This window comes from Lichenostomus cassidix, chromosome 3 (genome assembly GCF_008360975.1).
Source record: "Lichenostomus cassidix isolate B80296 chromosome 3, HeHo_3.0, whole genome shotgun sequence".
Lineage (NCBI taxonomy): Eukaryota > Metazoa > Chordata > Aves > Passeriformes > Meliphagidae > Lichenostomus > Lichenostomus cassidix.
Window position 1 is genome coordinate 2,091,302 of NC_139483.1, and position 71,304 is coordinate 2,162,605.

The following is a 71,304-nucleotide window of genomic DNA, read 5'->3' on the forward strand; positions in this document are numbered from 1 at the left end:
GTGTCTGTGTTTGTTTAGATCACACCAGAGGTGCCAGCATTGCGTGCAAGGCAGCAAGCATTAGGTTTCCATCCTGTGCTTATAGTATATGTGTCAAAACTGGAAAAAAATAATAGGGACAAAGCACTGCTGACCAATTTCTCAGCCTTAGTGATGCTCATCTGGAGGGAACAGAAAGTCTAGAATCAATAAAAAGCTTTATTTAGAAACCTGAGGCCAGAGTAGGAAGAGCAAATGCTCTGTGAAAGGCAGAAAGGGGTAGACAGAGCAATTATGAAAGGCAGAAAATTACGCTCAACCTTTAGACACACAAATGGGGTGCTATTGGCAGCATTTTAATCATCCATCCTATTTGCAGCACTCTTGGATTAAAACCTCCCTCAATAGCATGCCCTGGGTAAATAAGGCTGGGTCAGGGGCATATTTTCCTGCTCAACGAGTGAGATAAATATAGAAAGATGTTTTTCACCTTTTGAGGAGAGCTCTTGCAAAGGAGAAACAGTGGGAGCTCTGAGACTGCTCACAGGTAGTGTCTGTTGTGCATATTTCTTCCTCTTCCTTTTTTCCCTTTTTTGTTTTCCCCTCCTCAAAGGATTTCTCAGCTTTTCTGTGCCACACAGTCAGACATGAAGCCTCCTTTCCCTGGGGGCTGAGGCAGGGCTGTGCTGCAGCCTCCAGCTCTGCTGACAGGTTGGAGAACTCATGGCAGCTCCCAGGAGGCAAAGGTCATGTCAGGCTTGTGGGCTCCTCAAACCAGCACTGAAACACTCCTTCCCTCACCTCGAAAAATAGCCTCAGGTTTCCACCTTGACTGGAAAAAAAAAGCAAAAATGTTCTGCTGTGATGTTGTGCTGTGCATTATAGTCAGGAAAAATGTGGGCTGGGAGAGGAGCTAAAATGTGGCCTGTGCTGGTGGAAAGCAGAGCCCTGCATGCATCAGTCTGGGTCGATTTCAGCTGGTGCCTCCAAGTTCCACACTGCCATTCCTTGGTTAGTAGTGGTGTATATAAAACAGAAATCGAGGATATCTTAGAATGGTTTGGGTTGGAAGGGACCTTAAATATCACCCATTGCCATCCCCCTGCCATGGGCAGGGACACCTCCCCTATCCCAGGTTGTTCAGAGTTCCATCCAACCTGGCCTTGGCCACTTCCAGGGATGGAACTTCATCCAACTTGGCCACTTCCAGGGATGAAACATCCACTGCTTCTCTGGGCAACCTGTGCCAGTGCCTCACCATTCTCACAAGGGAGAATTCATTCCTAATATCTGACCTGACCCTCTGTCAGTTTAAAGCCGTTCCCCCTTGGCTATCACTCCAGGCTCTTGCAAAAAGTCCCTCTTGTAGCCACATGTAGGTACTGGAAGGTGACAATTAGGTCACCCCTGAGCCTTCTCTTCTGCAGGCTGAACAATCCCAATTCTCTCAGCCTTTTCTCAAGGAGAGCTGCTCCATCCCTCTGATCATCTTGGTGACCTCCTCTGCACTCTCTCCAACAGCTCCATGTCCTTCCTGTGCTGGGCACCCCAGATGTTGTCACTCTCATTTTTTTTAACTGCACAGGGGTTACTTTGGGGTTTAATTGTGCCCTGTGACGTGACAGTGCTAAAGCAGTGGCCAGCAGTCCCCATGGAGGGGGAGCTGCACTCCTCAGAGCTGCCTCAGGGAGAGCACCAGCCATGTCACCTCTTGAAGATTGCTTTTTCCTTTCCTCTTCCCTAAACCCACGTGCACAATGGAGGTAACCATGGGAATGCAGCAAAATGGGGAAACACAGATACAGCACAGGGCTTTCCTTTTGTAGGCCTCACTGGGGCCCCATCTTGGCTTATATTCCACTATGGCCTAGTCTGGCATGGGTTGAACAGCAGGAGGTTTTATTCAAACCTTTATTGACTGCAGTGTAAATCCTCTCCGACTGCTGCACATATTTTTGAGATAAACAAAATGGAAGTGGATTTTGTTTAAATTAATTCCCCCAAGTGACTTAAGCTATCACTCGAATCAGGATCAGCTTTAATATTTTTATTTAAATAGCCAGGAAAACTTTTGAGAAATGAGAGTTTAAGAAATGAATTGCAATTTGTCTTGAATACCTTGAAATCTAAGTTGCAAAATTAGTTTCTTCCAGTTCTTGATAAGCAGCTGCTCAATGCAGCAAAACCACTGGGAGCCTGGACTCCATGGAATTTGTTTCCATTTTTCCAGTCATTCTGAGCTTCTCTTCACTTTGTACAACTTCAGGTAAGGACCTTAAGAGTTGTGGTTGTCCAAAGTGCATTTTGGGTGCTGTCAGTACTTGAAATTTTTCTTTCATACACATAAACTTAGATTTAAAAATTAAATCATTTTAGTACATGTGTATATGTGTTTGACCAGGTTATTCTGCAGCCCTGATTCATAAGCTGAGTAAGAACTCAGTGTTTAGATGTCCTTTCTGTGCAAGTTCTGCCTGTGGCTGTTTTCCTACAACACAGTCCCCACATTTTGTGGCTGCAGCTTCAGCCTGTCACATGGTGGTTGCCTTTGGCTGGGGACAGGGAGAGCAGCAGGAACATGAGCAAACAGCAATGTTCTGAGCAATCAAAAGCTTTCCAGGCCAAGCTTCCTGTCCATCTCCCGAGGGTGAGCTGTGTGGAGCTGAAGAGGTCTGGGACATACTGTGGGGTCAGGGACCTCTTGTTTAGGTAGCAAAGGTTAGGCTGAGGTTGGTGGTTTGTCCCTTGGGAGACCTGTTAAAACTCTTAGGAAAGCATCTTCTGCTAATTAATTGTAATTACTAGGAAACACCCTGTCTGCTTTTTAAGCCAGCAGGAGTTTCCTGAGCTGCTCTGTGGGCAGCTGCCTCCTCCTGGATAGCAATAAACCACATGGCACTGAAACATCACCTGTGCATCCTCCCAGACTGGGAGAGGAGTTTGGATTTGTCTTAGCTGTAGTCCTGCAGTGTGAGGCTTTGTCTGCCTTCAGGATGCTCCCTCTGTGCTGCTGCAGGAATGTGACCTTCCATGAGTCACTTCAGAGAGGGTGACTTGGGCTGAAGGACAGAGCAAAGCCCAGGCTGGGATCACAATATTGAGACTGAGTCAGGATCAGGGGCAGCAGGTACAAGTCCATTTTGCTGTTAATGCCTTCCTGTCTGGGAGTTTAATGATGGAAGAAATTAAATATTCGGGAAAATCAGTATGAGCTGGTGGACCACCAAAGGGAAGTATTGCTTGTGCTGTTCCACAATGCCAGAGCTAAGGAAATTGAGTCACTTCTGTGCTCCTGAGCAAGGCATTTCCATCCAGCTGACCACTGCAGCACCTTCCTGCAACAAGCACCTGCCTCCCTGATCCTGCCCAGACAGCATCATCCCACTTTCCTGGTCACACCAGCATGGGAATTGGGAACTCACTGTGCGAGGCATCATGAGCTGCTTTGGTTAACAGTACTTTTATTTTCAGATAATGTGTCCTAAATATTCAGTACACACATTCCTGCCATGAAAGGCAACGGCAACAAAAAAAATCTGAACAGCTGTTCCTTTGTTGTTCAGCAAAAAAAAGAAAACCACACTACAAAGCAGCACTCTGAGGTCATGTTATTCCTTTACAGGGGGGAAATGAAGAGGCTGGAAACATTTTAGTGAACTTGAGAATTTACTGTGGTGAGTTTTGGGATGTGAGCTTTCCTGCCTTGAGATGAGAGTCTGGCTGAAGGACACATAGCTGCATTATCACTGCTTGAACTTCTCCACAAGAATCCAGGGGCTACAACCTGGCCAACCCAAACTGCAGAGTATCCTAAAGTTATAGAGGATCCCAGAGGAGATCCCAGAGGAGATCCCAGGAAAGCAGGAATGCCCTCTGTTCCCTCTCTGGATACAAGAGTAGGGCTTGTCTTAATATCACTCCTTTAAAAATCATTCACAACCTGTTTTTCAGACCAAGCAACTGCATCTCTTCACCTCATCTGTGCTAAGAGGGAAATTCAGCCTCTGGCTTATGGGAGCAGTGGTGTGTTCTCATTGAGATATGCCATTCCTCAGACAGATGAGAGGTCCAAAAATTCTTCCAGGTGTTTTAAAAACCCAAGAGGTGCAATGCCCTGGCATATCTCAGTTTGCTTGACCTGCATCTACTTCCAGGAGGGAAGGATCCAAGTCTGCTGCTGCTTCTGCAGCAAACAAATGGTGTTCCCCCCAGCTGATGATTTCCCTGTGATGGCTGATTATCTGTCCTGTTGCTTTGTTTTTTTTAAATAAAATTAGGGTATCAGGCTGCTCCTCAATCATTTATATGCTGTGTGTTTGCTGCCAACACTTCTGGCTAATCAGGAAGGCATTAGTGACAGGCAGAAAACCTCTCTGCCACTTCAGGCTTCTGTAGTCACCAGAGTCAGACAAAAAAAATGCTAGTGATTTGGTTTGGAGGAAGCAAACTCCCTTTGGGAAGATGACAAGTCCAGTAGTTTGTTGAGATCAGCCTAAAGGTTGCTATTGGGGTATAGGCAGCTTTGAAGTTGTGACAAACTGCAAACCTCAGTGTTTCAATGGGACATCCTCTGGAGTCCTTTAGTCCCCTTGGGGTTGGGATGCTGACCATCCAAGGAGCGTTGAGGGCAATTGATGGTTCAATGCAGAAGAACCACGAGACACTGACTCTTGCCCATGTGTTACTTGATAATTGTCTTCTTTAGGGATTTGGGGCAGGAGAAGAGGTGTCTGCTCCTTTCTGGGTGCAGGTGTGGCAGAAACAAACGTGCAGTAAGAACAACATGCCTGAGACTCAGCCTGGGCACAGACCAGCTGGGAAATGCCTCTGCAGTGCGTTTGACAGCTCTCAGAAGCAAACATTTATTGGTGGTGATGGGTGAATCTTCACTGATCGCTGTCAAAAATTTAGTCCAAAATGGTCTTCTTCCATATCATGTGCAGGCCCACAGACAGGTATCTATGGATTTATATGAATTTCTGGGTAAAGATTATCCTTACTCGAGCCTTGTGTTTGAGCACTGTTCTGTCTGTCACCCAAAGGCAACACTTCGCACAGTGGAGAGATAAAATAAAGAAAAAAAGTCAGGAGCAGGTTTGGTCTGAGTGCAGAGATGGGCTCTCATTTTGGAATCCACTTGGGCAGAGAGGCTCTTGCTGCAGTGGGTCTAATTGCTGAAAAGATCCCCAGGGTTTCCATTTGGAGCAGTGCCTCGGGAACTGATGGGGATCAGCAGAGCTTCACAGGAAAATCTGCCCAGCACCCATTTGAGTTTGTCTGCCTTTAGCAAAAGCTATCAAGTTAATGCTAATTTAAATTCTCACTTAGGCATCTGTAGGTATAATTGCATAAAGCACTGTGCATTAAATTACATCCACGCATGGATCTGGAATCAGAGCCTTCAGAAAGTCTACATATGTTAGCTTATTTCCAAAATCCATTGGCCACTGAAGACCCAGTGTGCTATTATGCAACCCGTTTTCCTTGGAAACATAATGATCTAACTTTACCCTGGGTTAATCATAGCCTGGTACCAGTTCAATTCCCACAGCTCTCTCTTGTCACTGGCAAGCAGCACCCTTAATATTTTATGCACCATTTTACTGAGGCTCCCAAGTCCGTGGGTTGCACAAGTTGGTCTGGGTGGGTAAATAAACACCACAGATTGAACAGAAGCTTAAATCTCAGTTGTAACATGCTGTAATTAATCACTACAGCTGTGTAATGCCTGGAACCAGGCAGGACCCTGAAGGCAAAGCCAGCCTCAAACCTGCATGGAAAGCAGAGCCAGAGGGTAAGTCTCACCTGCATATACCTTGCCACACTTGCTGGGGTTTTTTTAATTTTATTTTGCAAAGTGCAATCTTTAAATTGTGCCTTGAAAGATAAATTACTCCTGTCACTTGGAGCTCCCAGGGAGGACCTGGTGTGAGTGTGTCCCTTGATGGCACCAGCAGCATTCCAGTCCCCCTGCCAAGGGGTGAGGAGCCCTGTCCTATAGCATGGTCAAGTCACAGCAGGGCTTGTGTCTGCTGGGCCAGTTTGCAAAGGGGAAGGTTGCTGTTGTCACTGGAAACTTCACAACTTTGTCCTTGAAAAATTGCTAATACCTAGTTTTGGGTGTCACATAACTGCAGTGCCCTTCTGCTCAGCCTGTGCATGCTGCTCTCAGCTCTGAGCTGTCTTAACACTGCATTAATGTTCTCTCCTCTTTGTGCATGGGTAGAATTGAAATCCCTCTTGGGGAGCAAGCTTATTCCAAGTAAATTCCTAAACAATCAGCTGAAAAAAAAATGGTTTTTTTCCCCCTGAAATGTTCTTTCTCTTGATTTACCACTCCATGCCAAATGCTTATGCAAGCCATGTCTTGAGCCTGGCACTGGAGCTGAGCCTTGAAGAAGGAATTGTCTATGCAAGGCTCCTCCTTCAGTTTTGGGATCCAGTGCTGATTTCTGCCAGTGACCATAAATACACCATTCTGTGAGTTTCTGTGCAGCTCATGAAAAATAAAGAGCAGGTTTGGCCCAAGGAAGTGCTGTGGTACCAAGCCAGATCCTGCCTGCTTTTGGGCTCTCTGGGGACTCTCCCATGTGGGGCAGGAGTTCATGTTGCCAGCATTTCCTGCTGGGCTTCACTCCCAGATCCTCCACTACTGGATTTTGAGACTTATCTAGCTTCACTGGCCAAAGATGCTCTGCTAAGACATCTGCTCCTTCAGTTTTTCCATGTTCCATCACATTTCATAGCCTTATACATTTTTAAATCCTCTAAAATGTGAGACTCTGTCCCCTGGCAAGGCCTTCTCCTAAACCCCAGCTCTTCAGAAGGCCCCAGGGGACAGTGTTTTCCAAGGGTGAGGTTGTTCTGGCTTTGTGGGTGATGCCTCAGAGTGAACAGTGTGTTCAGAGATGCTCTGCTGGTTCTGCCTATCGCTTTAGCAGGGGAGGAGTGAATTAGGATATGATAAATCATTAAATATTCACTTCTAAGTGCTGCTTGGGATGTAAACATTGTGCATAAACCCTCCTAAATGGTGTTAAATTTGTCTGCTGTATTTCTTCCCTCCCAGCCCACCACTGCTGCTCTAAGTACGATCTCTCTCTCAGAAGCTCAGTCTTGTTTTGTTTGCATACTTATGCCCACTTTCCTCCAGATCTCTTGGGCTTCTTTTTCACATTTTGACACTGATTTTTTTATTACTTTTAAAAAATCAAAATACACACACACGAAAAAAAAAAAAGCAGGTGCCCACACATGGCTCAACCCTGAGTGGTGCAAGCAGAGCTATGGTTGGTGTGTGAAGTTTCACACAGCTTTGTGTGACCTGAAGAAGGTCTCTGCAAGGCTGAAAGGAGGATCCCATCTCCACAGATGGCTTTTTTTTTTTTTTCCCCAATGGACTATGGTGCCGGGAAGATCTGGAAAGACTGCAAGTCCCTCATCCCAGGTTGGATGCCTTGTTCTTAAAAATGTGCTCTTCCCACTCTTGGAGAGTGTAGTTTTAGGTCTACCCTCACATTCTCCAGTCTTGGTGGTTCTGTTTTCTTCTTCCCCTCCCTCCCTCTCTCCTCCCTTTTCTCTGATGGCTGCAGGGGACACAGCTCAGGGGTTCCTCACCACACTGTGACTCCTTTGCAGCATTCAGCCCTGCCAGGTCCTTCAGCCCTCTGTGCCAACAGGGATGCAGAGTGAGGCACACGGCAGGGCAAGGTTTGATCTGGTTTGATGTGTAATACACGAGGCAGAACCCCAAGCACTCCATCACAACGCCAGCTAAGCCGCAGCTGACAGCAGCGCAGAGGCTGCGTGACAACCTGGATCAATCTGATGGAAGGGAAGGTTTAATACCTCTAGCAGTGCCACTGCCACTGAGCTGAGCCCAGCCTGGGCTTAACTTAATCCCTGATCTGTGCAAAGCCCTGCTCTGTACTGTCCAGAGGCTGGGACAGCTGGAGAGGTTGCTCTCCACGAGCACAGGATGGCAGCTGTGGGCTAAAACGTGCTGAGCAGCCTCTGCAGTGAGAGACGGGGTGGGGAGGGATTAAAAAAACCTAAATGTTATAATGTCTTTGTCAGTCTTGCTGAAATAAATCAGGAGAGGCTCACCTAAGCTGGCTGGTGGTGATTTGTGGCTTTTTTAAAAATAAAAACCAAATGCTTTCATTTTATAAATAAATATGCTATGAAGGCTTCAAAGGAAAGATGAGTGGTTACTATCCAACTGTTGCTAAATAAATCAATGGAGGGTCTCTGTACTGCATTGTTTAATGTCACTTATACCTGACACAGACCATTCCCAAGCTGTTTGGTAATTATTTATCAGCCATCTGCGTAAGGAGGAGATTTGACCAAGGACACCCCCAAAAGCAGGAAGGAGAGAAAGGGGTTAAGCTGTAGGCAGGAAAGGGAAGGCAGAAACCAAGCAGCAAACAATTGGCACCTGGGCTCCATTGAAGACTAAAAGTGGAAAAAAATGGCTTAATTGAAAAATCTGCCTATTGTGTGCGACTGCAGCCTCCAAGAGAAACAAACAAACCCATTCAAAGGAAGGGGAAAAAAAAAGAATTAAAAAATCCTCTGCTGTTGCACAGACTAGGGGTGTTTAACTCTTCCAAGTACGGGGCAGAAACATTTTTATAACCAAATCAGCTCCCTCGTTAAAACATTTAGTCGGATTGAATAATTTCTTAACTCCTGCTGGAACCTTCCATCACCAGCTGGAGCTGCTGATTCAAAATTGATTCAATACATCAATACTGGATGTATTGAAAACCTTGATCCTGGTGGGATAAGTGGGGGGGATGATCCCTGATTTCTATTGATTTGCATGGCTACCGTAAAAATAAGGATCTCAGTTTTCCCCCTCACTTCAGTGTTGTTTAGGAGGTCTCTGTAAGTTTCCTACAAGTGTTTTCAATCTCTGGAGTTTGCTGGCTGCAGTAGGTCTCCACTGTAAGACAATCAGGGCTTTTTTGGGCAAGCAGCTTTTGTGCAAGTGTTCCTAATAGTGCTGGGTGGATGCAAGGTGTAATTTCACTGAATTATCATATCCATTTTTACTTTGCAGAGCACACAGGTGCTTCAACCCAGCTGTCTACCAGAAGGTGTTTTGTTCCAAATTTGGCCAAATGAACACAAGGACTGGGTTTGTTTGCTGTAAGGTATCCCCAGCAATGACTTCATTAGGCAGTAAATTCCCTTGTCATTGTTTTTTCTGCAAGTCTTTTGAGGGCACAACATTTAAAAAAATATTTTAGTATGCATTTTGATAGCACTAAAGCAGTGCTAAAGCAGTTGTACTTGTTCTGAGGTTTCAGTATATGAAACAGCAGTGGTGGAGAGTTCCTGTTGTACTGAACTTCTCTAGCTGTGTTTGGAGCTGCTGCAGCATCTTTGTGGCATTCAGGTTTTTGTCTTTATTCCATTGTATGAAGCTTGTAGCTTCAGGGGAACAGGAATCTTTGTGCAAATGCATCAAATGTCTGCTGACCTTGAGGCACTAGAAAGGACCCATACCAAAATGTCTTCACAGTTCTGACCAGGGGTGGTGACATTGCTGCTAAATCCTTCTGTTAATGTGAGATCTCTGCTGCTGAAATGAGATGTTCTGTGCCCAGAAACTCGGGCACTCTGGGTCTCAGGTTTGCTTCTGGGAAAAAACCTTCATTTTCCACAATTTCATCAGATCTTGGAGCCATCCATGGTGACCCAAAGCTGCAGCATCTTGTGCATATTTGTGCATACTTTCCCTCTCTGTCTGGTGTAACAAACCCTTAATTATGCTATAAAGAATGGCAAAGCTCAAACAGCAGAGTCTTCTCCTACCCCAAATGCTCTGCAGTTTGGCGTGGTGGATGGAAGTTCTGGGGTCTCTCCTGCTCTGGGTGATGTCCTGATGGCTGGGCTGGGTTGCTGGAGCTTTCTGTCCTCTAAACAACCTTCTAAAGGTCCTGCCTGTTTACCTGGAGGTGTCCATACTGTCAAGGTGCAAGTGTGGGACCAGGGAATGAGCACAAAGCAGCTCTGTAGAGAGAAGAAATACTTTTCCACAGAGAGGAGCTTGGCTAACAAGATGACTGCCCATTCGGGGAGCTGGTTGCTGGCAGTCCTACTTGGAGGGGACTTTTTCTCATCTACCTTTAACAGAAGCACAAGCAGCAGAAGTCTGACTCGCTGCATTACAGAGAGAAGTCCCCTGCAGGTGATCACAGTGCCCTTTGCAGAGTAGCCCCAGGCCCTGCTCTCACATTACCTTCTTTCATATTGTTAACAAAAATAATAGTTCCAGCATGTCAGGAGTTCAGCTGTCTGCCTAAAAGCAGCCTGCAGAGCCATGGTGTATTCCTGCCTTTTTACTCTGAGACTTTCAGCAGCATTGAATCATCAAAGCAGGGCTGGCAGAGGCGGCAGAGCAAGGCTGTCACGGAGCTGGTGACTCCAGAATTGTGGATTTAATGCCTGTTTGTGTCACACACAGTGGGTTCAAAATCAGGTCTGGAACCACATATCCCAGTGTGAAATTGCTCCATGTTTGGGAAAGTGTGGAAGAAGCCTGGGCTCGGGAGTGCAGGTGTGGCAGTGCCTGAACACAACTGGGAAGGGGAGATGGGTTTGGTTGCTGGCTGTAGCATCCACCTGCCCTGTGCCTCACTCTGGCTGTACCTTCAGTCCCTCAGCAGCCAAGGTTTTACCTTGAACTTCCACAAAGGCACCCCGCTGGCAGGATGATGGTATTAGAAAAGGCTTTTAGCTGATTAAAGACTCCACCAGCAAAAGAACTTCATAAATTCACATCTGCTTCAGTGTCAGACACAGCTCAGCCCTGGCCCTGTCAGGGCACTGCCACCTCCTCAAGGAGAGGAACAGAGCAGCAATGAGCTCGGTGTGGAGGCAGTGATGGCACTGCCAGCCCAGCAGCTGATTAATATTTCAAACTTTGTGGCAGATTATACCAGCTGATGTCCCATGTGCTCCTATAAATGTTTGTGCATCTGCTTCCCTCGCTAATCCGCGACTCCTCTCAAAAGCAAAATAAATGGGAAAATGTAGCAATTTGCTATCATGCTTATTTGCATTAAAAGTCAGGGATTCTCTGTGAGGAGGCAATGGTAGGGCACAGCATGCAGCCCTGAGTGTGTATTATTAACACCATCTATTTGGTTACAGCTCTAGAAAACAACATGGAGAGAATTAGGCTTGAGCTTGTGGGTAAAGCACACCACAGGGATGCTCCAGCCCCAAGAAAACACACAGTCAGGAAGTTGAATTCAAACCTAAATTTAAGTTACATTTTAAAGAGAAGCCCAAAGTTTTGAAGATGCAGAAATGCAAAAATAAGCATCCAAGTCACCTTAATTCTTCCCCAAATTAATAAGTGGAAATGTTAATTTGGGATTTTTTTCTTTCATTATTTAGTCTCTAACTAAATTGACTTAGTCATGGTTACTTGTCTAATTAGTGATGAAGGAAGAATTAAGGCTGTTGGCTTCAATCAGGAAATAAAAATAAAAGTGGTTTGCACCCTCAGATATCTGAGAACAAGCTCTCTTTCCAGATCATGGGACCTGTTCGCTCTTATTCATTCCTCTCCCCAACATTTTATTACCCCTGATGCTCTCTTTCTCTTTTACGATACTTTCTGGCATGGTAGTACTTATTAAAGAAAAAAATGAAAAATTCATACACAGAGGATTCTGATACATAAAATTGTAATGGATAATAGTGCAATAGTTGTCTCTTCTTTTTTCTGCTTTTGGCATTTTTATAGTGTGCCGAGGTTTGGGGAGCTGTTTTGTCTTTAGCGCGTACAGCAGACAGCCAGAAGACTTATGCTGCCTGCTTCCCAGAGCTTTTCATTTGCTTTGCTGTCCTCGGGGTATGAAATGAAGGTCTGTTTGCTCTGCAAGGCCACTGTCTGGAGCGTGTCACGGTAAGGTGACAGCCCCTAACCTCCCCAGGCACTCTGCTGGGGGCTGGGCTGTGCTCTCTGCAGTGCAATCAGAGCTGAGGGTGAAAGAAATTCATTTGGTGGGGCTTAGGAAGCAGACAAATCTGCTGTTTGTCACCTGCTGGAGTGAGACAGTCAAGCTTCAAAAGCCTTTTGCTCCCTACATTCCCATATTTATACAATTCAAGCTGCTGTGTATGTAGAAAAGGCCCTTGATAGTCAGGGAGCAGGTTCGACTGCTTTTGGACCAGTCAGCGTCAAAACACAAGGTGGGTATGCAAAATTTGCTTGGCACAAGAGAGCAGGAATCTCTTTCCACCTTGCAGTTTGTCTCTATCCCTGGGAGTGCTCCAGGCCAGGTTGGGCTGGGATTTGAGCAACCTGGTCTAGTGGAAGGTGTCCCTGCCCATTCCAGCAGGATTGGAACCAGGTGGTCTTTCAGGTTCCTTCCAACACAAACCAGTCTGTGACTCTGTGCTCCCAAGCCTGTGAGCAGGAATGGATCTCTCTTTTCCCAACCCCTAGGAGGGTCATTGCCTAAAGCCTGTCTGCTAACCCTCATGAGCTCTCCAAGTGCTTGTGCAGCCCAAGTGCTGCTCCTGAATCGAAGTGAGCACCTCTGTGTTGGCATCCTTGGGCAGGGAGCCTGGTGCTAATGATTCCGAGGTGGTGAGCATGGACCATTCACTTAAGAGCTGGACTCTGATCTTTGTGGGTCCCTTCCAACTCAGAATATTCTGTGATTCTGATTCTGTGATCTTTTCCTGCCTCTTTTTGAATGCTGCTCAAGCTAGGGCCATTGAAAGGCACTTCCTTTATGCTGAAATAGAGAGTGAACAACCGATGTCTTCACCTGCTCTGTGCTACTAAGGGCTGAGCTCTCTCATTGGGGTTGACAGGGTTTGAGGAAAGACCTCAGTGCAGGAAAATGGGCAGCCTTTGCCTTTGACCTTTCATTGTTCTCCTCGAGGAGCTGCAGCTGTGGGAATGAACAAGTTGGGCTATAGCATTTCGACAGCTGCTGTTGACAGGGCTAATAAATGTGATTTTTAACTGCTTCCTAGGAAAAGCCAAAATGGGTTTCATACAGGATATGATGCACAAAATGTGGTTTCCTTGAAAAACCCATGACCATAATATGGAAGTTAAACTTAACAATGTGACTGTGAGACGGAAGAGTTTTATTCATGGTTTAAGTGCAAAGCTTCAATACAGAATTAAGTGGGGCACTGTTACAGTATCTCCCTGCAACCTGTTACTGAAATATATATCCAAGAGCAGAAGCAGAAATATGTAATTTTTTAGGTATTCAATTCTGAGCAAGAGTATGGTGTTTTAATTCTGAAATAAGGAGTCTAGTGTCAGTTTATCCTCCTTAAGGTAAAAGCTGCTAGAACTATACGTTTCATGAGACTCTCAGTTTTCCTTTTTCTTTAGGTTTTTCTGGGGTTTTTTTAAGACTTGCAAGTTTCAGGATTTGTAGAATAAGGCTGAAAATGCAAGCCAAATGTATTCTTGGAAGACTGGAGCATGTCAGAACAAATAAAAGGCAACCCAATTGGTTATTTCCATTTAAGTCACAGCACTTTCAGAGGCTTGTTTTGGCACGATCAATTAACTCCTCTGTGCTTTTCCACCTTCCACTGAAGCACTGGGAGCTTTACAAGCACTGTTTTATAATCCTCAGCAACCTACCAACGCTTTCGTTTCCCATCAATTCGTTGCCAGGCACAAAGGGGTTTAATAACAAAGTGATTGATGACTCTGTTTAAACAGCACGTTAGCCTAATGACGTAGGAAAGTGAGGCAGAGTTGTTAGCTCACCAACAAACGTGCTCCACAAAGAGCAGCCACGGGCGCCTGGTCCAGAGTCCCAGTCATTTTGCTGATCTCCCTGTGAATTTCTCCTTCCTATCAATCTTGGCCTTTCCCAGAAGTCATCCCACAAGCTGCCCTTATCTGAATTATATTGTGATTTTTTTTTTTTTTCCAGAACAGGTGAATCTTTATCTTATCTAGTGGGTTTTTTCAAAACACCAGTAATTAAGAGCCAAAAGGACAGTGGAAGCATTTGGGAATCTGACCAGCACATGCTCCCCAGCAGGTGCTGTGCATGCTGTGGCTGACACCAGGGTTTTCAGAATTTTTTTCAGACCACCCAGCTCCTTTTACACCCAAAGGCTCAAGCTGGCAAACTCATGAAGGGTGAGCAAAACATGAAAATAATGGTGAGATCCAATACTAGCACTGCAGTGATCCCAGTGTTTTGCAGTGTGATGTCCTCTACTCATGAGCATGACTTAGTATTGTGGTTGTGTTTTGCTCGGCAGCTCCATGGACATCTGCCTCTCACAACAAGGGGTTGTCTCAGGGATACCAAGACTTGAGTGGCAATCTCAGGCTCATACCCAAAGAAACTGGAATGGCAAAGCTGCTCCTGAGCCCTGTGTTGACTGTCTTTAATGGCAGATGTTTCATTAAAGACTCCCAGCCGCAGTGGAGTTAATCTTCCCATGAACCAGAACTCACCTGGCCTTCATCTGAAACCTCTGCTACTTTCCATTATCACACACTTAGAGGAAATCAGTTTCTTTAGCCAGTGCATTTATAAAGATTACACAGGCTACACCACTATTTTAGAATTTTCACTGCACATTTATTTTTCTTCATTCCCTCTAATGAGTATTTGGCCAAGGAAAGCTCCAGCTCTCTTTCAAATGCTACTTGTCCTTGGGTGACCAGCTAGGAAACACTTCACCAGATATCTATCTTCACCCTAAATGCTTCACTGCAGGATGAAAGGTTCCCTCCTGGTACTGATTCCCATGTATCCTGACAAGCCCATCCAGCCCGGATACCTGATGACAAATGAATTATGACTGATATTCTCTTTATACCCTGCAGCCACTAACCCTGCTGGAGTTTTCCTGTCACCCTGAAGACTATGGGAAGGACAGTCTCCAAGCCTTTATACCTAAAACACAGCTATTTATAGCCTGGATACCGTGCAGGAACGATGGGAAGTGAATCATCAAAGATGTTTTGATCACATGAATAAGACTCAGTTTCAAGTTTATCCTAATGATGAAAATATTCTTTCCTGGAGATGCGTGTATTGTCTCCTGCCACTCTGGCAGCTGTACACAGCAGGGCTTTGCCTCTTTCAGATCTGGCTAGTTTAGGAGAAGAACTTTATCAGTGATCTGGTGGGAAACCTCTAAGCCAAATTTGGCATGAGGGAGTCACTCGTTATGTCACAGATTTGTCTAGCTGAATTCATAGCCAACCTGCAGACCCTGCTGGCCAGGAAGGAAGCCACTCCTCAGCTGGCTGGAGTTGTCATCCATGGACAGAGGATATGTTGGCAAGGCTTCAGCACTTCCCTCAGCTCTGCTTTCTGCCCTGCTCCCACCACCTTTCATCATCTTCCACCTCATAGTTCCACCTGCAAACCATCACCTGGAGCAGCGCAGCCTGGAGAGAAATCCCATGGCAAGGAGCTGAGGATGGCAGCCTTGAGGTCACTCTGAGCTGCACCACCTGCCTCAGGCACGAGACATCTGGGTGGGCTTTCTGCAAGATGAGGCTTCCCCCTCATTTTAAGTGGCACTTTAGATGGGAATGTGCTGCCTCCCTCCTGCTCTGGTTGCAATGGGACAGGATGTTTTCCTCCTCCTGTTGCAAAAGCTGGGATGGCTCAGTCTGGACCTGGTGACTGTGTGTCCTGTACAGCAAATGTTAGCTGATGGTGTTCATTATTATTATTTATTGCACTTCTTGCAATAAATTATTAACACCCTACTATCAGAAGAGACCAAGAATAGGCTGCTTCAGCATGAACCAGGATGAATGTTTGTGGACAAATCCTGAAAAAGCAAAAGAGATACACAAGATTGTTACAGGAGCTTCTCCTTTGCCCACCATCTATAAATAGCCTGACACTGGGAGCTAAGGAGGGAGTTTTTAGTTAAATAGAATTCTTTACAAAAATCATAAAAAACATAAGTTTGGGCATGCTGATGCCCTCATTTAGTGTTTCCTGCCATTGTCCTGGATCTCAGTCATCTTTAAGCTTTAAAAATTTTAAGATATTTCTGACATGAACATGTAAAGACAGGTAATTAATTTTCTGTATATTCCCAGGTGGGACACATTATATTATGCACATATAGTGGGGAAATAGCTTGAAATGCAGCCCCTGTCATGCCAGGGAAACATCTGCCATGAATTATGTCTGTTCCTGGTTTCAGCTAGGGCAAAGTTAATTTTTTCTCAGGTAGGTCCAAGATACAAATCAATGGCATTTCTACATATGGGGAAACATTTCTATTGGATGTGTGTTTGGGGCTTTTCCCCACATTTCTGTGGGACCATGCTCTCTACCATGCAGGCTGCCAGAGGGTGATTAGTCCAGTTTCATAATAAGAAAAGCTGTGCTGGTAGTAACATTCTTCCACCTGCCTGCACAGAAAAAAAAAATCCATTTTTTGTTGCTTGGAGAATTGAAAATCAATGTTATCTCTTACTGTCTGGGGCTCAGCTATAGCAAAACCTGGGCCAAAATCTCTGCAGGTGTAAAGCAGTACAGCTGCTCTGGCTGGAGGGTGCTTGAGCCAGCTGAGTCAGATGGGGTTTATTTGATTATATTGCTTACTTGATCAAATTAAAGGATATTTGAATCTCACACCAAATCTGACAAAGAGGTTTGCAAGCAGGAGCATTAAGGATGATGAAAGTCATGCATACAGCCACTTATTATTATTTATTTTTGTCAAGTCCTTGAAACACCAAATAAAAATTGCAATGTATCTGTCTGCAGGTGATGAGTACAATTATATCCCTCCCGCTGTTTTTGTGTTTTGTCTTTTTTTCTTTTTTTCCTAGAAGAAAAAGCACCTTTCACTGCAGAAAAGCCTGTCCTTCATTTAGTGAAGCCAGCAGCTGTCAGCAGAGGAAAGCTGCAGATTGACAGAGGAAAGACACAGCAAAAGTGCTCCCAGAACATTGTACAAAAAAGATAATCTTAAGATGTTGACCTCTTACAGAAGTGTGTATAATCAAAGAAAAAAACAGCAATATCATGTCCTGGTTATTCCCTAAATGGAAGAACTGGATACGCTGCAAGGTATCCTATCTGAGAGCCTGCAGTTATATTTTTCTTGTGATTTTTTCCTTCAGAACAAGAAATCTGGCGTGTTCAGAGGTTGATCCCCTTGTTTCTGAATCTCCTACTCTTCTTTTTTCCCATCTCCTTGGCCATATTCTGGTCTGGTTTTATCAAATTACTTTGGGTTGATAATTTGCAAGGTAATGATGCAGTTTTATTAAAATTTTGACCATGAGAGATCACACACTATAATTTTAAACCAAACAATGTCTAATAATAATAATAATAATAATTTGTTCCATCTCCTCTCCTTGAGTTCTTATAGCCTTTGAATTTTTCCTCCTTTAATATCCTGTCTATAACCCTGTTTTCTTCCAGACCCTGCTGTTCAGCTGTTACTGAAACATCGTCTTCAAAAACACCGAGCGGGGAAATGTTGATTTGTTTTGATCTCAGGGGAAATAATGTAACTCGGCGACAAGCCCACCAGCAGCAACTCTTAATACTCAGCAAGACAACTCGCAGAGAAATCACCTTGCTCTCAGGCTGTATCTGCATATTTAATTGCATTTAATTCTTGAGAGGTGAAACAACACGGTTCAGCTCCACAAATAATGGGGAGTTTTGGTTCACTGGCTGAACCGGAGGAGACTGGAGGAAAAAAACTCCATAAAGCATTCAGTTTCATTTCCAGGCTCATTAATCCTCTTTGCCACGTGCCCTTTGAAAGCTACTTCTGGGGGTTTGATTACAAAATGGACAAAAAAGGTGGTGGTCCCTCTTGTCCCCCGAGCAGGGGTTGGTGGCACTGTTATCCACCACATGTGCTATGGCAGGACTGTCACCTTTAAAGCTTTTGCCATCCAGTGGCTTCCCAAATCAGGAGGGAAGAGAGGAATAGACAGTGGAGCACTTCAAGGGCTGTGGCCCAAAGATGTGAGCTGTCAGCAGGTTCAAGGACCGTGGAGCAGCTTGCTACAAAATGAGACAAACAGAAACAAGAACACTGTAATAAATAATATTACCACAAGAACACTGTGATGCAAGAATCATATAACCAATGTGAGAATAAAAATATAACTGAGAAAGATGTTGAAGAACTGGAGCATGTCCAGAGAAGGGTAACAAAGCTGGTGAAGGGTCTGGAGCACAAATCTCATGAGGAGTAGCTGAGGGAGTTGAGGGTGTTCAGCCTGGAGCAAAGGAGGCCCAGGAGAGACCTTATCCCTCTCTACAACCACCTGAAAATGAATCTGTCTCTTCTCCCAGATAACAAGTGATAAGACAAGAGGAAATGGCCTCAAGTTGTACCAGGGGAGGATAAGATTGGATATTAGGAAACTTTCTTCACCAAAAGGGTGCTAAGCATGGAACAGGCTACCCAGAATGGTGGAGTCACCATCCCTGGAGGCATTTAAAAGACATAGATGTGGAGCTTGGGAACATGGTTTAGTGGTGGGCTTGGCCATATTAGGTTAGTGGTTGGACTTCATGATCATTCCCAACCTACATAACTCATGATTCTATGAATAAAAAAGCCTCAGTTATAATTAACATGTTTTTTTCAGTCATGCACGGAATTAAAAAACCATCCATCCTCAATCAGCATCTTTTCCTTTTCTTTTTTTTTATTAATTAGGAGTTTTTGCTATACTAATTGTTACATTTGTCCGTTTCCATCAAATCAAGCCAAACTAATGACAGCCAGATGGTCACAGCTCTCAAGATGCCTCACCCAGGGCTAATCCATCCCTCTTGCACAGAAGCAAGGAGCAGAGGGATGTTCTCTTCCTTCAGGCACCGAAAGGACAGGATTAAAAAACACACACTTAGTCAGCAGGAGGCAGAGCCAGTGAGCATCACTGCTACCAGCTCTCCCCACAGAGCTGAGGTCAGATTGCCCACCCCAGTAATAAATACAGCATCATCAAAAACAGCAAAGGGATGGATGGGGAAGGATGAGTGGATTTCTCTGGTGGAGTCAAGGCACATATGATCTCCTCAAGTCCCTCTGAAGGATGCCAACATCCATCCACGTCCCCTCCACACGCTGTGTGCTCCCTCTTGCCCACCCTCTGCCTCCTGCTTGGTCCATAACCCACGTGCACAAAATTATTGAGGGTGAGATTTCTGCATGAGTCTTTCACTCTGCAGTCACAGACTCGAGCTGCTGTTTCCCGCAGCTCCTGATCATGCAGGAGCATTAATAATTACAGCACTTCATTTAAGAAGAGGTGGGTCAAACTTGTTGAGATCACTTGAATGATACTTGAAAATTATTACAGGGTGCACCCATTGTAAGTTGGGATAATTAAGGCTGCTGCTATTAATGCTCTACCCTTCCCTATTTCCAGTTTAATTTCCTCCAACATTTTTACATCCTACTCCTTGTCCTGCCTTGGGGTTTTGCAGTAAAATTCAATAATTATTTTCCTTTCTTGTTTTTCCATTAAAGCACCAGCTTATTTCATCATCAGAGCTCAGCAGCAAGTTAAACCTCCACAGGCTGGTCCAGCCAGAAACTGGGGGAACTTGTGCAGCTCTTTCATCACATCCTGCAAGCAGCTGCTTGCAGAGACCCTCCCAGTTATTAATAATATATCCGAGGACTTTGAGGCAGGCTTGAACACCCACAGATTTTGGGAGGTGTAACTCATCAAGGAATGGATTAGACATTTTAATTCTCCATGTTCCCAAGGTCAGGGAGAAATCCACAGGTCTGCTGTAACCCATCTGTATCTGGAAAACCCCAGGCTCCCATCTTTCCCTTTTTGATGGACAATCCTGACAGGAAGACAAAAACATGACCACAGATTGTGGTTCCTTGATCATGGCGACAAAGAAAAAAAGTCTCATCCTTTTCTTTATATTTTTAGCGATGGAAGCAGAAGTTTGTTCACCTGGCATTCAGACAGCACTGCCTCACTGTAGTTTGCATGGTGGAGACAAAGTTTCAAGTTAAGAGAAGCTTTCTGCCATACTTTTCAGCCACTGGTGACATAAAGGCTCCCTCTGAGATAACCTTCAATCTCTGTCTCCAAGAGGCAATGCTGAAAAGCAGCTTCCTGGGTTTTGGACCCCTGGATTTGCATCAGATGCTTTAGTCTGGCATGTTTGAGAAGTGCAGAGACTCCTGAAGTTACTGCAGGGACTCCAGCTCTTTCTCAAGCTCTCTAGCTTTGGCTAAAGACAGCAGGAATCAACCTCCATGCTGCCTAAAAGCAAGTATTGCCAGCAAGGCTCTGTGGTCAGGCTAAGCTGACCATCTCCATTAGCAGCCAGTATTGGGACAGCTCCCATCAGGCTTTTTTCCATGTCTGAACTGTTTTACTGGTCACAGTGGCCAACACTTCCACATCCAGACGCTAAAAGAGGTGGCAGTGCACTCAGCAAACTGAGAGGCAGCACCCTGGCTGCTACAGGTATTACTGACCCTCCGGAGATGGATGAGAAAAGGTTAAAAAGGCACCTGGACTATTGCACCTGGGGCCTAATGATGACAAATTCCATCTATAAAGGCTGCAGGAGAAGCAGAACTCTAGTAATGGAGTCTAAGAGTTTGATATGTTCTGCCCTTGTGAAAGGCCTTGTGAGAACTGACTGTGCTACTGAAAGTGAGTGACTTTTTCGGGGATGGGGAAAGAGCTGAGTGCGTGTGGTGAGAAAGGCTGGACAGTCCTTGGCAGGAGATGTCAGCTCTCAGGTAGTCAACATCCCTCTGCTAATATAACCCTTTCATCCCTTGTGATGGCCACTGGTGCCCACTTGTCCATGTATTTTCATTTTGGAAATGGTAATGACTATTTGTTAATCCTAAAAGAGTTTCTGCACCAACTCTTGGCAGGAGGGCAGGACTGGGAGAGATGAGGAAAATCATCTGTGTCAATGCCCTAGACTAGAAACCAGCATCTTCCAGCTGCAGTTTCATAGCCTGTGCGATCTGACCTTGTGGGTCAAGGGGCAAAAAAACCTCAACACTATCTGCTATTAGTTAGTTAATACTTAACCCAAAAATAGGGGTCAGCAGCCTCAATGAGTTGCAGCTGCAGCTGGAAATAACAGGTTGGTTTTGAGAGGCATCCAGTGCCTGGATCATCCCAGGAGATGCTGTAACCCCACTGAGGATATTTGGGATGGTGCTGAGCTGAGCCCTCTGGCTCTGCTTCATGCAAATGCCTTGTGGCCTTGGGATGTCAATGCACCTCCCTCCAGCTGGTCCCAGCCTGGGTGCCCAGTTTCCAGCCCCTATAGCTGCAAAACACCTGGGTGCTCCGCCGTGTGCTGCAAGGATCTCATCCTGCCTGCCAAAAGCTTCCAGCAGCTGCACAGGCTAATTTTACAAGTCAGGTGTTTGCCTTTGACAGGCAACTCTTCATGTCTTTATGACTAGACATTATTATATTGTTCTTTCATTTGATAACTGCTCCAGTAATGGCTTCCATTTGCAGTAAATCTCTTGTGCTGTCTTTTTCCCCACTATTAAACATAAGATGATAACCTTTGTGGGAGGCTGTGCACAGAAATTCAGCGAAGCTTTAAGAGGCTGGGGAGGAGGGGAGATGTGGAGGGGAAACGTGGCCAGCACTAGCAAAGAGTGTGGTAGGAAGATGCTTTTGGAGGAACTAATTATACCCTGGAGTACTTGGAAGAACCTACCCAGCATGCAAGTTCAACCGGAAAATGAATATTTAAACGGCTCTTCAAGTTAGTAAGTCTTTGGAAAGCACTGCTCAATACCTGGAAAATAGACCTGTGACACAAGAATGGATGAGTCTAAATGTGACTCAGTACAAATACTTGGCTTTTTTTCCTGCTACCATCACAGAGCAGAACCTATCCCAGTTAAACAGCTCTGGAAACACCTGCTAAAATCCTTTGACCAGCTCTCCCCAGCACACAGCTGCCTCAATTTTACCTTGCCTGGTAGCTCAGTTCTTGGTTTGCCATAGGCAATGCTAGAACTTGTCCAGAAACTGGGCTGGGACCAGGCAGGACCCCAAAACCATGAAGGAATGCCCCAAAGGCCTTCTCTGCAGCTGCTCTTGAGCTATGGCTCCTCTTCCTCATGAGCTGTTTTATACATTTTAAATAAATATAAAATGTATAAAATGCACAGGAGAGATCAAACACTCAGCAGTACCATGAGCTTGGCACTTTAACTCCACTGCTGGAAGGTGGTTTTCGTGGCCCAGTGCTGCAGCTCTGGCTCATCTGGTGGCTCATTTGCTCTGGAGTTGAGCTGAAACTTGACAGCAAACTGCAGTGCTCAGAACTAAGGACATCCCTGGGAAATGCAGTGAGGTGTGCTAAAATTAGACATGTCTGTGTGCCTCAAAGCAGGGAACTACTACTGGGTGTGCAAGGGCAGGAGGAAGAGGAGAGACTGTAGCTCCGAACATCATCTTTGGCTGTGGTGCCAAGCAGCTGTGAGGGTGTGTTTGAGCTGAACCACACAGACAAGGAGCAATGTCACCTGTCACCCATGGCTGTACATCCCTGCCAGGGAAGAGGGTTGAGGGTGGGGTGGCACTGGTGCTCCAGTGCCATGGACAGTGCCCTGCACCTTCAGCTGGGTGTGCCAAGTCTCCCCCAGGGTGGTGGTGGCTGCAAAAAATCATAGAACCATTGAAAGGCTTGAGTTGGAAGGGACCTTAAAGATTATCTAGGTCAAGAACTTTACCTTTTAACTCCTGGGTGTGCTGGGATTAAAGCCAGACTACGTTTTCCTACTACAGGATTTTAAATTCAGGCTGCAGAATAGCCTCCTCTAAGCTGGAGGAAAAGGCTTCTCCCCACAACTTGCCTATAAAAGGGCCTTTTACCTTCAGTCTGCATACAGGATGGGAAACTGCAGTGTTTTTCTGCAGTGTGTTTAAGTTCACTTCAGACAATGATTATTTTGTTGGCTTCCCAAGTCCCAATTAAATGATCATTGACACACTGCAATTTAAAACGTGTGCTTTGCTGGTAAAATCCATAACAGTTCTAAAGTGTGTGTGTGTGTGTACAGTCATTATTGTTGCTGTTTGGTTTCTTATCTATTTTAATAGCTAAAATATTAAAATGGGAAATGCAAAGTGCTGATTATCCACAGATATGCCTAATTTCACATTGTGAAGGTATCTGCTAGAATAATGTGTATATAATATAGGTAATGAGTGTTCACTGGAGACTAAAGCTGGAACACAGCAGCAATTCCAGAAATAATTGTTTCTTCGGAGGGAAAATAATAAAAAAAAACCCCAAACACAAACTTTCCCTAGAGCAAAGCCTTTTGCTATGCTCTTAAAAATAAATGCCAGCAATGCATTTTAATTTCCCACGTGGTTACATACACTGGTGTTATGAGAAATCCCTTATTTATGAAGCTCCTGGATAATCCTGGGCACTGGTCCTGAAAATGCTCCATCCCTCTTGATTATTTCTTCAGTGGCTCAAAAATAAAAAGTTTTGGCGTTAGCTTTTGGGTTGGTTTTTGTGGCTTGTTTGTTTGTTTTTTCAACCTGGCCACCCTATGAGCAGCCAGATAAGAACAGCTCCTGCAAGGAAGGATGTATGGCATGAATCTCTTCTTGTGTGATGGAGTTTATTTGGGAAAAAGCAAATAAATGTGAGGGGGAAGGGGGTTTCTTCCCTCCAGCTGCCTGTTGCTGGCCCTGGGATGAAATGTGGCTGCATCCTGAGGAGTTGCTCCTGCAAGCTGCTGCTTTTGGGGGTTGTTTCTTTGGGTTTTGTTTTGTTTGTTTTAAAAGTTTTGGTGGTTTTTTCTTTTTTTTTGATTGGAAGTTTTTTTTCTTTTGATTTGCTTGGAGGTTGTGAGTAAGAGTGGACGAACAAGCACAAAGATTTCAACTACCAAGTATTTTTCCACGTAACATTTAGCCTAACAAAGCTGTTGTCTAAAGGGAAAGGTGAACTGTTGTCTTCAGATATATTGGTGCATGCACAAAAAAAAAAAAAAAACCAACCAAAAATAACCCCACTTTTTTTATTCAGAGGGCAAATCCTCAACCAGGTTGGTTGCAACAAGCCATGAAGATGCTTGAACTTCAGGCACTAATGCCATTCCTAATTTCACAAAAACTTTTTTTTTTTAAATATATTATTAGGTTGGGTCCCAACTTATTTCGGAGGTGAAATCGTCAGTCTGGGCTGTACGAATATGCCACAACTTCGGGCACTAACGGGATTTCTAATCTAAAAATCGGAAAAAATAATAATAATTTTTAAAGAAGGTGTTGTCGGTTCGTTTCGCACCTCAGTTCGCAGGGGAAATACTAGGTCTGCATGCCACCAGGACTGTAGGAGTCAGGGAGGCTTGTGTGAGGCGATTTTGGGGACACAGCCCCGCCTCAGGGGCCGCGCGCGGCGGGCGGGAAGGGGGCGGGGCGAGGGCGGGATCGGGGCGGGGCGAGGGTGTGGCCGCGCGCGCGCGCCCCTGTGGCGGGGCGGGGCCGCGCGCGCGCGCCGGTGCGAGGAGGGGCCGCGCGCGCCGCCCCGGGAGCGCCCTCAGGTCAGTGCGGGGCGGGGGCGCGCGGGGCCGCGCGCGAGGGGACACCGTGAGGGGACACCGTGAGGGGACACCGTGAGGGGACACCCGCGGCCCCCCGGTGTGTGGCGGTGCCGGCGGGGAATTAGCGCCCCGCGCCCCGCGGAGGCGCCGCCGTGAGGGGCGGGGCGGGGCGGCCGCACCTGAGCGGCGGCAGCGCGGCGGAGCGCGGGCGGGGAGGGGAGCGGAGCGAAGCCGAGCCGCCCGGCGCTGCCGCACAAAGAGCCCCCCGGCACGGCCTGTGCCTGCTCGCAGTCGCGGTACGTGTCCGCAGGCGGGTGGCGGTGTCCCCTCGGCCGCCTTTTGTGCGGCGGTGACCCGGTGAGCGGGCTCGGGAGGAGCGCCGGCACCCGGCTGTGCCCGGTCTCGAACATGCGCCGCCAGTTCCCTTGTGCCAGCCCAAAAGTTGGGCTTGGGGCTTTGCTCCTGCTTCAAGTAAAGCTTCTTTTATAAGAGAAGTACTTAAAGCATTAATTCGGTAAACTTCCCAGGAGCAGAATGAACAGTTGCACGGCGTTTGGCACAAATCCCGCCTCCTTTGCACAGGCTGGTGGCCGAACTTCCCGATGTACCTGCGGCTGGAGCTTCCCTAGTTCCACGTAAGGCCCACACCTTTACAATGCACCGATTTCCTGTTTGTTTTGGGAAACCCACCTGTGAACCTTGAGGTTTATAGATTCAATCCATTGTGGTGTTTCCTGAGTGCTGATGCATTGTAAAACAGGAGGGAGTAGCGAGTTGTTCTGAGTTAGAGGAAAAGTTTGAATTGAAGTTAAGATACCTAAGTGTTCCCAAAGTGTGGTTACTAACATTCAACACAGTATCTCATCTGAGAAGTGCTGGTGCAGGCTTTCTGTATTGTTGTTAGTCCTTGCTGTACTTTGTTTTCAGCATGTGATCTGTGTGTTAAATTTTAATCTGTGCCCTGGGTTTTTGGATTGTTTTCTGCAGAGAAGTGGTGCTGGGTTAAAGGTGTACAATACTGTTTGGTGTTATTTAAACTGTTATGCTAGGGTCAGGCTCAAAATAGCTTTTATTTTAGTGGGAAAAAATTGGTCTTACCATTTCCTACAAAAAGTATGTGCAGGATGTCGCAGTGCACAATATCTGGGTTTTACTGGCTAATTTAGCTTTGCAAATCAAATCTCCTAGGGCCTTCATTTGAAGTAAGTTCTGCAGGATTGCCAAAGTTGAATATAGACTGCAGTACTTTATTTTTTTTCTCCCCTTCTAAATCCCCCCAGTAGCTAACTGCACAATAACTTTCCTTGTGTTTCCCTGCCAGTGATCCTCAGCTCTGCCCCAGAGGAAACACCTTCCAGAAGCAACATGGGATTCATTTAGCATGCCCTTTAAGGCTGAGGAAAAAACAAATGCAAGTTGCAAGAGTAATTTTTATGTTTTGGTCAGTTGCTTGTTAGAGCTTCTGAGTAATTTTTTTTTGTCTAAATTTACCACTCATGATGAAAGCAGCAGTGCTAAGGTAGGCTCAATTAAAACATAGGTCTGATGATGATAGGCCATGTATTCTGTTGTGAGAAGAAATTTAGATCACCTGTTGTAGAAACTTGTGCACATGGATTCTGCAGGAGAATATTGTTTATCCCCAGCATTAGCTTTCTCTGATAATTCTGATAAAATGATTCTGCCCTGATACTGTCTGTGGTAGTTCCTCAGACTTTGCTGGCTGTTACTCTTTTTTACAAATGTTCAGACACCTGAGCTGGTGTGGAAGCTGTTTTCTGAGGCATTCTGTAAATAAGTGATACAGCAGCAGCTTCTATCTCAAAGGGCTGATAGATGAGGCAAAAGAGAGAAGTAAGAGATGGGAATCTACAAAGGCAAATATTAAAAGCTTTTTGTGGTGGAAGTTGTCATCGCTTGTGTTTTCTGCCATTAAGTTGAATTCCAACCCCGTGCCTTGGTTACAAAACCACTTTACATATGTGTGCCAGAGAGCTGAGGGGGGAGGCTTAAGTAAGACATCACTTCATTCAAATTTGCAGACTTCCCATTTTTGGGTACTGCCTCATCTGTTTTCTGATCCTGCTGCCCTCTCTGAGTTTGATAACTCGGCAAGCTGCCATGAAAACCAAGCGAGTCCGACGTCTGGAAAATGTTTGCATTTCAAAACAGTGGGGAGCTAGTTGGCAATCTGTGAGTTTCTGCTGCCTGTCCTGGCTGTGCTGGGGGAAGAATGGCAAAAAACCAGATTTGGAAGGTGTCTTGAGACATCACCTTGTCTAGCCCTCTCGCCTATACCCTAAGATTACCTGATATCCTGAACAAATATTTCAATAGAGGATCATGTTCCACTCCAATACCAGGCTGAATGACTTGTTGATAACATCTTTCCATGACAGGATATTTATGTACCAGGTTACACTCTGTAACCACCCTAGCTACATTTTCTCCTCTTCACATCCAAAGTCATTTAAAGGAGTAACTTACTTCAAAAAACTACATTCTCTGGAATTATGGCAGTGCTGTCTCGCTGCTTGGTTGCAAGAGTCTTCTGAGAGTATGCAAAGAAAGCAGCTCCTCAGGCAGGTGGCATGTTTTCTTGTCTGAGAGGTGTGAGTTTTCCTTAGTGCTCTTTGCCTTTTGCCTTCAATGATATACTTCTACAAGACCAAAGTGATACTACCCCATGTATACCAAGAAAAGGTAAGGGTTTTTATACTGTAGAAAAATTCATAATACATAAAACTAATGGGTATGTATGTTTATCTGGTACAGTCCCTTAATTATGCTGTTCTGTTTGATTACTTGCCCCTTAGTTTCTCTCTACTGCAGTTCTGATATGTCACAGAGTTACCATGAAGAAGGATTCATGCATTTAAGATATCCTAACACTGATAGACAAATACATCTTAAGGCCTAAAATTACATTCTGAAACCAGAATTTGAGGAGTATATATGTGTGGCAAAGGGAGAATCATTCAGGACAGTGCAGTTTAAAGGATGTCATGTTTGATTCCATTCCTTGAACTGTTTGGATTAGGCTCAGGTTAGCAGCAATCAGCCTCTCATATCTAAAAATCGGGGTTATTAAACAATTGCAAAAGCACTGCAAGAGTTGTTACCCATTGGTTTTAATTCTTACTTTTGAAAAGTGAGAGCCACTGTGGTTGAGAATGTGTTTCTTATCAAGTGCTTGGTTTGCCAATGGACTGAGCTGTTCCTCTTTCACTAGCTGGTGTGATCTTCCTCTTTTGTAATATAAAATGCAATGGGAGCCAGAAGCTGTACCAGACTTTTCCCATTTAACATACTGAATGCTGCCAGCTGTGATGCTCTGCTGTAAACACACAGGTTGCTGATCTTCTATGGGCTTTTAAGCTGCATGTTCCCTAAACTTCACTAGATACAAAACTACAGATATTGGCATGATATTTCCATGACAGATCCATACATTACAACACCTAACCAAGCTTTCCAAAAGACCCCCCTGTTTTCCTTACCCTTGTTGAAGGTGCTGTTACCATGACAGTCCCAAGGAACTGAAGTGTGCAGGCCACTGTAGGTGTGGTTGTGCACCGTAGCAGTGTCTTTTCCCTGTCTTGTGTCCCACTGGGAACTTCAACACAGTGGTTTGGCATGGTGGATGTAGGTTACCTGCACATGAAAAATGGAGTCCTTGAATTATACACCAACATAATCAACTGTGATGCAGTTCCCCTGTGGACACTTACGGAGTAGTTACTTCTGGTTCCATTGGTTCTCCCAGGTGAGAAGCTTTCTCTCTGAGGAAGGTCTGTTTGCATTTTGCACACTTACCGTGTATAGGGGGGACACAGCATTTGGGAACTGCTGATGTAAAGGAGCAGGAGCAGTCACCTTACAGCCTTCCCTTTAGAGAGCCTGTAGTGACTTAACTATTCAGTTTGAAAATAATGGTTTCTGGGCCAAGATTGAGTTAGTATAATGGTTTATCTACATAGGCAAGACCTGTCTGCAAGCTTGGATGTTCTGCCTGTAGTCATCCGATCTGACCTCTCCCTTGAAGCAGGCAGCATGTTGAGTGCTGATTGTAGTGGTGGTTTTTCTGAAGTGCACTAAGATCACTAGCTTCTTTCTCACAGGGCACCAAAGGATCATTAAATGCTAATGACTTTTGATTACTGTTGACCTTGGTCAATTTAGAATTAGTGACCTAGAGACGAAAACCACTGTATCTCATTACCAATTTCCTGAGCTATCTGATCTTTCCTTTGTAAGTCAGTCTTGGTAAGAGGCAGAGTAGAATTAAAGTTGACCTTTGCCTTAGAAAAAGGGTTGAGTGCTTTCAGGTTTGAAATATCATGTTTATAAATAAATAAATTAATAAGTAAATGGCTGTCGCTAAGAAAGAACTTCTTTTTTCACCCTATGGACTGTCAAGAGCAAAGCTCTACATGAAATAAAATAGACAAGCTTGAGTAGCAGTGATGGGGAACAAACACATAATTTGTCTCTTTTAAATTAGTAGAAGAACAGTTTATCTGCTGTAACCTTGAATTGAATTCTCATTTTGTGGTTGCAGGTTTTCTCATCTCAGAGTTCATTTATAATTCTTGGTTTTACTTTGAACTGTCAAGAAACAAGTTCATGCTCATAGAACACATTGCAAATTCTGCTCTGGAATATTTTCTAACTGCAGCTTCCAAACTATGATAGTGGGGAATATGTCTTAGCAGGCTTGTAAAATCATACATTTCATGTTGTAATGAAGCATTTGACATTATTTCTTTCCATATGCCCCAAAGAGAATGCCAGTGGGGTAATTCACTGTAATGGGGTCAAGTATATTGTTCACTGCAGGTGGTGTAAACCTTGGCCTTTTTTGTCACAGTTGTGGTTTACATTGACTGTCACTCATGCAGCAGGCACGGTGTTGAAATCAGAATAAAAATACTAGAAATTTTTGATCATTTTTTTTCTCACTCTGATGCATTAGTTGTATTTATTTTGGTCCATCAGGGAAGAAAACATTTAAAAGAAAGAAAAACAGCATAGCAAAATCTTTGGTGTTTGGGGCACAAATATGAAGTTATTCAACCTCTCACTGAGGGTAAATTGCGGACTTTAAGCAGATAAGCAAGAAAAGTAATGGGAAAAAATGAGAGTGGGAGATGTTGCACTTGAGATAGGAACAGGTTCATGGAAAGTGACTTGGAATCCATAAAGAAAAGTGCATGTTTATTTGCAAGTAACATAGGGCTAGATGCTATTCTTAAATATGTTTTGTTTTGATTGCTTTGTCTCAAAATAGATATTGCTTAAAAAATATCTTACAGGTACAAAAAGGACGTTATAAAAAGGTTAAGGCTGCTTTGGTAGAGAAACTAAAAACAAATGCCATGTGTAGGCTATATGCTAGCAAATTCTACAAGAGTGAAAAATAGTTGTGAATACTCATTCTTTAGGTTTCTATTTTATGTAAGTTTGTGTTTACCTTTTGAATGGGCTGCTCAGGACTTCTTACTTTTGTTTTTGTTAAAGCATTAAGAAATTTAAAGCATTTAGGAAACAAAATGTGAAAGGTGTCTTAGTGGATAACGTTATGTGAAGTGTTTAAATCTTCATAAAAATGAAGCACTTAAGAATATTTGTTAACAAGTATGTTGCTAGTATAGCATGATTTCTGTACAAAAATATAATTTAGCTATTTTGGACTTTGGTTTAAAGCTTCTAGTCTTGGTTCAAGATGCAATTCTACTCTGATACTATTCTACTCTTTCACAGCTCTTTGCTATTCTGGGAAGTTAATGCTGTTTTTTTAGCATCTGTTCTGGCTTCTTTGAGCGTCTTTACAATTTTGCCCATATTTCTTCCTGCTTTTAGTTGGTTTTTTTTTGGTTTTTTTTTTGGTTTTTTTTTTCTATAGAGGACCTCATTGCTGGTTTTTCCATGCAGCAGACAGAAGTAGATGCCATCCTAACTACTTCCAGTGCTGGCAATGAGAAACCTGGGAGAGAGGAGATTGGAAGGTTTTGTCAACTGTAATGCATTTTTTTCACCTGAGGAAATGAAGGGTAGAGCTATCGGTCCCCTTTCCAAATTTCTTTTTACAAACAGAAGGGTTGGACTGGTGATTGGGAAGGACTCTTCCAAGTGACTAAATAATTCATAGGTAAACAGAACAAGGCACTGCAGCTGTGTGGGTTGGGTTTAATGAGGTTTTCTGTTTGTTTGTTCGTTTGGGTTTTGAACATGTATACTCCATTTTTAAATGAGTACTTAAGGTTAACTTAAATTCCGTGGAAACTAGCAGTGGGCAGACAGGTAGATTTGTTAAACATTAACATTGTGTATTTATTTTGGTTAATCAAGATGTGTCATCTGAAATTTGTTTCCTTGTCAGGGGAAATTCAGAATTTAAACAATGTTAATAATGCATAGGCATAGTAACTGCCGAAGAAGACACTTGGCAACTTTAAACAAAAATAAATGTATGCATTTCCTCATTGCTTACTAAGAGCTCTTTCCTTTATTCATGATGTGATTGTAATAAAGAATTGGGAATTTTGATGAAAGCTTGTTTTTTATAGAATTGTCTAGTTCATGCTCCTACTTACTACATGAGGAACAGGTCTGAAAATGAGAGATGTAGAAAAACTCAACTGAGAAGAAGGAAAAAAAGGATAGAAACACTTGGGTATCCTTGCTATTGCAGCAGGAGAGACTGTTGCATGAAGTATGAGGAAGAATACTCCCATTAGCCCTGGAAATTAAATTGATTTCTCTGTTGGCAGTTATCTTTAGAAAGGCGTAATTATAGTAGTAACATACTATTAAAAGTTGTACCAAGAGATGGGCTTTGCTGTGACTCCTGTGCCACACATAGGTGTCAAGGTATATTATGTTCTTAAGGGATAAATGAAACTGGGATTGCAGGTGTGTTGCACACACTTGGATTTGAACAGCAAAATTGCTGCTTCAGTTCACAATCTTTACTCAGGAACTGCTTTCCAAGGGCTTGTAACCTGCTCCTAATAATTTGAAAGGGGCATGTAACTTGATGTGTAGTATCTCAGACTGGGAATACACTCCTTTGCTTAATTCTTCCCTTCTGGCATTCTGAATACCCATTAGGCCAGTGTTAAGATTTAAGCATGGAATTTCATACACCCTTTAACGTAAAATACTTCTGGTCTGACTGCTTTGCTTGTAAAATAAAAATTAATGTGCCTTTGAAGGACTGTATTTCCCATTTTCTCACTTGTACATATCAAGTTTAGTTCTGTTAATATATAATTAATGAAGAAAAATGAGACTTGCTGAAGAAGATTAGGAGTGCATTGTAATAAGCTTTCAGAAATGGATAGATCTTTGGGTCAGAAAAGGTCAATTTGCTTGATCCTCTTGCTGGAGACAGACTGATCTGAACTGGGGATTTTGACTGGTCTTTCAACAGGCAGCAGTTCATAGGTTGTTTTTACTGACTGCCAGTGTATTGATCTCTAAATTCATTAACAGTATGTGTATAGTAAAAGAAGAAAACACTGTTGTAGGAAAATAAGTGAAGGAAGCTGCCGCCAAAACAGAAAGAATAGGGAGTATGAATAGCACTAATTCTTTGGGGTTTGTTACTCCCATTTTCACATCCATCTAAAGATTGCTTTATGAGACTTAGCTTCTGAGATGAGGAAATGCAGTGGAAGGTGGGATGAACCTGTAAGAGGTTAGTAGTTTGTCATATGAATTCTATGAAAATCTACTTAGATTCTGTTGTGGAATCAGCACTGTTTCCCAGTTACAGCAGACCAGGTTTTGGTGGGAGGCTTAAGGGCAGGCAAAGATGGCAGTTTGGGTTTTTATTTACTGGGGTGGATTTTTATCCTGTCACGCAGATCCTTCCTGTCTGCTGGGGTCTGTCTGACTTCTGGGTTCAGGCAGAACTTGCTTCAGCTGCAGCTTCTCCCTCCTTTTCTTTGCCAGAAAGCACAATGTGCTGTCTGTGTGTGGTGTGTTACAGAACTCAAAGGTTGGTGGATTCCTGTGGATTCACGTTTAGGATCTGTCTTTCCCACACGGAGTTAGCTAGTCAGTCTGTCCGTCATTATCTTGTGTAGCCTCCCAGTGACATTATCTGGTGTCTGTGTGCATAATCTTTAGATTTGTACTGGTCACTGGTTTGAAGAAATGTGCAGAGACCTTGATTTTTATATACTTTGGGAGTCTATAAAATGGATTTGTGGAACAGTCAAATCTCCCAACTCCTGCTGTCTTTCGCCTTCTGCCAACTGCAATGCTGAGAACCAGATTTTCTGAAGAGTCTGTGTTTTTCTGTATCTTTAGGAGGTTTTTTTTTTTTAAGTCTTCTTCCTTTTGAAATGTTTGTCCTGTGCAGTGGCAAAAGGGTTATTTTTGTAACTAGAAGGGTTGGGAATTTACATAAGGAGGGGGAAAAAACTTACGCAAACTCAACAAACCCAAATTCTGTGCTGGGAATACCTGCTGTGTTCCCATTATAAACTCAGCTGTGAGCAGTTTTAGGATCCCATCTGTGGGATGAGTTTCTTCTCCTTTACCCTTTCTTTCCCTCTCTTCAGTTCAATATGGTTTACGTTGTTAGCTTCTCTTTCCAATCAATCTGTTGCAGACAAAAAAGAAGGAAAAAGCAAGGAGGAGAAAGAAAAGGTTGCTAGAAATAATTTCTTTGCAAGTTACATAACCTCCCCTTAATGTATTTAGGAACGTGTCTCCGCCTTTCAGCTACACCAGGCATAACCCACCATCTTCTTTTAAAGCAGCAGTGAAGGAGATTTTGCACTAAGATGTTGGATTGTGAAGGGTAGCAGCTGAGGCATGGACACATCTCCTTCTGTTCCCCCTTCCATGAGCAGTGCCTTCAGACAGAGAGGACAGATGTGTGTCTGGGAATGGCATCATCCCCAACCACTGCAGCAAAGCCTCCAGATGGCCAGGGCGTGCAGTTAGTGCTTCGTGTGGAGCATCTCCCTGGGAGACCTGGTTGTCTTTGAAATACCTGCACACTCTTGGGTTAAAGGCATTCTGGGTGTGTGTTACAGAGCCACAGCTGGGATTCAGGCAGTTGGGATGGAGATTGAATAAACAGCCTGAGTAATATTTCTATTGAGTCAGTGGCAGGTTTCTGTCAGGGGCTTCAACAAGATTTCTCCTCCAACCTTTTATCCCTTTAATTTCCCTGCTATACTCTTGTCCAGCTAAACTAATTAAGGCAAAATGTGGCTAAATTAGCTTTGAAAGCAGAGGATTTTTTTTCTTTAAAACTTGAAAGTCATTATAAAATCATATTTTAACTATCTCCCTCCCCAATATTTGAAGGTGTGATATACTGACAACCCCATACCTAATATTCTTTATTTCCCTGCTTTTGTTTTTAAGTGGCTATGCTTATTTGGTGGTTTTTCTATACAGTTGACCTGCTATTAAGAAAATCTGATCTAAATTTAAGTTTGGAATAAACCAAAGACTAAAAATTAGACTTCTTTCCTATTTCAATGGTTTGGTTGACATAACTTATATCCTGTTTATTTCAGAAAGTATTTGTGAACAAAATCGGACTGTATTTGCATCTCAAGGAGTGATTTCTGCCCAAGACTGTCTAAATAATTCGAACTTTTTCATGTAATGCTTTGAAATATTGATTAAATACATTCACTCTGGTTTGCTTTAATCTGATTGCACATACAGAAGTTTTCTTCTGATGTGGTGCAGCCATGTCTGGTGTAAGCTGGCTTAATTAGCACTGCTTAGTGATTTGGGACCCTGTCAAAGGCTGTTATGTTGTCTGGAAACATAAGGAGTTAAAGTTGAAGCTGTGACCTCATCCCTGTTCATGTTACACTGGACTAGGAGCTGCTGAAAGGGATTGTTTGACTGCATCTCTCTTTTCTGCTGCCGCTCGATCGCTTGAATTCGGTTCTGGTAGCTGTTGCACACTTTTGCTGAGCAACTCCTACAGCAGCGATTTGTGGGAACGCTAGAGGCGAAGGAAGCTGTGCTAATATTGAATGCCCGTGGAAATAGCTCCCACGGCGATAGACTCAAATAGATCTTTCCACCTGATCTCAACTTCTCACTGCTCCCCCTGTGACAATTGAAGTGTCACCGAGGAGAGCTCACACTCCCTCCCGCACGCACGCACACGCCGCCAGGCAGCCCGGCGCTTACGCAACCGCGTGTGCCGCTTATTGCTGAGTCGCCGCTGGCTGCGTGGGAGATGCGGGAGCGATGCTGTGGCTTTAACGTGGCGGCGGCGCAGGCTACAATAGGTGTCACTGTGCGCGAGCCCAATCGCTCCCTCCCGGTGGCTGCAGCCATTGGCTCCGCGCTGTGGCTCCAGCCGCACGCCTGCCAGTCCCGCTCCGCTCCCAGCCCTTTCCCGCACAACTTCAGCTCGCCGCCAGCCTGGCACTGCCACCGTGCGCTCCTGCTGCCCCTCCGGACAGCCTGCCCGCTGCCAGGCGGCTCCTGATCGGGAAAGCTGCAAAGAAAGCAAGCTGGCGGGAACGATGGGGATGTATTTAACAATTCAAGTACTGGATCAAACTTAAAGTCGGTTTCTTACTCGGTGCGCTGGAAAGGTCACCTTGTCTTGCTGGAAAAGAAGCAAACTCTTGGCTCCGCCGCTTTCGGTGTAACAGCTTCCACGTGCATTCCTAAATGTTCCTAGCTAGTTAGGCTGTCGGGCTTTACACACCAGTATACTCATGGTAGATGAGAAAGGAAAGAACATGAAATGTCTCACCTTCTTCTTGATGCTTCCAGAGACGGTCAAGAACAGGTCTAAGAAGAGCTCTAAGAAAGGAAATAGCAGCAGCAGTAGCAGCAGCAAATTGCCTCCAGTTTGCTATGAAATCATTACCTTGAAGACCAAAAAGAAGAAGAAGATGGCTGCTGATATTTTCCCCCGAAAGAAACCAGCTAACACTAATACGACTGCTGTCCAGCAGTACCATCAGCAAAATCTCAATAACAACAACACTATTCCTGCACCTAATTGGCAAGGACTTTATCCAACCATCAGAGAGAGGTAAGTTCAGGGCAGTTTTTATGGTGTTTGAATGGAAAGGTGAAAAGTAGCAAAATGTCCAGGATGCATTTATTTGCTGAAGAAAACACAGTTCAATTTCAATTGTCTGGTCTTTTTGCTCCCTCTATGTGTGTGTGAAATAAGCATTTTAGCAACAGAAAATGTTTTAATATTACTTTTCCAGACAGTAAATCTGTTTGAGTAAATAAAAATGTTGCTGAAAGCTGTAGCATACCCATAAAGATTTGCTTTTAGACCTCGGTGGGAATTTTCAGTGATACCTGCTCTGGACTTTTATTTCCACTTCTTGGAAAGTTTTCAGAAGTTTAGGGGTTTGTTTTATTGCACACACACCCCCCCCACACATACTTTTGCTCCCTTAGTATTTTCTCTGGGATATTTGTGTGACAATGTGAAAAGTAGCTTGAAGCAAAGTGGGACCTGCTTCTCTTTGCTAACAAGCAACTTGAAGTTGTTAAGAAATTAAATTTCTTGGGTCTGGGGCATGCGGAGAGTTCCTGGGCACCACAAATTAACACGCTCCCTCTGTTTGTAGAAATGCAGTGATGTTCAACAATGACTTGATGGCAGATGTTCATTTTGTGGTCGGGCCACCAGGTGGGACCCAGCGGCTGCCAGGACACAAAGTAAGCAACAGCTGCACGATCCGCTCGGGCAAGGAGAGCCGGAGAGCTCCCACGGTTACTCTGGGACAGAGCGTGGGAGGCTCGGCTCTTCTGGGACAGGCAGCAGGCTGGATCTGAAAAGGCCACATGGAGGGGGATAATCTGTCCCTGGCTTTTCTTTGTGTTTTCAGTTAAACTGTACATTTGTTGGGCTAAGGCAGTAAAGTTAGGAACACTGCTTTGTGCTGTTGATTAATATTGCTCTTGAGATTTCCTAGAATAGTTAACTTCTGTGCTGGAGATGAGCGTTTTCCAGTAGCTAATGCATCTATGCCCAGGAGAGTAAAATGCAAGGAAAATGTGTAATTTGTTCTTAACTTGGACTTCATTTCTTACTGAAGTGTGTCAGTAGAGCCCGTCAGTGAAGCCCAGCATGCTCAGAGTGGCTCTCCCACATTGTTTATGTTGGCAGTGTTTTCAGTTCGAAGCATGAAATAAGATTTCCCTTTCTCAACAGTATGTCCTGGCTGTTGGGAGCTCTGTATTCCATGCGATGTTTTACGGAGAGCTTGCTGAGGACAAAGATGAAATCCGTATACCAGATGTTGAGCCTGCTGCTTTTCTTGCAATGCTGAAGTAAGCATCATTCATCTGCTGGATATGTTTTCCTGTCTGATGTATACATACACTGCTAATGTCACAGCTGAAGTATTAGACTTGCCTATAAACAGAAAGAAAGTGGTCGCTTCAAATATTCCTCTTTTTGTGTTTTAAACTTTCCCCTCATTTTGCTCTCCCCCCGTACTTCCAGGCACGCACATATTAGGCTAATGTAGGCAGTTGTAAATAATGACTTTGACAGGGGATCTTTGGGCACATTGTGTACTGTAATGCCTATCGATCTGATTTGTCACTACACGTTACACAAAGGAATGGAGTTACTAAAAAGATTTGTCAGCTGTAACAAAAAACCCCAAACCAACTGTTCTACTTTGCAAGCATAGTGAAAAGTTAAAAACGCACGTACAAAAGCCCCCTGAACCCAGTAAATTGCTGGGTTTGTATACTGACATCTTTCCAGCTCTTTTATAAACCTGCTGTATGCAGGGCTTGTCTCAGAAAAATGGCCCTAAGTTATTCAATATTGCCTGTGAAAAACAAATTTCTCTTCATGTATCATATTGATGCATTTGAAAAGTGCTAAACAGGCTGTTTACACGAATAGGGGGTTTTATCTAACAAGCAAAATGAGTCAGTTTGCATGATCATTATTTTTCTTCTTGCAAACTGTGTAAGAAATGCTGTCTTTTCCTAAACGGGCATAATGAAGCAGCTTCCCTGCTGAATTGTCCTTGAAGGTATCTATAAACTCTGATTGTCAAAGAGAAATGCCCTATCACAGAAATGCTATGGCTTTGAAAGATTTTTTCCCTTCAGCTTAAATAAATTCCATTGCTTTCTTATACAGAAAATGCATCAGGATGTGATAGTGATCCTTTTAATATGCTGCAGGTTTTCTTGCATGTAATGATATAATCACTAGCTAGCAATTTATTGTATTTCATAGATTGTTTTGACTAGCTTGTGATTACAGAACAGTTTCTTTCTCTCTTTTTTTTTTTACATTTCAATGGCACCATAGATGAACATTTAAAGTTGCATGTAGAGTTTTTATAGGTTATTATCAACGTCAGGAATGTTCTGTGCAAATATTGGTAACTGCCAGGAAGAGCTCTACAGATGTTCTGTAGACTTGGAATATAAAGTTAAGATATGAAATTTTTTAGGGATGTGTGTTATGGATCTTTGCTTTGGGCCTTTTTTGTTTTCTGATAGAGCTCAGAAATGCTTTACTTTCATACTGAATTTTACAAACCACAAATAAAAGATACTTGGATTCTTCCAGCCCCATGTTTCTTTTTGAACAGCAAATCTATTTCACTGTGGCTAAACATGATGTGCCATAGGAGAACTGAATGCTTTCTGAATTCGTCATTAAGAAATGTGTGCAGAAAGCAAGCCTAGAAAAGAGTATCAATACTGAGATCTTGGCATATTACTTAGCCTGTGGCAATTTAGGAAACTGTCTATGAGAGCATGACCAGAAACATGGGATTCTTCACCTTCTCAGCTTTTATTGAAAAAACCTAGAAGACCAGGAAAAGTTTGTGGTCTGTGTGGCTTTTGAGGTAACCTTGCCAGTGCTGCCTTCCCCTGACGCAGAGTGCCTGAGGCTGCAGAGCACTCCAGTGTCTGCAGACACCGGGATGGTGCAGCAGTGGTGGTGCAGGGAAGGCACAGGGATGGTGCTCAGCAGTGCAGCATCCCCACCATCCCTTTCACTCCTCTCCCTCTGGGAAATCATCCCTGTGACTGTTGCTTGCAACTGCTGTGAGCCATGGGTAGGAAGGTTCATGATGCTGTTGCTACAGAGGGAAAGACTGTATCTATCCCAAAGCAGTCCTCTCCTTCGTATGCTTCTTTCCACATCATAAACTTTGTCAAGAAATACATTGAGTTGGGTATTTCGGGTTTTTTGGTTTTGACGTCTTGCTGGGTTTTTTTTCCCCGGGACAATGAATTCTTGCAGCATAAGTATTTTTTGTGTTTTATTACACAGTGGGCATTCTGACAACAAGGTATTGCCAGGTGTAACAGGAAACACCTCAACTGGTAGATATTACTTATTCTCCCAATAAAACTGCTTTGACTGTTCTCTACAGTTTTAAAAACAAGGTTAAACTCATAGCCTAGCTGTCACACTGAATTGGTGCTTTAATGTATTATATCTTATCTCAGTCTTGCCTGTTCAAGTTAGAACTGTGATCTCATCTCATCCCAGGCTGAATGTGTTAGTAAACCATCAAACCCTGTGGTCTGGCAGAATCCTCAGTCTGAGAACAGGGTAAAACTGGAATATCAGTAATTGCAGACCAGAATCGAGGTGCGTTGGCAGAATGAGAGGTGTGGAGTATTGCTGACAGCCGATCTGTGCTGTGTCTGCTGCACATCAGTGATATTAGTTCTTTACTTTCATGAATATTAAAATAGCAACTTTTGTGCTATTTCGATTTAAAACAGATGTCATCATTCCCTGCTGTATCAGCAGGCAAAGAGAAGCAATAGAAGGGAGGAAAGAGTTGCAGAGCAATGAGGAGAATCATAAAAACAAATTAATTGAAACATGGAATTTTTTTGGACAGTAAAGGAGCTAAGCCTGTAACCATTGATATAGAGATATATTCTTTGGTTTTACAAATAAGCTGAAACCAAGTAGTGAAGGCTTAAAAAAGGTTTGGCTCTCTGTAAGTTTTCTTTCTTGTGTAACCTCTTAGATTTTATATTGCCGGAGCAGTATGTCCTCTGTGCATGTTTTCGTAGTGTAGCATGGAGGATACATCTCTTACAGCTGCAAAAATGCAAATAGTTATTTACAACTATAATCAGATCAATGTAGGTACTAATTCCTCTTTATAGGCACATCTGTTCTGCAGAAAACTCATTGTGTAGGGAAACCTACTAACTAGAAAAATTTAATTAGTACAGGGTTGCATACAACTTTAGCTTTTCTGGAGGAAGACACTTTTATCAGCCATAACCATCAAGACTTGCTTATCCCTGTGAAGAGTGAAATTGCATTTGGCATGGTTTTAGCACATTGCATTCACCAGCTGCAAATGGGGCCCTGAAGCATGAGATATTGAAAAGAACAAACTGTACAATGCTTCATTTCTCTGAGCAACGAATCCCAGCAGTTTAGTCACATAAATAGAATTTCACCTTCATCTCTTTCACCACACTACCATAGCAGTAAAGCTTTTTTCATCCTTACACAGTGAGACCGAGTGAAAATGCTGTGCTAGTTGAGTTAGGATGTTGTGAACATTAAAAACCTGAAAATTTTCCATTTCCTGTATGCTTCATCACCCGTTAAAAGAAATCAAGCAATAACATGAGCCCAAACAAAAAAGCCACCCCCTGAAAAAACCCAACCCAGTAGTTACAGAAATGGATAGCACCTGATATACCTGAATAGCATTTCTCTTCTTAGATTACCTAGTTACTCCCTACGAACTTGTTACCATTGCTGTGTTTGTACACACACCTCAGTGAATCATGGTTCATCATGGTCCCCCATCAGGGGATGTGCAGTCCAGGGACTCTTGGTAACACATGGTCCAGACTCCTGTAGCTCAGTGAGGCAGCTCTGCAGCAGCTCCTGCTCATCCTGGCACCCAAGGCCTCTCATCAGCCAAGGCCTGTGTGGAAGCAGCACAGAGCTGCAGGGGTTGCGGTTTTTAAACAATTGTCTCAAAGCATGTACCCCAAATGGGAAGTTGGATTCACCTCAGATATAAGTGCCGAATTTTTTTCTTTCTGGTTTTAACCAATACTCCCCAAAAGCACTGCTTAGTTTTAATGTGGAGCCATTTAAATATTTGTAGTTTATGACTTCTGATAAGTTTGCAGTTGACAAGCTCTGGTGTTGCATTAAGCAGCAGCGTAACCGCCGTGTGCTTTATTTCAGGTACATCTATTGTGACGAGATCGATCTGGCCGCAGACACCGTGCTGGCCACGCTCTATGCCGCCAAGAAGTACATTGTCCCTCACCTGGCCCGCGCCTGCGTCAACTTCCTCGAGACGAGTCTGAGCGCAAAGAACGCTTGCGTGCTGCTCTCCCAGAGCTGCTTATTCGAGGAACCTGACCTGACCCAGCGCTGCTGGGAAGTGATTGATGCCCAAGCTGAGCTCGCTTTGAAGTCTGAGGGCTTCTGTGACATTGATTTTCAGACACTTGAAAGCATTCTCCGAAGGGAGACTCTGAATGCCAAAGAAATTGTTGTTTTCGAGGCAGCTCTGAACTGGGCTGAAGTGGAGTGCCAGCGACAAGAGCTGACGGCCACCATCGAGAACAAGCGCAAGGTGCTGGGCAAGGCTCTCTACCTGATCCGCATCCCCACCATGGCCCTCGACGACTTTGCCAACGGCGCCGCCCAGTCGGGGATCCTGACTCTCAACGAAACCAACGACATCTTCCTGTGGTACACGGCTGCCAAAAAGCCGGAGCTGCAGTTTGTCAGCAAGCCCCGCAAAGGCCTCGTCCCTCAGCGCTGCCACCGCTTCCAGTCCTGCGCCTACCGCAGCAACCAGTGGCGCTACCGGGGCCGCTGTGACAGCATCCAGTTTGCTGTGGATAAGAGAGTGTTTATCGCTGGCTTTGGGCTCTACGGCTCCAGCTGCGGATCGGCAGAGTACAGTGCCAAGATCGAACTCAAGCGGCAAGGAGTTATCCTGGGCCAGAACTTGAGTAAATACTTCTCGGATGGTTCTAGTAACACTTTTCCCGTGTGGTTTGAATATCCGGTGCAGATTGAGCCTGACACCTTTTACACAGCGAGCGTGATCCTGGATGGTAACGAACTCAGCTATTTTGGACAAGAAGGAATGACAGAAGTTCAGTGTGGGAAGGTGACTGTTCAGTTTCAGTGCTCCTCGGACAGTACAAATGGCACAGGGGTACAGGGGGGGCAAATTCCCGAACTCATATTTTATGCTTGAATGAGAGTGTGTGGATACAAAGCATTTTGCTATGAAGAACCTAACTGGTTCAGGCCTGCAGATATGTGATCAGGACAGGGAATATGTAACTAAACACTGAGGGCAAGTTCCTGGCTTGCTGTACTTGTAGCATCGTTGGTGATTAAGTGTAATATTTAAACTGGAAGCTCTTAGAAACAAGCACGTTTTAAAGGCTTTGTAAGAGGGGTGTGTTTGCTGGTGATGCTGACCCTTTCTTTGATGCCCCTGTGAATCACCAGAGGACGTCCCACTCTTGTCTCTCACTAAACACTGTCTTCATTGATCCGTTTTCTCTTTCTTTGTTTCCTGCTTTCTGCTTATATTGGGGAGGTAGGGATAGAGAGTGAAGAGCCTTGTTTTATAGCTCTCTCTGCTGTCTGCTCTGCAGACTTCGGAGATTCCAGTAAACCAAGCTGCTTTTGACCATGGGAGCTGAAAGAAGTCCTTCAGTTATAAGCAGAAAAAGCGCAAGTTTAAGCCTTCATCCTGTGAGATTCGCCTGCAGCCAACTGTTTGGGATGGCTCCAGGGGAAGATGGGGAGAAGGAAGCCTCTTTCAGCAAGCTCCACAGCATGCTGACCATGTTCCCTGGGCATGGACATGTTCACAGTGAGGAAGGGATGTGGGCTTGGCAGGTCACCCTTGGAGGTCATTGTCTAGGAGTCCCACCTTGGAGGCAAGGAAGTACTTGCAAGTGTTGAAATTGTGTATGCAGCTCTTGAAACTCTACTCCCATGACCCAGCTTTTGCTACACTTGAGTTGATCTGCTCTTTAAATGGCACCACTTTGAATCCTTGCTAAATAAATGGGAATTAATGTCAATCATCTGATGCAGGATAATTTTTTGTTTGTTTGGTTTGGGTTGGTTTCTTTTCTTCTTCCTTAAACGTGGTAGAGGCAGATTTTAGAGGAACAAAAGAATGTATTAATCTTGACTTGGACTTTTTTCTGGAATATGAGATTTTTTTTTTTTTCATTTTATTGCTAGTTGAAATTTAGACAAAGACAAGATTCCCAACTGTGGTCATATTACACTTAGTGTATATCATCAGATAACAGTGAGGGGGAGGAAGTCTTCTCTAATGTGTTAATATTAGAGCTCTTGCAACTGCTTATGACTACACATCAATCAGAAGATTTTGTGGTACAGAACCTTTTCCTTGCCTGATTTTTTCCCCCCAAACTTCCTGTTACATGTCTGTATCATTTTTGCAAAAGTATGAGGCATACTCCTTGTACCAGGGAAGGAAACCAGTATGAATAAGAACCACAGGTAGTACTTAAACGTAAGAAAATCCTTCACCACTGCATTGGGATGGTTGTTCCTCAAAGGCTACACTGCTCATTGTAAAGCACCTCATTCTTACTTCACTCCAAAGTGGGTTCTGTTTGTTGTGTGTGTTTTAACAAAATGAGAGGACCAAATGATTCTTCAGACAGGCTGAAGATTAATGTCACAGTATATCAACACATTAATGGAGCATAACCCTAAATTCACTTGTCAGTTCTGCACTAAAAATGTTTCTCTCCCATGATTTCTTACCAGTTTAATACTGTTACTCTAAGTGTTGCTTGACGGCTGGAACCCTGTCCCCCAGCCATAGGAAAGTGCCAATATATCTTTGAGGTGTCCAAAATACCATCTGAAGTAAGGAAAACTGGAGTGTAGTGATGAAACCCTTTATGGCCAAAGCCCAGATCTTCTATCTAGGTAATAAAAAGAGAGCCAGGTAAAAAAGTACCCTGCAGGATTTATGCCTTTCATCCATCTTAGCGTTTAATGTTTTATATACATACATACATACATGTGTGTTTAAGCAGCGCTCTTTCTGAAATGTAAATACCCTCAAATACATAGAAAAATGTTTTGTTTTTTGTAACAGATGTACATAATCCAGACTGGTTGTGAAATCTAAACAGAATGCTCCATGGAAAACTCCCAGAGAGAGATTTAAAAAAACCTCCGGTTACTTATATTTAGATCTGCAGCTGAAAATAGACGAGAGTATAAATGTGGAGTGGAGGAAGAGTTGCTGAAGAGATCATAAAAAGGAATCTAAGGTTGTGATGAGGTAATTAATGGTCATCAGCTTTCAGACAACATCTGAGCAGCAGTTCCATTTATTTAGATCCATTTCAAAGCAGAGAAAGAGGCTAATCAGCTGATTAAGTTTTCCTACAGCAAGTAGCTGATGCAGATATAATTACTTCGAGTGATGATCAGATTGACAAGTTGATTGTGGTAGCAAGCTGCATTCTGAGTTGTGAAAAAAAACCAGGTGCCTCAGCTGGTGGGACAAGTCAGAGAGTACTGCATTGGTGTATCTAGACTCGGGTTCTGACTTTTAATTTATTTTTTGTTTTGACTTACCTGCAAATAAAGGTGAGGTATCTGCTACATTCACTGGGTGGAAGAGAAGTTCAGAGATCCAAATACTCTAGCCGTAATACATAGAAAAAGAGCTGTTATTTAATTATTGTTCTTATTTGATTCTTTTATGAAGTCTTTTTGACGAAGTAGGATGAAAGCAACCTCTAGCTTAATTCTTCTGAATCCATTCCAGGTTTTAGGAGCTGGTGCAGGGAAAGGTTTCCAGTGTGGGAGATCAAACAAAGGCACCCAAAACACTTTTGGTGCTCACATTGCAACTCATTTCTGTGCACTGTGTGATGCTAACAAGTAGTGGGATGTAAGAAGGTGACCTGTACCAGTCACCTTGGGACATCAGGGCACTTCAGTAGGTGTCTGAATGTGGATTTGGTTGGTTTAGCAGAGGCACCCAAGCTTGAATACATTGATTGACACTTTGCAAGCATCAGCCATATCAGCCTGGAATGTAAACGTAATGTTGGTAGAGATCACCTCGCAGATTCTGTCTAAGCTGTTCCTGGCTACCTGTATCTTTGTTTTGCCTGGTGACAGAAATCTGTGATAAGAGAGCATAATGTTGTATACTTTCTGCATATCTAAAGTAGTATTTAAGTAAACATTTTAATTTCTTCACACTTATTGCACTGAACTGTTTTGGGTTTTGTTTTTTTGTTGTGACAAACTCGGCTCACTTCAGGTCCCAGCACCCATTTGTGCTGAAGCAGTGTTTGACCGTAGCAGGCTTACAGCATTATTTATAAAGGACAGATATATATATAAATATATGAAGTACCTCATGTTGAATGTTATTGTACTGTATCTTTAATGTCACAGTGCAGATCTTGTTGGACTCATGAATGTGTATAATCGCGTTAAACATAAAAATAAAAATGATTCTTTAATGGTTGTTTCCTGCAATATCTTTGAAGCATGAGCTGTGAAAGCCCTTACTTAGTTATCTCTTTTAACAGTTCCTATTGTTGTACAGTTGTGCAGGGGTATTTGTCGAGCTTATGTATTCAGAGATCTTTTGATCCCCAAAGCAAAAGTCTCAGGAAAAAACAAGGAAGAACAATGAAAATGTTAATCAGTTACATTGTAAAAAGGTTGACGGTTAAGCTAATGAGCTAGAGTGAATGAATTCATTTATGTGCTTTATGAAAGACCTTGTCTTCTAGCATTAATATTTTCATGTTCCATTAATATTATTAAGCATGTGGAGATGAAGGGGGAGGGTCTCTTGTTTATTCTCAAAGACAGTTGGCACAGGAAAGGCCATGCTTTTCAGTGTCTGATGTATCAGAAAGGACATGGTTAGTGCCAAGAGGCTGTTCTCTGCTGAAAAGTTAATTATATAATGTTATTCAGAATTCTGACTATTAACAGTTTTCTTCCAGGAGATGTGAGACTTCATTTTAAATACTTTTAAGGTCCGTGAAGCTGAAGCCTCACTTCCATGATGTCCATCTCCAAGACCTTTCATATATTACTAGCTAATGATAAAAAATGCTCTACAGTCTGATAGATATGGAAATTTGAGGAAGTCTACCCCAGAAAAAATCAATACTTTCAGAGTTCATCCGAAATTACGATCAAATCATATTTACAGGCATCAAACTCGCCACTTTTGGTAAGTTTTTTTCTAGAATTCTTCCTGCAGTAGTTGGTACCATACTGCCTCATTCTTGATCCAAGTTCTGTTCCATGCCCAGCACTTCCCACTGGGAACTAGCTTCGAGCAGGAAGTGTCTTTTGTCTTGAACTGTGCTGATGACACCAGCTCTTAAATGTGTGGTTGGTATCAGTGGGATTTGGTGCAGCTAGGACCACACTGGCAGCAGCAGCCTACCTTGGTGTAGTAGAGGAGGTTGGTGCTTTGGTAAACAGGCCAGAACTGCGTGGACAAGGTGAATAAAGGATGGCCTGTCGCATCCAGAGGGACATTCTCCTCTGCTTCTGCCTGAAATCTGACAGAGGTAAGGACACTTGCTTTGGAAACTGATTTTAGGGAGAGCAGTGGCAGTCTCTTGCGCTGTGTTTGGTGAGGCAGAGAATCACGTGTGTATTTGTGCCAGGAAAGAAAGGAGTTTGAAGTGGAGGGAAAAGCTGCTGGGATGTATCTAGGGTTAGACCCCAAGAGGTGCACTGAGTTGTTTGTCTTGCAGGTGATACTCTGTTTGGGGGAGAAGGAGCCCCCAGCTCCCACTCAGTTGGAAAGTCCTCAGGAGCTCACGGCAGCTGCCTCTCAGGAGGACAAGATCCTGTCTAAAACAGGCTCTGAGTGCTCAGCTCTCAATTTAGGAGCCCAGGATTTCTGGTAAGCCAGGCTCATTATCCTACAGCCCAGGACAAGCTGAAGGAAGGAAGCTGAGAGAGCCTTTTTGGAGCTCCCAAGGCCAGCAGTGGGTGGAAGCTGAGATCCTGGCCCAGGGTGAGGTGGGATGGGGAGCTGAGCCCCTCAGCAGTATTTGGCCACGGTAAAAAGCGATTTTGAGAGCCAGCCTGTCCTTCCATGCTTGCAGGGAGTCAGTGGCAGCAGGAGTACCTGCTGCTTTCCTGAAGGCAATGAAAGGAGCTGCTTTTTCAGATGGTGGTGTGACCGTGTTCAAAATAAAATTAAGAAAAGGCTTTTTGGCGTGCTGTTCCATTTCTGGAAGTCTGGATTTATTTTCTCACCAAGGCTTCCTCATAAAATGAGGCCCTGGCCCAGTAGGAGTTGCCCTAGTGACCTCAATAAACCCAAGATTTTCATTTGTGGTGTTCATTTTGTGTGATTATTCCCAAAACACAACATAAAACTGCCAAAGAAAGGAAAATTAATTTTGAAATCCCACTGTAATCTGATTATCTAAAATATAGGTAGAAATGTTTCTATTAAATTTTACAGAACTCCTGCTCATCAGATTTTGTGTGCCTGCCCCCAAGCTTTTCTACCAGAATGCTTTATCTTCAGCCATGAATCTATAGACAGAACGGTAAATTTGTACGAAGCTTTATGTATATTTTTACAATCTGTGTATGGAATTCATAGCACGTAAGATGCATAGCACTGATAAACTATTTTTAAGATTAGAAAGTGTGTGTAAATTGCCCATAGTCCCTTCACCATGAAGGAAAAACAAAACCAGCTTTTTTGCTTGAAGGCATTGGTATTTTGAAAGAGCTTGAAGTCTGTGAGCTTGTTGATAGCATCAGAAATGCATTTATATGAAGCCTTTAATTGCAGCATTTTAAAATCAGCTTTCAAATTGTTTTCTACAGACAAAGATAACATAGTTGGCCTTCAGGGATCCTCCACCCTGGTCCAGTGGGGTTTACACTCGAACAGACAGTAGCAAGTGCAATTTTCTAGATCTCATTTTAAAGCTTCACAGTGATGTTAAGTGCTGCTCGGGGAGCACCAGCCTTTCAAAAACAGCCGTGGCTAGGTTTATCCTGACAGCAACCAGGGGCTTGCTGTGGGTGTGTAGAGGGGAAGGATTTCCACTTCCCTGAGGGCAAAACACCTTGTGCTGCCTTTGCTGGCAGCAGCCACGGGCTGAGCAGTGTCAAACAGCTCAGCAGCCCCGAGGAGCTGGAAGCATGAAGCAGTGGAGGCTCCCAGGGTCAGGGCTGAGGTGAGCAAGGTGGTTTCTTCAGCCAAAGGACTGGGATCCTGTATCACAGCACTCTCAGTGATGGAGGGTTATGGCTGGGCTGGAATAGGCATGGGATTGTGATTTTTCACAGCTGAGAATCCCATTTTGGGTTTTTTCTTATTTTGGGAGAATCTCCAGCTCTCCTCTCCCCTGAGCTGCCTATTTCTGCCCCGTGCCAGAGGCTTCCATGTGCTTGAAGCCCAGAGATTCTCTGCTTGCTGACTGGGGGCACTGGAAACACCTGCTGGAAAAAAACACTGGCTGAGGAAGGGTGGGACATCCCAGTGCTTTGGTGCACTGCTTGCAAGCTGTCCTGAATGTGCTGAACACTGGCCCAGTGTGGCAGGAGAGCAAGGAGATTTCTTTTGTGGATACAGATGTATTTCAGCTTTCTCCAGCCAATTGCTGGTCGTGCTTAAAAGGGAAAATGAGCATTAATCCACTTTTTTGGTAGGGTATAAGAATTGTGATTCTGCAAAGGCTAATTTATGCTTCTGCCTTTCAGAGTCAGTAGTCCCAGTGGGCTCAGGGGAGGTGTTGGGAGACAAGGGCTCTCCTCAACCTTAAAAACATCCATGGAAACATCTGCTTTCTTTAACGGCCTGCTTATAGGAAGTTGCAATGCAATAAATTCATACAGAGCTGGAGCCTGGCATGTTTTGTAGAGGGACTTTTTATGAATAGAAAAATGATGGAAATGTATTTAGCTTGGAAACACTAAACCCTGCAGAACTTCCAGAGCATGGGGGCAGCACAATATAAAGGCACTTCCAGATGTGAGGTTATTGCCCCTCGGTTGCAGCCTTAGGCTAAGGTGTGACATGTTCTTGCTTTTGTTCTTACCCACCAGGGCATTGTACGAGTGGTACTCACATCAGACAGCACCAGTGCTGAGGGAGAAATGTGCTGAGGGAGAGGAATGAAGGGCAGAGATCTGGAATGCAGAAGGAAAGTATCTAATCAGAAATAACAGCTCTCATCAGGCGCAGACAATAGACAGTAAACTGGCTTCAGGAGAGCTATTCAGGCATCATGGGAGCCAAATCAAAAGAGAAAAGGTGAGAACAGAGTCATGACAACTATTTAAATGATTTTCAAAAGTTGATTATGCTCAAGACTTCCCTAGACCCTACAAAGGGAGAATTTGTTTTGCTGCCTCAGAATACAGTCCATGCATGGTTTTGCCTTTGTCCTTCCTCCACGCTTCGTGTGGCAGTTTCTTTACAATATATGCTACATAAGATGTTTTTCCTCCTCAGTGCCTGGGCATGAGCACGTTGGCTGAGCCTGCTTAGGAGAATAATTTCCAAGTGTAGCCTGTAATTGTCCTATTGAGCACTCCCCTTCACCCATCTACACAGGGTCTCTGTTGGCTCACAATAAGATGGCAAAGGGCAGCAGTCCCGAGACACAGCTGGGAGAGGAGGCTTTGCTGCACCCCACGGTGTTCCCAGGATGGAATAGCAGGGTGCTGTGTTCCCTCCCCAAACACAGATAAGGGAGCACAGTGTGAGTCGGGTAGGGGCTCACCGTGCTGCCTTGCGGTGAATTAGCTGGGGTGCACACAGCATGGCCTCTGAGAGCACTGTGATGTCTGTGTCACCCTCCTGCCAGCTGCGGGGGCATGGATGATCCCAGAGCTGGCACAGTGCCTGCCGAGGTTTTGGACAAATGGGAACTGACAGAGGGAGTTCATACCAGGTCAGCATCTCACGGCGTTTCTCAGCGGGTATTAGGAGCTTGAAAAATCACTGAAGTGCCACATGAGATATGTAGATGTTGGGGTTCCTACCAGCTCATGGCAGTCAGTTTTCTTCCCATTTTACAAGCAGAACTCTCCAGCAGAGAAGTCAGGGGGCCCTGGGAAAAGGCAGAGGCTTACACCTGAAAACTGAAGCTCTAAAGGCAGGTTATGGAGTGGTCAGGAAAATCAGCTGGAAGCTACTGTGTTGTTCTGATTTTCCAGTAGCACTGTCTTTGCTAGCAGGTTTGTTGTCACTCGCTCAAGGTGTATTTTGTGAAATGCAATCCATCTCCTGACACTAGCAGGACAGAGAGAAAACACCTACCATTTCCCACCTAGGAGAGTTGTCATTCAGCACTCCATGTCTGCCTGGGAAAGAAAAAGGACAGTTTCTTTTCAGCACCACCAAAAAAGCGATATTAATCGAACTAAAGCTTGAGATGAAATGTGAGTGTGACTTGATCTAGGAGGAGCCCTACAGAATGAAATTTAAAAATATGCTGCAGAGGGAGGAACTCATGTATTGAGTTACAAGAGGACTGATGAATTAGTAAGGATGGTCTATCCATAATTTCGATGAGCTGGGACAGACAGGAGAGGAAGAAGCACACAGAAAAAACAATACCAGCAGCTCAGGCTGAGATCAGGAGCCTTCAAAGGAAAAAAATCAGCCAAGTTAAGGGAAAAGAAATCTCTTACAGTTGGTGTCTGCCATTTGTCATGCATTTCCAGTGATTGTGTAGATGACATGCATTTGCTGAGCTCCTGTTAGGACACCACACTTAGAGAAATGACTTACACCAGAAGGCCAGAATGAGGTCTTTCAAAGGTCATTATCAGAACTGGTTTTTCATCAATATACTACTTGATTGGAGGAAAAGACTCAAAATTGCAGGGCTTTGATTGCTGGGAGGGAAGCTTTTAACTGCTTCCTGCTGTTCTGTCATTTTGTGCTAACCCCAAATGGCCCCGTTGAATTGATGTCCTGTTTCCCATTTACTGCCCACAAATCACTCTTCTCTGGTTCATATAGGAAACATTTGCACATGATAGGAATTGCAGGGGCTAAACAGTAAATCTTAAAGCCAGTAAAGAACTCAAAAGTTATTTACCCAGTGACCAAAGTATTGACTTCCCCCACCACTTCACAATACTCAGTTGTGAAATTTATTAAAAATTACAGAACTTCATGTCTGCCTTAAGAAATTCTTAAACTGGGAAAAGTAACATTACTGAAAATCACAATCAAAGAGGCCTCAGATGTAAATCCTCTCTTAAATTTTTGTACTCTTCAACTGCTTTAGGTCCAACAGATCATCCCACATAATGAACCACCAGCCAAAAGGTAAATATAAATGCAAAATACTCCCCAAGCAAACATATTACTGGCTTTTAAAACAAGTCCATTTAAATAATGTGGAAATTTATTAAAGAAACAGACTCTATTCTGCTTTATGTTTAAAGATGAATTAATGCAAATATCTCAGGTTTATCCAGCATTACTCCCTCGGGAGGAGTCACTGGGGAAACAATTTGTTTCTTGTTAACTAAGGCAGGAAGCTTTGAAGTTGCCAAGTTTTCTGTCTCTGCAAGTAGCCCATTTAATCTTGAGGAAAAGTGTCAAATCGAAGTTGGAGTCAGCTGTGTGGCTTGTTTAAAGCTCTGGCAGGAAGAGGTCTGCAGCATGCCACCCACCAGCAGTGTGAGGGGCAGTGGAAGTGCCCCTTCTGGAATTTCTGGAAGAAATTTTTTATTGGCTATTAACAATGGGCATGGAGTCCTAAACAGTGAGTGTCATGAGCAGGGCCTCTATTAAGCCTTTTTTTTTTTTTTTTTAATTAGCTTCTAGGCTAAAGGCTCTCATCATTTGTTTTGTGGTAGTATCAGGTGATGATTTTTGTGAGGGCTGGTTGCTGGGAAAGCCACCAGAAGTAGCTTTGTTTCCCCAGACAATCCTCAGTTTTAGGATTGTTCACACACTCCTGCTCCTTTGACTGTGCTCATGAAGTTGTCTCTGGAGCTGTGCTGTGACTGGATTAGGTAAATTAGCTAGAATTAATTTCTTTTAAATTCAGCCTGCAATATTGTGCTCTGCTTGTTGACACAGCTATGTGGGCAATGGGTTGTGACTGGTTAGGTGATGGAAGCATAAACCTCTGACAGGCTGCTTCCCTGCAGACAAAAAATTCAAAAGCTGCTGTCTGAAACTGCAGAGCCATCAAGTTCATAGCAGACTCCACCTTCATCCCAGAACTGTTTTTTAGAAGTCATTTTTTTCACTCTTTAATTACAAACCAGACCCTCAGCTAGCCATCAGCACAGCTCCAGTGAGTTGGTACACATGAGCTCTCATGTCAGCTTTTAGCCTGAAGGTTCCAGCCTTGGGTTATCAGCTGCAAAGAAAATCACTGCAATGTTAACAGCCTATAAAGCAATTTAGAGAGGTCACTATGCATCTCAAGACAGCTCAAAACAATAGCCAGAGGGGAAATATAAACTGTTTACTACAACTGGATTGGCACTGAAATCTACTGATACAAAATTCATAGCCAACATGAATTAATTTGCTCCTGATCACTCCTTACAAAAACTGTGGCTTCTCTCTGCTTCCTCTAATGACTTCTATTTGATAGCTGTGGGTTTGCAAAGCAAACTGCAGTAGCAGAGTAAGCATTAACGTTCTGAAACAGCACTAAAATCCGTGAATGGAATTGCCTTTGGAACTTACAGTTGTTGCCAGCTTACACTGAATCAAGCTTGTCATGTTTTATGGACTATACTTAATCTTTGAGCATCTTTCATCTCCCTCTCACCTGTGTGCAAGGGAAGTATTAGCCCTGTTTTACAGATGAAGAAATGTGGCACAGGACACCCGAGAGAGGCCTGGAAATTACTCTGCTCTGTAGCACAGTCTTACAAGAAGGCACCATCTCACCTTTTCATGTTAGTTGGATCCACTGAAAGGTCTCAGATTTTTTTCCTGATATGCCATAAGATCAGAGAAGCACAGAATAGTTTGGGTTGGAGGTGACCTCAAAGATCAGCAAGTTCCAATCCCTAAAAGGTGGACAGGGACGCCTTCCCCTAAACCAGGTAGCTTAGAGCCCTGTCCAGCCTGGCCTTGGACATTTCCAGGGATCCAGGGGCATCCACAGCCTCTCTGGGCACCCTGTGCCAGAGCCTCACCACCCACAGAATAAATTACTTTTTTCTAAGATCTAATCTAAACCCACTCTCTGTCAGTTTGAAGCCATTCCCCTTTTGCTGTCATTCCACGCCCTTGTAATAAGTCCCTCTCCATCTTTCTTGTAGGCTCCCTTCAGGCACTGGAAGGTGGCAATTAGGTCACACCTGAGCCTTCTCTTCTCCAGGCTGAACAATCCCAATTCTCTCAGCCTTTCCTCAAGGAGAGCTGCTCCATCCCTCTGATCATCTTTGGTCCAAAGGTGACTTCCTTTTGACTTGCTCTAACAACTCCACATCTTTCCTGTGCTGTGACCCCAGATCTGGACACAGCACTGCAGTGGCTCTCACCTGAGTGGTGCAGAAGGGCAGAAGCCCCTCCTTCACCTGCTGCCCACAGAATTCAGCCTGAGTTCCCCCAGGGCCCAGGCAGTGAGTGGGATGTGCAATGTTCCTCCTGGTTTGTGGCAGCAGCTCTGCAGGAGAGGAGAGCTGAATTGTCCCTGTTCCTCCTCCGAGGGGTGAGCAGAGGGCTGCAAGTTGTAGCTGTAGCTGAGTAAATGCTCTGTGAAGTCATTTTATGTAACAGCCTGGAATTTATATCTTTGCTTATGAAACAGGAGCTGGTGGCTGTTTTAATAACCAGCACGCAGTGTAGATGCTACACTGAGCTGAATTCTTTCCTCAGATAGTGCTGGCAAAGTCAGGAAGAGCTGGGCTGGTATCCAAGGACAGAAGCTGGTTGCTTGTCTCCTTAGGATCCATCGAAGGCATTAGGAATGGGATGTGAGAAGAATAAATAAGCCTGTTTACCACGTGGAACAGAGCTGCCTTACCGAGGGTGAGCTGCAAAATGACTAGCTAAGGGCTGCAGCCAATTGCCTCTCCCAAAACTGCAGGCTCTCCTGTCATCTCTTCCCACATCAACCCAGGAGATGTCCCAGGAAAAAGCCCTAAAAAATGCCTTGAAAGGACAACTCAGCAGTAAGAAGCTCTAGTCCCATGTGCTCTGCTGGAAAGGTCCTTTTGTCTGGGGAGCTGAAGGTACGAATGGTGATACTTGTGCAGGGAATTTCAGAGATTCCATGCTCATGTGCAGGACAGGAGCTAAAATCAGGCTAATTTTGGTCAGGCTAATTTTGACCAGTCAATGCAGAGAAGGATCCCCTGTGAATAGGATGGGGATAGGATACATTATATCATACAGAATCTTATACTCCAGAAATAACACTGGAGTAAAATACCAGTTTATACTCCAGAAATAAACTAGACCTGTAACTTACAGGTCTAGTTTAGGGCTGAAAATGATCAGCAACGCCTCGGACCATGGGATTTAATACAAATTGTCACAACCGAGGGAAGGCTAATTCAAGTTTAGAAATCCGTGCAGCATGAATTTTGTAGCTGCAGTTTACCCTTTAATAGTTAGAGAGCTGTTATATAAATAGTATAAACCAGACACTGTGCAGACGGGGTGGGAAAAGAGAGTTTATTTTCATAGTCTGAAAAAGATCCCTTAGAAAGTGGAATTGCTGGAACGGAAGGGAAGGGAAGAGCACAGTCCAAGGCCTTGTCAGCTAAAGCAGCATCTTCCCTAAGCAAGGATTTCACAGCAGAATTAAAAATGCATCAGGTCAAAGATCTTAATAAGTGGTTTCTAAAGAAGATATGTGGGAAATGGAGCACAGCAGAGCAGGCAGATCCTGCTGGCCCAAGTGGCTGCAAGCCAGGAGCAGGGGGAGTGTGGGTCTGCATTTCTGCTGGGGAATTACAAATAAAGGAACAACTGGGGAAGGCAAGGTGTAATTAATGAAGCAGCCAGAATTTGTTTAATGTTTCTCAGGATTTAAAGCTAATCACAAGTTAAATTTACCCTTCTGAGTCCTCCTCCCACCCCACACCTCCAGGATCTTGTAATTTATAACCTTCCAGATTCCTGCACTTTTCCTGAGCATGATGTGCAGGAATGGATCACTCTCATACCTCAGTGGCTGCAGAAACCTGACAGTGTTTTCACATTGCTTCTTCCTCTAATAAATCAAAGCATTCCAAACTGAGGACTACATTCCCAGTAGAAGTCCTGTGGTAGGGAAGGACGGCTGTTTCTGCATTTTTACATCCCCTGGATGGCATTCCTGCTGACTGGAGTGCCTTGCAGCAGTTATATAATTGCAAGTCAAAATTTCTCTGGTTTGCCAAATTGCTGAACCAGAAGGGTTTGCTTACTAAAGGACTGGAGGGAAGAAACTGGAAGGGAGAGAGAGGCGAGAGGCTGCATAAACTGTTGGGCTGTGATCAGCATTTTGATCATTTTAGGAATTTGTAAAGGGGGAGGAGGGAAAGTTGTGTGGTGAGAGATGGGTGAATAATTAACCACATATAATTTAGTCAATGAATTTTGCTGATAGGGGATTATCTACAAATGGATTCCTGCATGTGTCAAATGTTATTCAACAGCTCTTTTCAGTGAATAATTTTTGAGTTGTAGCTTCATCCTGAGGAGATCACTGAGGTATTGGATAATTAAATACTGAAAAATAAGTGAGAGTACCAGCACACCAAAAACTAATCACTTAAATGGTGCTTGTATAGTCTCATTGAATTCTTAAGGTGTAAAGGAAAGTTTGCTGGATTTGAGCTTTCAACACTGCCTAGTCTTTGAAGAGGTCACTTTAAATCTTGTAAGCCATGAAATCTGAGGCACTTGGAGTGAATTACCCAATTTTAAGGATCTCAAAACCTATCTGTCTGGACATGATTATACTTAGGAAACACTCATCTGCAAACTCCATACAGACACCTAAGCCTATTTCTTTGACTTGTTACTAGTTACTCTGGCTTCCCTCTCATCCCTTCATTAAACTGCTGTGCTCTTCCCACACTGCATTAGAGATTAAAGAAATAGGGCAGCTTCCCACAAAATATTTGCAATAGAGCCAAAGCATCATTCTAAAATTCAAATCCCTTAGTAATGATCTATAGTATTAATTTCCAAGGCTCTGAGGATGATGCTGATATTCTTTAATCTCCACTCCTGGTATCAACTTGGGCAGATCAATTATTTGGAGAAGTTTGATTATCCCCACCTTACAGCTAAAGCCCATTGGGATGATAGAAATCTCTTGCAGTCATGAAGCAAAGATCTGGAGCTGCATCCACAAAAGTGCAGTAGTAGTTAGGGCAATGCTCCAAGAGTCTATAAAATCCAGTGTCATAGCAAAATGCAGAACAGAGTAAGCTGTAGGTGCTGTTGACTAAGTTAAACTGCAAGTAAAAAATAAAAAGAAAACAAAAAAACCCCCCAACACCTAAGAGTACCAATTCTTTAAATGAAAGATTTTACTGGATAAGATGTGGATTTTTAAGCACCAACTCTTGTGGTGACAGACCAGTTGCATTTTGACCTGTTTAATTTAAATGAGTGTCCACAGGAAAACTCTGAACAGCCCACAGGAACTCCAACCAGGGCAAAAAATTGTCCTGAATGCCTAAGCAGGGAAATAGATGCTACATCATTTGTGAAGGCAGTAGTTTCAAATAAAATAGGACTCTATAACCTAACTCCTGATTGCCACGTAGCTTTATCCTGCAGAGTAACACTGCAAGCAGCACAACTGTCCTTTCAGTGGAACATGTGCTGTGCTCAGTTCTGTGCATGTGTTTGCAGCTCGCAAGCAGATTGCTAATGTGGTTTTTTTTGTTTGTTTCAGTGCTTTCTCTCAGGAGGCGATGCTCCTGACAGTTTGATTACTTGGAATCTGAGGTGAAAATGCCCAAGCAAAGAGATCAGTTGAGAGAGAGGGAAAACAGCAGCACATTAGAATAAGAAAATCAGGCTTTTTGTGAAGGACACAATGGCGTGTTCGCGTGTTGCTGAAACCCAGAGGTACTTCTAATAACCCTTTAAACCTCATCCTTTTCTAATAATCTTCATAATCCTCACCTAGGATTGCCAGGGAGTAATTTGTGACTGCAGTCTGGATGGCAGGGAGTGAAGCAAAGCTGCTTGACAGAACATCAAAGGTTTGTGCCACTGAAGTTTTATGCAGCCATTGCTAAATCCTTCATGCTTGAAACAATGATGAAAAATGATTGTCAGCTATGAAACCAAAATTGTATCAATCTGCTTCAGGGTTGTGGGGCATTTTTTTTTCTTCATTTGAAAACATGACCCAGCCTAGCACAGTTCACTTACCAACCTCAAGTGTTCTGTCATTGAAAAAGAATAGAACTGAGTCAGGAAGGGTGAATGTATTTCATGCTTTAGAAATATGTAGGGGCGGGGGTGGGAAGGAGAAAATGCAGAAAATAAAATCAAGCAGTTCAGTGCCCAAATACTTCGTTCTGATTGTCTTTATATAACACATGTAACAGACAGTGTAGTTGCTCTCTGAATTTCCAAGGGGAATATTCAATGCAGAGTAGCTGAAATGGAAACTAAATGCGACTGGAGGCTCTAGTTCCCCAGCAATATCCCTGCAGGTAATTCTTCTGGCTGTAAATCCAGTGATCCTTAAAGCTGAATGCTGAGAAGCAGAAGTTTGGGAATGATTTGGCTTGTCATCTCTATCAAAGTCTGCTCTTAATGAGTATCTTGTTAGCTACTTCTACACCTGCTTTTCCCTGTGCAGAGGCCTCCATGATGCACCAAAAACAAGGGACCAAGTGGAGAGCAAAAGGAAATGAGAGGTTTGGAGCATCACCATCAGCTCTGCTAGGAAAGCACAACAGAGCCTGGAGTGCCTGACTCCATCTGTGCCATTAGCATGGGCTGCACTGCTGGGAGTGCTGGAGGAGTCCTGTGGAAGAGAGCTCCTTGGGCCCAGAAGGGGAGAAGGCAGCTTCATGCCAGCCTGGCAGGACTGAGGCTCGTTGTCCTGCTGCTGCTGCTGTACAGAAAAGCTGAATCACTCAGCATCCTGCTGCTCTGTGAGGCTACTCACAGAAGAAAAAAATAATCCTTTCACCAGTCATGGCAAGGGGACTTTATCTGGACAATATCCATTCCGCATTGCAGGTAATTATCTTAGGGTTATTTTTGGAGGGAAACAGGAGAGGCACAGCCTGGCTGCTCCTGTTCTCAGTGGTGAAGGAGAGATCCCATCAGCATGGTCCCTCTGCAAGGCTCTGTACCCCCCAGGCTGTGTGACTGATCAGCCAGCAGCTGATGGCAGCCAGATTCTCCCCTCCAGTTTCTTCTCCCTGGTGAGTATTTGCTGATCTTCTCAGCCACTTGCTTTGCAAAGTTGTTTTCTAATATCCTGATTGTAATTTGAAGCTGATTAGCAAACATGCACAGAGTTAGCCTCGAACATATGGGGACTTTTCTGAGAATGTTAGCTCTGAAGAGATGCTTCTCAGTGATTAGTCACAAAGACTGAGATATAAATTGGTACTTCTCTGCCTCTGCTCTTGCTGCACATTCTCGGTCCCACCTCTGACAGAGGAGTTGGAGGTCAGACAAAGCAAGAAATTAAATACAATCTAGCAAAAAAAAAAGGTTATAAAGATAAATGGTACCATTCAAATGTGATGCACTTGAAGGGCTGCATGTTGAGCTCTGTCACCTCTCTCCTGTGCAGTGCTTCTCATGGTCCTTCCATTGCTTCACTCTGTGGCCAATAGCAGAGATGACACTAAGCCATTTTATCCTGAAAATCCAAAATGCTTCATTTCACCAAGGCTTTTTGCTCTCTTTGGCTAGAGAGGGAAGCACTGTGCCACAGCTCTTTGAGAAAGAGAATCAAAAGAATCATTCCAAGCAATTAGATAGGTAGAAATTGTCCTCTCAGTATAAACTTACCTGTTTACCCCCCGCCCCCCCAAAAAAAATATTCTCCACATTATCAGATAAGCACTTTGTTCAGAAGGTTCCCTCAGTAAGATCTGGGCCTGGGGAGCCCTGTGGCTCTCCTGCTCCTTCAGGAACTCTGCATTTTGGATATTCAGCAGGAAAAATCCACTTGTTCTTGCAGCTAAGCCTCCTTCAAAGGCAGTCCCCAGGCAGTGGGGGAGTGTGTGTGGCACAGGGAGAGGGAAGGGGAGGGAGCAGCATGGCAGGACCAGAAGCCAGCAGCTGGTGTTGTTCTTGTGCATCTGCATTATAAGGTTTTATAGGATTAAATTGTTCCACAAGGTAGCTCTAATGAATTTATAAAAAGTCTCCGCAGTGTTCCAGCTGGTGGGTAGCAGAATGTGGGGCTCAGCTGATGGTCAAATGTACATTCTGATCAGTCATGAAACATTTTATTTGCTTGTCTTTGGTTTATTCGAGAGATACTTTAAAGTTTTGATCAAAATACTCTCTACTTTTGGAACTTCTTTTGGCCTAATTTTTAAAATCTAAATACTCAAGAGCTTCACATTTGACCTTTCAAGCCAGAACTTGGCTGGTCCTCATGGCTTAAAACCTCTAATTTGATAAATGAACTAATAAAATGATCTCTTCTATAGTGATACTCCTTTTACCTCAATAGCTCGCCTTGGGAAACAACAAAACTTTAACTAAGGGGGAGGCTAGTTATATAAGCTTGTGTTTTGAGTCCCAGGGGATTTTTTCTTTTCTTTAATAATGCACCTTTTTTTTTTTTTCCCTGGAAAGAGCTACATTTAAAAAATGCTCAAGTTTACATGGAAAATGAAAGCTATTTTTAGGGTTCTTCCTTTTTTTTTTGCACTCTCATTCCAAAAAAACTACTCAATTTTCTGCCCAACAAAAACCAAAAGCAGAATAACAGAGTATGTGCAATAATAGAGTATGTGCCTGATGCAGTATCTGCTAACATTGCCACTAGTCATCATCATCAGGATGGCTGGATACTTTTCCATATTTAAAAGTGTATTTTCTGTGTTACTTTCACAGGAAGAAACTTCCAGCTCTCAGCTCTTCTCATACCTCTGGACAGGACACCCTGCCTGAAGTGGTTGTGAAGAACACCTCATGCAAACAGAAAAACAAGGTAATCTCTCCTAATCAGGTCTTGTCCTGAACACATTGAGAACATGAAACAAGATTTTTTTTCCCCTCCATTATACTTCTTTTTATCATTAATTATTGCAATTAAATGTTGTTTCTTCTAGAAAATAAAGTTCTCCTTCAAAACTAGCTGAGTCTTTGGTCGCAATTGTATCACAGCAATGAAGTTTTACAGTTTCTCCCTCCAGGTTTTTCTTAACGCCAAAATTACCTTTCTTTTAGAAAAGAAAAATTAGTCTTTTAAAACAGCTCTTTTCATTTATGAAAAATGAATTGGAAAAATTAACTGAAAAAATTTATGTTGGACACTTTCTGTCCTGTCTTTTCAGAAAAAATCCCATTCAGGAAAAGCCTTAGTTTGAAAGCTGTCATAGAAAAAAAACAAAAGTTTTGAAAAGCCATTGGAGTTTTTGTTAGAAACTGGCTGTTACACTTAGAGAACCAACCAAAAATAAATTATCAAGGACAGAGCTTTCTTGTTGGAGACCTCATCATCTAAGCTGCAAAACTGAGGCAGGTAGAAGAACTTTTACCTCATCACTGTTGCATCAAATTCAAGGATAATGTTCTGCAGAGGAATTACAGTAATAAGGAAAACTATCTCAAAGCAAGGAAATTAGGCAGCAAAGGACACATAAAGACCTGAAGCTCCACATTCCATACAGATATTATAATGGATTTTATAATTTAGCATCTTCTCTTTTGGCCGGACTCATTCCAGCCATGAAAGGAGAGGCATCAAGGAACTTCATAGCAAGGCAATTTATAGGAAAATATAAGTCCTCATTGTGCAGATCTTGCTTTCTGCTGTTCCCCCTGTGCTATTGAGTACAAATATGAACAATTCCCCTCCTTGATTTGCAAGGTGCAAACCACATTATTGCACACTTTTTGGAAGCTACATTTAAACTACCTTTATGGCACACTTTTTGGAAGGCAGCTAAACGGCTGACCTGTTTGATATTTCAAGGCATGAAATCCTCAGGCTGAAAAGTACTTCTCCTTAATCATCTCCAAATCATTCACCCTTCATTTTACTGAGTTCCTTCTAGTCAGTGCAGTAGAGCATGACTAGACAGGCTGAAGTGACCTTCTTGAAATTTTCATATTTGCTTCTTTTTTGCAAGCCGTATTAAGAAGCCTGTTCTCACTTAACAGTTTTTCACTTTAAATATTTTCCTCTTCTAGTACTTCAATAAGTGATTTAAATTTTATTGAGAGACAGGGAGGGAAGAAAACAAAATTAATTTAATCATAGCAGGGGGAACCAAGTTCATTTTCTCAACCCAGAGAACTGTCTTCAAGCTCATCCCAAGTGGAAGGTCTGTGGGTTTTAGCACTGCAGGTGAATGATTCTGGGCCAGAATGATTTCATCTCTCTGACAAAGGTAGTTAAGTGCTTGACAATTTTGTCTAAACTGCCAAGGTTTTTTTCCCAGAAATAGTGTTCCAGGTTTTCATGAGCCTGGAGACATTTTTGTCATTTCAGCCTCGTTTAGCTTATTACACCCTGCCAGCCATGTCCAGATAAAGTGCAATGAGTGCTGCTGCCTCTGTTACAAACCCACATCTTCTCTATCAACAAACCTCAGCACCATGCCCATTAGAAAAGCCCTAACATTTGATCTGCCATTGATGACAGGCACATTCCAATTTGTGGCTGCTAGCCTGCAAAAATGATCTGCAAATGGCAGGTTGCAGGCTGTAATTTTGTATCCTGCAGGATGGTGTTGAAGTCCTCTTGCTTCCCTTCAGTGTGAAGGTCATTCCTCCAGATCTGAAATTACACTTGTGGAAAGTGGCATGGGCAACTGTGCCACAGGCTTAATTTAAAATAAAAACACGGGATGATAATGTTTTGTGTCAATTTGTTTTCTGTGGCTTAACAAAAATGTTAATTTGTCACTGAGATGGAGACAAGCCTAGTCCTTAAGAGAACAGGATATTTGGGACTATGTTTCTCTATTGTTCAAATTGCTACATCAGTCCTCAAATGATTCTTCAGTTTTACTAGGAAATATTCTCTCATTTGCTCCATTGCTTTTTTCAAAGCAGCAAAGTGCTTACCAAGCTTTGCTTTCCACCAGGCTTTTGTGAGACTGTAAATGTTCAATATTACAAATCCATGCCTCCTAGTATTGATGAGCCTGGCTCTTGGCAAGCCTTAGTTACAGTGATTAACTATCTGATTAAACCAAGAAAAAGAGCTGCCTTGAGGATTTGAAAGACGTGCCCTTCAGAAGATTTAATTTCATGATCTCCCTAATCAGTGTTTTGTAAGTTCAGTGTACATCCTATGCACATCTTTTACACCAGGGCAGATTGCATATTGGTTTATGGTGTTATCACAAATTAGAAGTACAATATCAGTTTCTCTGATGTGGGGAACTCTGAACAGGAATCGTTTGCATTTCTATGTGAGCGTCCTGGAGACAAATAGAAGCAAATGAATAGCCTTTTAATTTAATTGGCTTCCAAGGCCAGCCTGAGAATGGAAAGCACAATGCGTGGCACAGTTACTGTAGAAACGGTGGAGGTCAAAATCTCAGCGTGCAGAACCTACATCAGTCACCACTGCTCCTGGGCAGTAATTTTTTTAATTCTCACTGCATCCCCAGCAGACCCCAGGAAGCCAGATAATTCAGAGTTAGTATTCCAAGTGGAAGTGCTGGGTCATTTGTCACTGGTCGGATCATGCTATGGAATTTGTTTAAAAAAAGCTGCCAAAATGAAAAACTACATTGTATCAGTGCTCTTATATATCAGCCAGGAGAATTAGATCAGGACAGAAAGAAAGCAAAAGGAGACGAAAAATCTTTTTTTCTCATAGAAGAATAAAAAAGACAGAACAAGGTAAAAAAAAAAAAGGGGTACAAAATGGATAATAGTCTGGCAAGAAACCCTTTCTTCAAAATAATCTTTCTATAACAGACAGTTAAGATTTATGTGTTATTTAGTGGAGCCAGCCGTGCTGAATGCAGTGAAAGCAAAAAGGGAGATAATATCGTGCTAATATTCAAAACTCCTGCACTCTTTTGACTGTAGAAATAAAGAGCTCTAGCTCTTGTAAAACTTGAGCTGGCCTAGGAGCTCATCAATGAACACAGAAACCCATCCACACTGTGCTAAATGTAGAAAAAGGATTTCTTTACTATTTTTGGACTGGCTACTGCAAGATCTGTGCTGCTACTTCAGCTTGAATTCATTCATCCATCTGCAAAAAAGTTCAAAACTCCTCCTCTGTGTCTGATCCCATATGCTTGTGTAGCACAAAACCCTGACACAAAGTCCTTCCATATGCAGCAGGCTCAGCTGCACCGAGGGGATCACATTAACCTCCCGTTTCATTTCTGGATTGTTGCTTTTTAAAAGCACAAATGTTCCTTTTAGGAGGCTGTGCGCAAACAGTTGTTGGCATTTTTATTATTTCCTATTACAACACTAAATGTATTCCATGGAGCTGTGTCATTATTTGCTGAAGGAGAAGGAGGAGGTAGTCCTTTCCAACTAAAAATAGTCAGTGTTCTTTCTGAGGAGGACTAGGGTTCAGCTCCCCTTCCTGTCCCAAAGAAATTCAGTTCCTTATCTTCTGTCTGTGCCCAAGCTGAGTGTCTCTCCTCCTCTTGTGCAAGCCCAGCTCCTGTAGAGAAAAGCCAGATATGCCAGGCCAAAAATAGGGCACAAGCTGGCATGGTTTTATAACTCACTTGGGAAGGACAGGATCCATGCACAGCCTGCAAGGATCATTCTGTAGGCACTGCTCAGCGCTGTGAGCAGAGGTAAAACCTTCCCTCGTTGGCCCTACCAATCCAAGAGGCCAGTGGGCTTTCAGAAGGAAAAGCAGAAAGAAAAGCAGCACCTGAAGGAGTGTGCTTGGGGATTTTTTCTGCTCTCGTGGGGAGGCTGTCCTGAGCAAACATGGGATTGCAGGTTTTGTGCAAATTGGATGCATCCTGCACACACAGCCTACACAGAAGCATAGAAAGTTTGGGTTGGAAGGGAGCTTAAAGCCCATCTCATTCCAACCCTCCTGCCATGGGCAGAGACACCTTCCACTAGAGCAGGCTGCTCAGAGCTCCATCAAACCTTGTCCAGGGATGAGGTATCCACAGCTTCTCTGGGCAACCTGTGCCAGTGCCTCACCACCCTCACAGGAAACAATTTTTTTCTAATATCTAATCTAAACCCCATCTCTGTCAGTGTCAAGCCATCCCCCCTTGTCCTGTCACTACATGCTCTGGTACATTGTCCACTGGGGAAACCAAGTCTGCTTGATTGTGGCCAGGTAGTTTGACTCCTCTGCCCTCAATTTAAACCCTTCATTAGGTAAAACTGATTTATCTCAAGTACCTTCATGTAGACAATACTAAAGTTTAAGAGCTTAACCTCCAGTTTAACTCTACTGTAAAAGCTAACTGGGAAGAAAAGGAACAGAAAACATGTGAAAAATGTTTTTAGGGAAAAGATTCAATGCCCTCATGAAAAAAATGTCATCTAAGGTGAATTTGACACAGGCACTGTACCTGCATGGTAACTTTGCATAGCATTCCTTACCTTTCAAATCATTTTTACATCTCCTATGTTTCACCAAGTCCAAAAAAAGAAATATACAGCACTTTTAAATATATTATCACTTCTGGTAAAATTGTGTATTCTCCCTCTTTGATAACTGATATTCCCCAGGTAATGTTGGAACTAGAAGCAAAGCTTTTCCTTTTCTCAATATTCAGCTCTAACTACTGAGAAATGCTCACCTTCCATTAAGGAGCCAAGTTTCACACAGCACTGCTTTCCTCACCCTAGCCCCCTGTTTTTAAGAACTCTGCCTTCCAGAGGAAATCCTGCTGTAGTGACCTTTGACTATTTACCACTTTGACTATTTACCAAGTGGCATGAGGTAACTGAGGCTGCAGCCTAGCAGTAGAGAGAGGCTCTCTGTAGGAGCAGATTTGATAATTATACAGAATAAAAGGACTCGTTTCCATGCAATGTAAAATGTTCCACACCTGGCCTATCCTCACTCCATAGTATGCTAAACAGCATATGTGCTCTCTAAAGGATGTTTAAACACTGCTGTCAAAAAAAATGAAACAGAGAGGAGCTCTTATAATGCATCAGGGGGGAAAAAATCAGTAGATATAAATGGGGGAAAAGGCTGTGTCAGCCTTTGTGGAAATAACACATTTTCTTCCTAATCTCCTGCTATATAGAGCAGGCAGTTACTGGCTGGGAAATAAAAGGAGGCTGGAAAACAGGAGAGCCTGCTTGCTGTAATCTGCACAATACCTGAGCACTAGGAGTTTGTTTCAAAATGCAAAATGTGAAAAGCAGCAGCGTGTGCATGTCAGGGGGGGAAAGTGGTCAGCAAGGAGAGGAGAGGAGAGGTGGCACCAAGCTGGGCTGGTTCTACAAAAGGATTAAGAGCCAAGTGGGGCATTTCTACCAGGAGCTGCTGCACATTAATGCATAACTGGCCCAGGTGCAAATCTCCCTTACCACCACCTCAGTGACTAAAGAAGCCTTCCCCACCCCTTCCTTTACTCGTGGTGCTTTTTTGTCTTGTGATTTCAGACTCCTAAACCCAGTCAAAACACCTCTGTGGGAGATTTAGGAAAGAAAAAAAAAGAATGAGCAGAGAGATACCTGTTCTTCAAAAACCAGCTTTAAGCTGAAAGATTGCACAGTAGTTTATTACTGTTAATCTCAAGGCAACAGGTGGCATGGCAGGAACTGCAGTGGGATCTCTTTCAGGCAGTGTGATGTGTACATCCAAAATCTTTGCTTTGCACATTCGGTATTTTTGGGGTTTTTTTTCCTTCTTCATCTTCTTACCATTCCCTTTGGTAACTGCCTCATTCCTTTGGCTTATCAGGGTATTTTGGGATGCCTACCCAGCTTCATGGGCCATTTCCCAGGTAGCAAGTGGATTCTCCAGGGATGTTCTTGCCACTGCAGCAAGTTTAATAAGGGCTGCCTGGCCCTCTGGGAATTGAGGCAGCAGGAGATAGGAGGAGTGGGGCTGAAGGGGCAGTGATGTGGAGAATACCTGCAAATAGAGCAATGTATTGGCGTCCTTGTCAAGAAGAGCTGCTGGTAGGAGCTTGGATCAATGAATGTACTCAATAGCCACGATGAATCTTTTATGAGAGAGTCCCTGCAACTACCCAGTAGGTTTTTAGGCTACTGTTTCCCTTTTTCAGGGATCTAGGCTGTCCTGTCAGGTATGTCCCTTGCCCAGGGTGGATTTCTTGTGTGGAGCTGTAAAACAATAATCATACCAGCTCACCTGATTAGAGGATTTAGGGTCATGCTCTGTCTCACAGCAGGAACACGAGAGGAGGGGCAATGATAAGAGACAGAGGATCTCAGCCTCCCAGCAATGTAATTATCTGCTAAAAAGGACAAATTCTGCTCTCCTGGTTTTGGTACCGTTCCTGGGAGCTGCTGCCCTCCATTGAATGAATGCCCATGTTGGAATTTGCAGAGAATCCCATGTCCTGTGTGGCATGTGTGCATTTTCCTTTTATCCTGGAGGGGAGGTGAAAAATGTAACAGGTCTAGTCTGGAGTGTAATCAATGATTTATAAGTGGCCATGCATTTTTTATGCATATAAAGTAATAAGAGCTGTAGAGTAAAAGCAGAAATGTGACATTAAATGGTTGCTCTTGCCAGTTTTCCAAGAGATATGATCAAAGCACCATTTCAGCAGCAGGGCTGCAGGACTGCACCCTCTAACAGGGAGACAATGACTTGATCAGGCTCTGGTTGAGGCTAGGAGCATCCTCTGCTTGAGGGCCTTGAATAATATTAAAAAAAGCTCAGCTGGTCAGACTAAACAGCTAATCAAGAGATGTTTTGTGATGCATCCTTTCATTTCATTCCTGTCACCCACAACTTCAAAGCCGAGATTTAAAATAAATTTAAAAACATAATAATTAAAAAAAGGTGATTGTGATCAAATTGAAAAGGAAGTGTTAACAGGATGAATCTGTAACCCTCTGCTTGATAGAGAAGAAATCTTCTGCTCCTTCTCTTCCTATACATCTTCCAGTGTATTAATCTCTTTTTAGTGTTTTCTTTTTCCTGAGCATCCCACTTTCTCTTTTTGCAGTTAGCTGCCAGAGAGATGTATTTTCTCCTCCTGACTGCATCAGAATTTCCTAAGGTTATGGGAACTGGTGCTTCTGGGGAATTATTGAATTCGAGTTATTTGGTGATACTTCTTCCTGCTTCTGCAAGCCCTGCAGGACAGCCAAAGCATATATCATTTCATTTTCTGGAACATTTAGGTCACTGATTTGTCTGCTAGCCTGGCAGTGTTTTAGTTTCACATTGTATATGAACAAGTGTAAAGTTTTGTGAGTATAATAAAGTCAGTGTGAAAAGACACTAAGGTTCATCACAGGATTTCTTGCAAGTGAATTGTTGGAAGCACTGGCATGCAATCTGGCTTGCTTATCAAATTGATTTAAATGCTTGGAGCGAGAGGCAGTACTGTAGAGAACTTGGTCAGACTTGTCTGAAGAAAAGTTTGTTTTAGAAACATGACCAAAAGAAAAAAAAAAGTAAATGCAAGCAGCTGGTATCTTGCTGTTTTGTGACCTGCCTGAAATGCTCTGTGTGGAGAATCCTGCTGATGGGAAAGCTCTGGCATGTGATGCTTTGCTGAATGCTGCTTGATGCATCCCTTGTGGTGCCTTCTGTGCCCTAAAGGAAGTTTTGGTTCATAAGTTACACTTTGGGAAACAAATACTCATTATTTGATACCCCAAACACACAAAGCATTTTCTAATTTTTCACTGAATTCTATTTTTCTATCCTTTGCCTTGGTGTATTCGGTGATATGTGTTCTGGAGTGGCTGCAGTATCAAAATTGTTAATTTTCTGCCACTCAGCACGTGTGCTGCTATGCCCTCCAGCTTTTTCTCTTTGAAGCCCTGGCATCCTGCTTCACTCCATGTTTCCTGTGGGAGAAATGAGCCTGCCTGCGTGGCCCTGGCGTGTTCCTATTTGGCCTGAGAAGTTGATCTTCACAATTATTGTCACCAATTCAAGCCCATCCAAGTATCTGGCTTTGAGAATATTGGAGATACTGCTGCCACTGTTTCAGAGACCCAGATGTACTAGCTTGAAGCATTTATGCTATTAAAAGGGCTGTGAGAAATTTTGGATGAGGCTCATGTTGACTTTGCAGCCAAGATTTCACCCTTTCATTATAAGACTAGCTTTCAAACTTCTGATCAAACCACAGACTAACAGATTTATTTCCCCCACCCCCCGAAATCTAATTTGCAAATATAATCTTCAACCTGAGGCTGAGGCTGCAATTGCTGCTGATTGGAATAGTGTGAGGGAAATCAGGCTGAATGGGGCTGTATAATTCTTTATTTGATATCATTAAATGAAATGCCAGCATTAGTTAAAATATCCACCAAATGCCACAGGTTTATACCTTAAGTGCATTATTCTCTCCTTGTTCTTTGGCATTCCCCTGAGGGTGGAAAGGACTGTAGTTAGGGGAGAAGAAACAATGGTCTGATCAATCACAGACCTCTTGAATTGCAAATCAGAATCAGCAACCAGCTCCAAGAGCTCTGTGCTGGTCTGTTGAGCTTTCTGCAGCCCTCTCATGTCATTCTCATATGACTCTTTACATAATGCTGAAATCTTTCTCACTGTCTCAGTTTTGGGGGGCTTTTTACATTGCTTTTAGGCTTGTAGAGCCTCAACACTGCTGCCAGCACAGAGCCCATGGTGTGGGAGTCAGGGTGACAAATCCCTGACAGGAGCCCTAACAGAGCACCTCTATTGTACCTGAGCACAAGCAGTTATTGTGTTTTATATCCTGTGGAGAAATGGGTAGTGAGCTGAGAAATGGTGCCGAGCTGCTGGTGCAGTCAAGTGCCCCATGATTTTACTACTCTCTCATAAGAATGGGAATATTTCCCCTCATCTACTGCAAACACCAGTGTGGCTCCACTGGGATCTCAGTGCTTTGGAGCTATTGAGGCCTCTCTGCAGAGAGATGCTGCTGGCAACATCTGCAGCTCCCTGTGCTCTCCTCTTCCATTGCAGGGAATTCTCGGGCATTCCAGGCACAGAACAAAAATCAATGCCTTGGTCTCCCAGGGTTTTCTCTTTGCTGTCTGAGAAAATGTTTGACAAGTTTCTGCCGTGCACTTGGAACAGTTGTGAGTTGGGAATGTTCCCCCCTTTGCCTTGCTCTCATGATCACATTTGAGCCCCAATGCCTCCTTTGAAAATGTGCTCCAGAGAAACCAAAGCCACTGAAGTCCTACTTGGATTCCTGGTGGAAATGTAACACCGGGAGAGTTGCAAAGGGACAGGATAACCTAAGCTTTTCCTTCTGTCTGTAAGCTGAAAAACTTGATGGAACATTGTGTGAGCTCCTGAGGGAGGCAAGTTTTGTTTAGTGGTGTTTTTTAGTTAGAGATTGCGATTCTGTTGACATCTGGCTGTTGGAAAGGTCTAAAATGTTTTATTGCCCTGGTCTTGGATGAAGGCATGTCTACATAAAAAGTCATTTGAAAAAGAACTCTTCCCTGGCCTTTATATTTTGCTTAAAATGTTTGGCAAAATTGGATTTTATTCTTGACTCAGCAATAGATAAAGAGTATAATGCGAAAGCAGCAAGTTGTGTGTAAAGCAATTGGAGCTGCCTTGCCTTAAGAGTGTTTCTATTCAGGTGTCTGTTACCATAATTCAGTTGCACTGTGCTTCCCTATCAGGTTTTCCTGGAGATCTCTGCTGTGTGCAAACAAAAAGGAACTTGGAAGCCGCTGAGCTTTCTAAAATGTTAATGTAAACATGGTGCATATGTAGGACTAGTGAGAATTTCCTCAGCCAAACATATCAGGCTGTGATTAATTAGCTAATAATCGATTAAGTGATTAATTAGCTAATAATCGATTGCTATTGGTTTTGGGCAAGCCTGTGCCACGTGGGTTTGGGTTGTAGGGCTGGTTTGGCACAGCACTTCTACACACTGCATGGAGGTATCTCTGTCTGAACCAGGAGCTGCTGCTCTGTTTTCTCAAGTGGCCAAGAAGCACTTCTAAGGACCAATTTCCCTTGCTTGTTAATTGGCAATTATTGTAGAAAAATACTCCATGATCTAGTGGCACCTATCCATCCCTCCATAATGCCATCCCAGACTTCAAAGCCTGTGTGGATGAACTCTGCCCCTGAGCTCTGGTGAGGGGGCAGCAGTACAGGTAAGGGCAGAATGTACCCATTGGAAATACAAACATCAGGATCCCTTCTCTCCTGGGTGAATAATCTGAGATTTAATTTTAATGGCATTAATCTTTTGGCCAGAAGCACAGCAGATTGTGCCCAGAGAAGACTTCCATGGGAGTCCTGTTCCCAGGAAGGGTGGGCTTGAGGTGGAAGTACCAACGATGCTGGTGCCAAGAGGCCTGTTTGAGGCTGGGCTAACTTGCTTTTCCCCCTAGTTAATTCATTGCTGAATCTAGAAACAGGGATATCTGGGGTAGTTTGGGATAGTTTCACCTTTGTCCCTCTTATCCATGTAGCTCTAATGTCAAACTGTGCAGCAGTTCTTTGTTAGCAGGGCAAAAGCATCTGGTTGTGTTGTGTTCAGTAATTTCCTGACATTCATCTCCTCGCCAAGGAACATCATCAGTTCTCACAAGAAATCTCCACTGGTCTATACTCGCTCCCTCAGCTCACTTCAGTGCTGGGCTGAAGAAAACAAAGGGTAATATGCTATTTGAGAAATTGTGTGACCTGGCAGTTAATATTATTGCTTAATTAGGCTATCTCATGTCTTAAACTGAACACATCATTTAGGTTATATAGATAGCCAGATTTTTACTTTGAGTTTTATTTTAATGCCCCTTAACACTCCTGTGTAAATACAGCTCTTAACTGATCACAGCAAGAACCTATCGAAGGAGGACTGAAATTTCCTCATTAATATCCAATTTTCATGCCATACAGTGTGGTATTAATGTCACTTTTGGTCATGTATAGTTGTCAGGGCTCTGACATAGCTGGACAGAACAGCGTGACTTTCATAACCTCGTTATAAAAAGCAATTAGGGGCAACATCCAGCTCTGCAGTGACTAATCACGTGGAGATGTAAGGAGCTTCCCACAGCGAATTTAATTAGCAGGAAACACAGAGTAGTCTGTGACCTGCAGTGCAGATAACACAGTTCCTGTCCAGCAGTGTTGGTCCCTTGCTCTGAAAGGGCACCTAACCTGCTCTGGTGCCAGAGCCATGCATGACCTACAGGCTTCCAAGGGACTGGAGCTGGAAACTTCCAACCCAGAAGGCTGAATCAGGAAATGCAATGCTGGTAAATCCAGTCTTGGACCAAGCAATACCCTGGGCAGCTTTAGAATGCTGAGGAATAACCCAGGAGGAGCTAGGTGCTAATGCCAGCAGTACCTGGACATGTCTTAAGAATGTGTAGGACAGATTTTGGCAATCAGAGCTGCACTGCACAGAGTAATGAAATGAGTGGCTTCTTCATGTGTGTGAGTGCATATGGGTAAGGAGAGTTGTGATGTACAAATTTGTATGAAAAGGAGTTTTCAGGACTTGTG

The 71,304-nt window shown here is 43.5% G+C and overlaps 1 protein-coding gene and 1 long non-coding RNA gene across 6 annotated transcripts; both read left to right on the forward strand.

The window, feature by feature from the left end:
* The first annotated feature begins 24,473 nt into the window (after positions 1-24,473).
* On the forward strand, positions 24,474-45,069 carry BTBD3 (BTB domain containing 3). Of its 5 annotated transcripts, none has more exons than XM_085054022.1 (6): positions 24,474-24,546; positions 25,868-25,957; positions 35,323-35,587; positions 36,144-36,234; positions 36,731-36,849; positions 40,742-45,069. In XM_085054022.1, exons 3-6 carry the CDS (start codon positions 35,445-35,447, stop codon positions 41,772-41,774), a joined length of 1,386 nt encoding a protein of 461 aa, XP_084910148.1. In that variant the 5' UTR covers positions 24,474-24,546; positions 25,868-25,957; positions 35,323-35,444; the 3' UTR covers positions 41,775-45,069. The 5 variants fall into 5 exon arrangements, with proteins under 5 accessions (XP_084910148.1, XP_084910151.1, XP_084910150.1 ...); XM_085054024.1 differs by lacking the exon at positions 24,474-24,546 and adding an exon at positions 24,609-24,842; XM_085054025.1 differs by lacking the exon at positions 25,868-25,957 and having other exon boundaries at positions 24,484-24,546.
* A 489-nt stretch (positions 45,070-45,558) lies between these two features.
* Positions 45,559-48,857, forward strand: LOC146438862 (uncharacterized). The gene is made up of 4 exons (XR_014851210.1): positions 45,559-45,797; positions 46,333-46,484; positions 47,055-47,142; positions 48,656-48,857. It is a non-coding gene; the product is annotated as an uncharacterized LOC146438862 (long non-coding RNA).
* The last annotated feature ends 22,447 nt before the right edge of the window (positions 48,858-71,304 follow it).

Bases quoted from the DNA above. Each gene is read 5' to 3' on its own strand.
- BTBD3 (XM_085054021.1), top strand. From the start codon at position 35,265: ATGGTAGATGAGAAAGGAAAGAACATGAAATGTCTCACCTTCTTCTTG. The intron at 35,588-36,143 runs GTAAGTTCAGGG...CTCTGTTTGTAG, and splicing joins TATCCAACCATCAGAGAGAG to AAATGCAGTGATGTTCAACA. The intron at 36,850-40,741 runs GTAAGCATCATT...GCTTTATTTCAG, and splicing joins GCTTTTCTTGCAATGCTGAA to GTACATCTATTGTGACGAGA.